We start from the raw sequence: 72,089 nt of genomic DNA on the forward strand, positions 1-72,089 counted from the left end.
ATCTATGCAACAGGTGCATGCAGGTGTCAATTTATTGAATTTTACATCCTTCTTGTTATATTATTATAATTGTAGAGCAAATATTTTAAAATATTATGAAAGCACTGCAGAGTTTAAACAAATCACTAATGAAATAATACACTAGTGTGACATCATTCAACAGATATGCACAAGTGGAGTTCCTGGCCTCCTGATACAATTTTTCCAGCATACCCACTAGAGAGTCATCAAGCATTCTCTTTCCAAACTATGTGACTAAATTTAAAAGACCTTTCAAGGACCTATCTGCTTACTTAGCCTGATTGCATTTACACTCTTAAGCCCATTTGCTTTTGTGATGGCCACAAGTAACAGTGAAATATCGAGGATGTTTAAGTTCTTCAAAAGAAAGGTATCGCTGTGGCATCCATTCAAATGCATTCACAGGGGATGTATTTTGAGAAAGGGCAGATGGTAGCATTTCCCAGAACATCTGTTGCCCATCATTCTTTCACAGAGCAACCCAGATGCTGTTGACAACTTGTATGTAAATCATGCTGACAATTTGTTCAGTGTCTCTCCTGCTGAGACTGAGGTTGTCCTGGTCATACCATTTATCAGATATAGGAGATACTGCAGTCCCACAAGTACAGTTCCAACTTTGTTTGGGCCAGGAAATAAAACAGCCATTAAATCAATGGAACGATTTATCTACCTTGAAGTTATCTCCATATTACAGCAAAGATTTCCTACCTCAACTTTCCTAGTCTTATCTGAAGGTGTACATTAGATATTAAATGCTCTACAGAATAGGAAAATGCCATATTGCTTCCTGATACTCGTCCTTAACTTCTATTATTATTTGTTAGGGGTAATCATTTCTTTGACCTTGCATTTTAAAATTACTTTCATCTCAGGGAAATGACATATAAGAGGGAAATTATGCATGCATTGCTATATAAATGTCAGATTTTTTAGTTTGCAACTGCCTGCTATAAAATATTCACAGTACAGAAGTTGATTTACAATCCATTTCAGTCTGTAATCTATCTTATTCTAATTTTGTACCTTGTATCAAAGTGCATTTTTCACATTGATGAAAAGAAAACAAAAAGAAAAGAAAAATCATGTCTTTAATTAACATACTGATGCAAAGGATAAACTAAAACCATTGGCATTTATTAAATGATTATAGCTTTTCTAAACAGACTTAACTAGGTCATGATATAGGTTGTAAAGAGGGAAAGTGCATAATTAAATTTCAAAATACCTAAACCTATAAAGGCATTATATATAACCTAAACTTCCTGTTATAATAATGAAGATTAAAAAAATAAAAATTAAGTAACTTTAATATAAATTTACACATCAAAATACCCATTTAATTTGTAAAGTAAATAAATTTTACTTTGGGATGTTGATTAATCTCCTTCAAAAGTAATTGATTTCATCTCAAGCATTTTTGTTACACAATTATAGGTTAACTGGGACAACTGGGAAAAATACATTGAGCTATAAAATATCATAAGTATGTTTTATAAATAGCTTTAAACTCATTGTATATATAAAAATTCCAAAGTAAAACCAGTAACTGTTAGATTGGCCCTCTACCTTATTAAAATGTGCTCTGAACAGAGCATAATTTTTGCACTCTAAAAGGAGGTAAAGATACTTTCACACGCATTCTCTTTCAGGTAACCAGCCTATTAAATTATAATTGTTTTAGACAAAAAGCAATGTTAAATCTCAGTTGTACCTAAGAATGAGTTTCCTGGACCCATAATTTGGGATACCTAATCTACGTAAAATGTCAGAGAATTTTAACCAACTTCTTGGATGAGGATTTCTTTTTTTATATATATAAATTTATTTATTTAATTTTATTTATTTTTGCCTGCATTGGGTCTTCGTTGCTGCACGCAGGCTTTTCTCTATTTGCGGCGAGCGGGGGCTACTCTTCGTTGCGGTGCGAGGGCTTATTGCTGTGGCTTCTCTTGTTGCGGAGCATGGGCTCTAGGTGCACGGGCTTCAGTAGTTGTGGCACGCAAACTCAGTAGTTGTGATGCACGGGCTTAGTTGCTCTGCGGCATGTGGGATCTTCCCGGACCAGGGCTCGAACCCGTGTCTCCTGCATTGGCAGGCGGATTCTTAACCACTGCACCACCATGGAAGCCCGGATGGGGATTTCTTTAAAAAAATCTTTTGACAATGGGTGGTAGAGGTAAAAGATCCATCTATAATTTAGGTTTATATGCACTAGAATTTGTGCATATGTGTAACATCTGGAAATAGTACTCATTATTTGTCACTTGCTTAAATATAAATAGTATGATAAAATCAAGTTTAGCAAATCAGTATTTTTATATTATTATAATACATTTGGAACAATATAAGTTTTCTAACAAAACATCCCAAATATTATGGCACCATAACAAAGTATTTATTAGCAATATTAATGTGTGTTCCCATATAGGTCAATTAATTTAGTTAAGTTAGTTAAGTGGATCATAGAGTTAAGAAGTGCCACGTCTGCGGTTTTATTTTCTTACTAATCAAGTAGTTTCAGAACAAGAAAATCTCTGCTCATTACTGTATGTGTATCTACTAATTAACATACACATGTGTGAGCACACACACACACTTTTACACTACTGGATCAAACCAAATAGATCTAAGAAGAATCTAAGGGGCAAACTTAGTCTTGTATACTCTGAGTAGCCAAGTTTGTCCAAGTTAATCTGTATTGAGTAGCTCCAGCACTGTACCTGTAGAACAAGATCATGTTGTAAAAGTAACTTTGCCCTAAAACTCTTGATCTGAGTTATATTTCTTCAAGACCTTATGGATCTGTCCATTGAAACACTAAGCTCATCAGAGACCTCGTCCTATTGACAGATTTCGTGAAGTCGCAAACTAGTGAGCATATATTATAGTTTGCCTAAGACATTTCCATTATGTCCATTCCTGAACAGTTAATAATGCCCCCATTCTCTCCAAAATGTTCAGATTTGGGTGATAAATTATGTGGTCACAACACTTACTAACTGCCCAAGTGCATCATGGTGCTGGAACAAATCTCTATTAGTTCATATATGGGAATCTTTTGAAGCAGCTTTGTTTCTGATTTATGAATTATGCATCCTGAGTGTTTGGGTCAATTTCCCCACAACAGATTTAAGTGGTTCCTTGTTAGATGTCTTTAAAAGGAACTATAGCATAGTCCAGTTAATATTAACTTTCACACTGTGATTCTAAAAGAAAACTATAGTTGGCTCCTCATATACTGGCAAGCAGGGATACTTACTGTTTTTAGGACCCTAGAAAGCATTACATAAAGGGAAGTCTGTTTTCATCTGTGGCTGACAACTTGACTAGTCTCAGACACAGAGAGAAAATAACAAATGTGAAAAGTGTTTAAGTGGGGGATGCTTCTCTGCATCCCAATTTGTCAGGACCTTTCACTAATAAAAATGCAAGATTCCCGGAACCTCAGGGGACAAGTTATTGTTCATAGTTGGTCCCCAAATGTATTCTGATATGAAGAGCAAATCACCTTCTTAAAATGTGGTCAGTTGCACATCCTCTGTCTTACGTATCTATTAGAGCAATAGATCTTATTTCATTAGATACAGAAATTCTTTTGTCTTGCTGGCTCAGAAGTACAAAGTATATTTGCTTTAAATCGAACATAAAAAAGTCAAGATCCCCTGAAAAGCATAGATGCCAATAATTAAGTCAACTAGCTATGAAAAGAATAAACTCTTTTTAATTGGTAATTTCTCTCTTTCCAACCAAGATTACATCCATGGACATTAGCGCTATATGAAATTCAGCAACATCATTTTGTACTTGAAAACACACCTCTGCTGAGTCGACTTGAGAGTGTGTTAAAATACCAAGAGATGGAGCTGGTGACAAGATGCCTCTGAAACGATAGGCTCAGGATAAAACCAGGTTAAAATTGGTTTTAACACATACCTATCCCAACCCAAGCAGTCATAGTTTATGACATTCATCAAATTCTGGAATCTTTCTAGGAATTATTATTTTCAGAAAGGTGAGCTGAGTATACATTATCTCTCCTTTGTACATCAAATCCAATACATTTCTGAAATGATATTAAAAATTAATGAAAATATAAAATATATATCTATAGTCAAAAGCAAGAAGGAAGAAATTTGTTTCATCAGAAATTATGAGAAATGCCTCAAAGTTTAAATATAAAGAGGAACAGAATAAAGATCAGAATTATAGTTTGGGAGGCCTGCAAGGATATTTCTATATCCTTTATAACCCTTTATATTCTTTCCCCTTCTACCAGGTCTAAATATATTTTTTGACCAAAGTAAAAAAGGGTAAATCACATCAATTTCTTTGAATGTCAGGGACATGATCTCTGAGACTGTTCATAAAATAGAATCTGATTTCTCAAAATTTTGGATACATGTTCTAATACAATGGAGAACAATATGCTGTAACATTCATGGTTTCCTCAGAACTTGCATGAAATCATTTTAGTTGCCTGACTTTAAAATGGAAATCTTTCAATGTCTGTAGAGCCTATGCACCCAACAACTGACACTTCAGCAGCAGAACCCTAGATGTACATAGCTTTTCAGAGTTTCACCCATATATAATCCAAATTAACAGGATCCTTCCACTGTGTGGCACTGCTTAAGTACTTCCTGGTCAAATTATTTTATGATCAGATTCGTGAGTCAAATCTAGAGGGAAATTTCCTTATATTTCCTAACTCAGGATGATGCTATTGGTGACTTAATGTTTGGTATTTCCTAACCTGTAAGCATTCTTGACAGAAAAGTACTAGAACATTTGAAGATGATCACTGTTTCCCTCTCCAAGCATATTTGTTTATGTAACTACAATGTTAAATAAGAGGCAAAAAAAATTACTAGCTCCTCTCTATATCCCAAGCAATATTCTGTTACCTAAAAAACAGATAATGCCTCCATCTGAATTTTTCCTTCTGTAAGTTACAAAAACAAACCGATATTAAGTACAATTTCATTACTACTTACCACTGTTATTTTTTGTTTTACCTCCATTCTTATGCTAATATAATTATATATTCAACAGATATTTAATAAGGGACTAATAGGCAATAGGTAATTTTATAGAAAAATCAAAGAATAAACTACATTTGTCTTTGTTTTAACAGAAATAATTTATAAGTAGACCATATCAGATACGACTATTTACTAATCTTTGTCAGTCTAAGAATTAGTGTAAGAGAAATGGCTTCTTGACAAAGCATGTCACGATCTGAAACATTTTAAAGAGGATTGTGGGGATTTTGTGTGATCTTTTCATGTAAGAACATGAATTCAGGCATTTTAAAGACTGAATTAAAAAAAAATTTAAAAAAAGACTGAATTAAATACAAACATCAGCGAAAAAGGAAGACATGGATTCTCTATTCTACTCATGTGCTTTTATTATTATGGAACGAGAACCAACACAAAAAGCAATCTTCCTAGGAATGTAACTAGCATAAAAGAATAATAGTTTAACATTAGTTTTAATTAAGTGAACATTTCCTTAGCCAGAAATATTAGTTTCTTAGGGCTGCCATAATAAAATTCCACAAACTAAGTGGCTTAAGCAATGTAAAAGTGTTGTCTTACAGTTTTGGAGCCTGGAAGCCTGAAACTCTGGTGTCAGCAGCGCCATGCTCCCTCTAAAGTCTGCAGGGACTCTTCTGGCTTCTGTTGGTTTGCCAGCAATCATCGGCGACCCTTGTTGCAGCTGCATAACTCCAATCTTTGTGTTTGTCACCATGTGGCATTCTCCCAGGGTTTCTCTGTCTTCACACAGCAGTCTTCTTATAAAACACTTGTCATATTGGATTAAGAGCCCACCTTATTCCTTAACCAACTACTTGTTCAACGACCCTATTTCAAAATAAGATGAGAGTTACTTGGGGTTAGGACTTCAATACATCTTTTTGATGAATGCAATTCAACCCATAACATTTGATATTCTTTATTATTAACAAAAACATAAACTAACTCAATTTATCTAGAATATTTTGGATACAATTGCCTGCAAACTATTTTGCTGGAGAATCAACCAAGCATCTCTGCCATCCAGGGATATTGTTGAATTGTTATAAGGGTAAAGAGGATGAATGTTCTGAAAATTTTGCAAATTAAATTGTATTGCCATAAACAATGATTTATAATTATGGTATTTCAATCAAATGTCTGCCCAGGTTGAGGGGTATGCATAACTACTTGAAGAAAACCCTGGTGAGCTCTACTGATGCTGGAACTTTTCTCTGAGTAGAGGAGAGAAAACTCTGCAGCTGAAAGAAAATACAGCTTTCCCTTTCTAACCTTCAAAACACAATGATTTAACTCATGCCTTCTTTTGGATCTGAGATAACTCAATGGCGTCTACCATAAAACACGGAATGCCGTCATGAACATAGTTGTCATAAGTGTAAATTCTCCTTATGTGGTAAAGAGAACTGTCCCCCGAGTTGATCATAGTACAAAGCCACTGACAGACTCAGTGACTATCTTCTTGAACTAGCAGGAGATGGGAGCCTACATGATGGAATTCAACATGAAATACAGATGAAAACATCTCTAACATTTCATGGTAATAGCCAAATTCAGCAAAGATATTAAAAAACCATTCAAGAAGAAGTACAGGCCAATCAGAATAAATACTGCCCTTAAATAAACAGTATGTCTTTACCAATGCAGACCAGCTGAATGTCTCTCCTAGGCAACAATAGCAATTGTATTTAAGTTGTTATTTCTGTGGCTTTATATAACATTCTTCTGCAATAGGGATTTCTTGAATAGATTAGTAGATTAATAAGAAAATCTATTAAAATTTTAATTTTAATTTTGAGACATGATTAGTGATTCTTTTTGAAAATGTATTATTGGATGCTTTTACTTTGTTAGAAATTTTAGAATATCTTAAAATAGGAACTGTAAGACACTTGCAAAATTAGTATCATATGAATCTTGTAGGGGAGCAAAATCTGCCACGCCAAAATGTGTCTCTTTGTCACAAGCATTACTTTAGGCTGATTTTTTTTAAATTTATTTTATTTTATTTATTTATTTTTGGCTGCATTGGGTCTTCGTTGCTGCACGCGGGCTTTCTCTAGTTGTGGCTAGCAGGGGCTACTCTTCATTACAGTGCACAGGCTCCTCATTGTAGTGGCTTCTCTTGTTGCGGAGCATGGGCTCTAGGCATGCGGGCTTCAGTATTGTGGCACGCAGGCTCAGTAGTTGTGGCTCACGGGCTCTAGAGCGCAGTCTCAGTAGTTGTAGTGCACGGGCTTAGTTGCTCCGCGGCACGTGGGATCTTCCTGGACCAGGGCTTGAACCTGTGTTCCCTGCACTGGCAGGTGATTCTTAACCACTGCGCCACCAGGGAAACCCGTCGGCTGATTATTTTTCAGAAACTGAAGACTCTGGAAGTTTTTCTTTTTACCCTCCCCCTTAACTGCCTACAAGAATTTAGATAGAGGGTCTATTCCAGGAAGAGAGTTATCACCAAAGATAACTACAAAGATTATGAGCTGGTTTTGGTAGCCTCGGCAGAATTTAGCAAGGATTCTTTGTTCAAAGTCTTCTCTGTGTGCCATTATCTCTGCATGGAAGGAAAACATTTCTTTACCAAACATTTGCTCTTCCCATCTTCCTGCCAGTTATCTTCCTTCCCTTTGAAGACCCAAGCCCTGCCCCCTTCTCCTTAGCTCAGGATGGCATATAAACCTCAATTGTCTGTCTTTGAGTCTCTTATCTTCAGGGTTTCTGTATGTACAAAATTAAATTAAATTCATTTTTCTTTTGTTAATGTGTCTTATATCACTTAATTATTAGAGCAGCCAAAGAACCTAGTAGAGAAGAAAGAAAAAGTTTTCATTCCTTACAATCTCTATTATATTCTTGAGCTTTTCCAAGATAATGCCAGGACACTGTTTCAAGTTAGTCATATTCTAATACATTCAATGAAATTTACATTATTTGTAATTTGAATATTAAAAGAAATTATTATATATATGTTTATATAATATATTATATATATTATATCAATTGCACTGTAGTTTGCCAAGGTAGTTTTTCTTCCTTTGATTGGTCCTTACTAAGTCTATTAAACATCCTCACAGTTAGCAATAAACTGTGAGATATAGGCAATACTATCTTCCTAATTAAAGGAAACAAAGTATTCCTTGTCCTTTTTCCTGTGTTTTTCTTAAAGGAGTATTACTCAAGAATAAAGATACAATAATGTCATTGTTTGTTTTAAAATCAGTTTAATGTATGACTAAGGTACGAAAATGGAGATTTTTTTTTTTTTTTGTATAAGATATTTTTCCTAAAGGTATTTATTTGGTCCATCTAATCTGCTTACCTCTCTAAGACCAATTATGCCACCCTTAGTGATAATATATTTAAATATTTATTGGGCGCCTTTATCATGAGCTTATAAAAACATTTTGTTGTTATTGTTGTCATTATTGTTTGAAACTAATATTACTCATTGCTTTGGGGAAAAAAGAGTCAGTTTTAAATAAAATGAACTTGTAACAGAATCTAGATTTTATTTCTAAAACACAGAAGAACTACATATTTTCTAAGTTTGTATTTATACATTATTTTTATGCTAAAACATTGAGTGCTACTCTAGTGGAATTTGGAGCATTACAAAATTCCTAAATCATGCCAGACAATGGTTTGTTCTCAAAGTTTCAGACATGGTTAGTAAACAAAACCCTATTTAATCCACTGCACCGAGTAAGAAAATGTTTGTGAGTGTTTTGCTGTGTTTCTGCTCTGGTTATTACTGGCATTGCTTTTGCTCCAGGAAGCTTTTCACCCAGTTTTAGTATTTTATTTTATTTTATTTTTTTGACTTGTGGACTCTTTTTTATTGTATTTACTTTGATGACCTGGTATAGACCAGTTCTAGTATTTTAAAATAAGTTGTTACTAGATCACAGGGGCACTTGTGTCTTTCCATTCAAGGTTAGCAGGACATCCTAGCCTCTATCCTCCTTCTTTCATCTCTCAGGATATTCAAACTAACAGAGGTAGATTTAAAAGAGATCATGATGCTACCAGAAAACTAATAGAGCTAATCAATGAATTTGATAAAGTAGCAGGATACAAAATTCATGAACAGAAACCTCTTGCATTCCTATACACTAATGATGAAAAATCTGAAAGAGAAATTAAGAAAACACTCCCATTTACCATTGCAACAAAAAGAATAAAATACCTAGGAATAAACCTACCTAAGGAGACAAAAGACCTATATGCAGAAAACTATAGACACTGATGAAAGAAATTAAAGATGATACAAACAGGTGGAGAGATATACCATGTTCTTGGATTGGAAGAATCAACATTGTGAAAATGTCTATACTACCCAAAGCAATCTACAGATTCAATGCAATCCCTATCAAAACTACCAATGGCATTTTTCACAGAACTAGAACCAAAAATTTCACAATTTGTATGGAAACACAAAAGACCCCGAATAGCCAAAGCAATCTTGAGAAAGAAAAATGGAGCTGGAGGAATCAGGCTCTCTGACTTCAGACTATGCTACAAAGCTACAGTAATCAACACAGTATGGTACTGGCACCGAAACAGAAATATAGATCAATGGAACAGGATAGAAAGCCCAGAGATAAACCCATGCACATATGGTCACCTTATTTTTGATAAAGGAGGCAAGAATATACAATGGAGAAAAGACAGCCTCTTCAATAAGTGGTGCTGGGAAAATTGGACAGCTACATGTAAAAGTATGAAATTAGAACACTCCCTGACACCATGCACAAAAATAAACTCAAAATGGATTAAAGACCTAAATGTAAGGCCAGACACTATAAAACTCTTAGAGGAAAACATAGGCAGAACACTCTATGACATACATCACAGCAAGATTCTTTTTGACCCAGCTCCCAGAGAAATGGAAATAAGAACACAAATAAACAAATGGGACCTAATGAAACTTAAAGCTTTTGCATAGCAAAACCCAATTGAAAAATGGGCAGAAGACCTAAGCAGACATTTCTTCAAAGAAGATATACAGATTGCCAACAAACACATGAAAGAAGGCTCAACATCGCTAATCATTAGAGAAATGCAAATCAAAACTACATGAGGTATCACCTCACACTGGTCAAAATGGCCATCATCAAAAATCTACAAACAATAAATGCTGGAGAGGGTGTGGAGAAAAGGGAACCCTCTTACACTGTTGGTGGGAATGTAAATTGATACAGCCACTATGGAGAACAGTATGGAGGTTCCTTAAAAAACTAAAAATAGAACTACCATACAACCCAGCAATCCCACTACTGGGCATATACCCTGAGAAAACAATAATTCAAAAAGAATCTAGTGAGAACTAATAAGAACCTGCTATATAAAAAAATAAATAAAATAAAATTCAAAAAAAAAATATTGATCACTTAGACTTGTCACTATGAGCCACACAGGTTTTTAAACCCTCTGAATATGTGTCTGTTGGTCTCCTTGTACATGACCAAGCTGCCTAGGGTTTGTGTGCCCTTCAACAAGCTCCTGGGTGGAGGTGGGTTCTTGGTGTCAGATTGTAGAGCTATTGCAAAAAAAAAAAAAAAAAAAAAAAAAAAGAGGCATATACCACAATGTTCATTGCAGCTCTATTTACAATAGCCAGGACATGGAGGTAACCTAAGTATCCATCAAAAGATGAATGGATAAAGAAGATGTGGCACATATATACAGTGGAATATTACTCAGCCATAAAAAGAAACAAAATTGAGTTATTTGTAGTGAGGTGGATGGACCTAGAGTCTGTCATACAGAGTGAAGTAAGTCAGAAAGAGAAAAACAAATACCGTATACTAATACATATATATGGAATTAAAATAAAAATGGTTCTGAAGAATCTAGGGGCAGGACAGGAATAAAGACATAGACATAGAGAGTGGACTTGAGGACACAGGGAGTGGGAAGGGTAAGCTGGGGCGAAGTGAGAGAGTGGCATGGACATATATACACTACCAAATGTAAAATAGATAGCTAGTGGGAAGCAGCCACATAGCACAGGGGGATCAGCTCCGTCCTTTGTGACCACCTAGAGGGGTGGGATAGGAAGGGTTGGAGGGAGGGAGATGCAAGAGGGAAGAGATATGGGGATATATGTATATGTATATGTATAGCTGATTCACTTTGTCATAAAGCAGAAACTAACACACCATTGTGAAGCAATTATACTCCAATAAAGATGTTAAAAAAAATAATAAAATGAAAAAAAAAATAAAAGAGATCATGAGATATTTTCCTGTATGAATTAAAAAATATATACTGGTTTATGTTGATGTGTTTAAAAATATCCTGGCTGGGCTTCCCTGGTGGCGCAGTGGTTGAGAGTCTGCCTGCCAATGCAGGGCACACGGGTTCGAGCCCTGGTCTGGGAAGATCCCACATGCCGCGGAGCGACTAAGCCCGTGAGCCACAATTGCTGAGCCTGCGCGTCTGGAGCCTGTGCTCCGCAACGGGAGAGGCCACGATAGTGAGAGGCCTGCACACCGCGATGAAGAGTGGCCCCCACTTGCCGCAACTAGAGAAAGCCCTCACACAGAAACGAAGACCCAACACAGCCATAAATAAATAAATAAATAAATAAAATTAAAAAAAAAAATATCCTGGCTAATACAAATTAATGTCTCCAAATATTTTGTTTAATTTATTTATTTTTGATTCACTAGGCATATAATTTAAGTTGTTGATTCCTAAATAACAACTCAATGTACTTTTAGTACATTCTTTCAAGGTGATAACTAACAGTGTTGATTGTTTCACTTAAGGCAATTATAAATTCTTAAATTATTTAAGATTAGCACTGACTCCACCCATGATCTTGCCCTGGGAGTCCCAATGTCACCAAATGCTAAGACTGACATTATCTTAGAAAAAAATTCCTTCAGCCTCTCTGCCACCTGTCTTTGTGTCTTGTTATCCACTTTACTATTCTACCATCTGCTGCACCACTGAAGTGACCTATAATTAAGAACTTTGAAGAAAATCCACTCTAAATTATGATTGGATTCAGTCTTTCTTGGCCCTTAAAATATAACATTGTTTCTGTTTTTGCTATTAGTCAAAAATTCCCTTGCATGGGGGCATCGAGAAGACTGGCATGTGTATGGAATAACCTTACTGTCTTAATGACCACTAATTATGCATTTTGTTTTTCAAACAACACAGATATATGAAAACACACAGCTGCTTCTCCAAGAAAGAAGATGAAAGATTTTATCTGGTGGAGATATTTTATTATATTTCCCTCTTGGGAATATGATATGTATTTTTGGTTTTTCTTAAATAATTTCTGTACCATGAAGATACTTTTAATTTTCTTTAAAAGCTGTACTATAATTCTCTTATTAGTATATTTTAAATATAATATAGAATGTTTTGGCCATATAAAATATGTGTTTTGAAAGGAAAACAAGAACAGCTAATTTGGAAAACCTGCTTTAAGAGATCAATTACGTAATGTGCATAATATTGTAAAATTTCATGAATTTTATTTTAATATCTGCATTCCAAATGCCAGATGTTCCCATAATGATCAATCCTGTGAGAAGAGGAATTTTTCTCACTTTATTTTTAATGATTTCAAAATTTATTCAACTCACAGATTTGCAAAACACACTGCAGATATCTTCTTGAATTTCCATATTTTCTGCTTCTTAAGACAACACATTGCCATTTGGAGTAACTTTTATGGCAAATTAAACTGTATCATTTGGAAGTATAATGTCAAACATCACTAAGTAAAAGGGAGATGAAAAAAAAGTGTTTAGATTATTAAAAACAATTGAGTGAACTCTCACTCTTATAAACTCTTCTCATCTAGAAATAGCATGGCAGATATTTTTTAACAGATCTCCTCTAAACATGCTCAACTACGTAGGTGCTGCTTGAAGCCTCAGCACAGTCTCCAGGCATGTCCTTCAACACCTCTAGGCTTACATCCCAAGCCCTTCAGCCACTGTTGGATAACTATCACTGCTAGAGTGATCTTACCTAACAGTGAATCAAAGACTCTTTCCAAACTCCTATTTCTTATGTTGAAGTTTTAGACCTTCGGGGAATACATCTCAAACCAAACTCTCCTTCACTTCACAGTCCCTCAACAATGTGAACATAAGAACATAAGTTCTGTTTTCCAAACTAAATATTTAACTCTTTTTTATAGCTCCTGAAATAACAAGAATTTTGTAATACTTTTAACATTCTAGTGGTACTCTAAGACATACAATTCTTATTTTAATATGCTGATGAATTGTCATATTGTATGAAATAAATGGATCTTTACCCACTTTAAGCCATTACTGCTGATCCTCTGAGTGAATAATGAAGAATCTTATGGTGAATAAGGCATATGAGGAGTGGAGAGATAACTTAGTGGATGCATCTAATTCCTCAGTGCCTTAAATATGTATATATGTTTTTGTATATGATATTAAAATCATGTTGACAGACAGCTATCATAGTTATTTATCAGCATCTGTGCATATAGTTATGCTATGTAATCTTGCTGTATAGTCAAGAGGGACAGACAGTAAATTATACATTTAATAGATTGTCTCTACTTTTCAAAATAATTGTAACAAAATATATGTGTATGTACGTATACACATATACATATACAAAATAATTGTAACAAAATATATGTATATGTACACATGTGCACTTATATGCATATACAAACACACGCACCTACACACACATACATACATTCATATAGTACATGATATATGAAGACTGTTGTCTGAGGAAGTTTCTGAGATATAGTCCAAAATATTCACTATTATATTCAAATTTACTGATCTTTGAATGACAAAAATAATTAAATTTAACCCCAATAGAGTGAAAACACCATAAAGATACTTGTGTCCTCCTTTTCTTATTGTTTATTCTTCCTCACTCATTTTCGATAAATCAACGAGCAGAAATGAAATGAACATGTGAGACTTTTAAAGGCCAGCTGCTATGTTGGCATGTATTTGAAGCTAAAGGCTCATCTTCAAGTACAGTGCCGACTTTGCTAAGACCTGAATCCTCTTTCATTCTGATAGCCTATGTTTCTGAACCAAAATCAGGGGACAGTTCTTGGATTCCTGAATCTCTTATTTGAGAGCATTGCAGGATAAACAGATGCAGTGTAGGGGAGAAGGAACATGATTTTAGCCTCATTCAGATCTGCATGATGCTTCATCTTTAGTTCATGCTATTATTTTAAAAGAAAATTATGGGAAAATGTTACCTGTAAATTATCAAAGATATGCTCTATATTTAAATACTGTATACATTTTTCCTTTATTATTTTATACCTGAACCAGAAATATTTGAAATTAAATATACTTACACCACTCTAAAACATTTCAGTTATATGTATATAATATTTGCTTGTTTATGTAATTTGGCATTCTAGCATTTTGCCTATTGATATTTGTGTTATTTTTCAATAAGTTCCAAATGGCATAATTCACAAACTGTAACAGGCAGCTTCATTTTAGGACAGTGCAAGCAATACTTTGCCAGTTACAAAACTGATGTCTTTTATTTTGTTAAAATGGTGATTTGAGCTTGGTTTCCAATTTTTCTGAATTTTAGAAAACATCCATCTAACAGTGTTCAAATGAACAAACTGAAATAAACAAATTGGACAATTTAGTGACAATGTAGTAAAATAAACTGCTCAAAGTGATGGCTTCTTTAATTGAACAGCAATCAATTTGATGAATTATGTCATTATGTTAGACTGCTTCACAGTCGGCCTGTCGTTTTACTTCTCTTGAGGATTTACATCACTTGCCAAAACTAATTAAGAAATACAGGCTTTGTATTAATTACATATATATTATATATACATGCACACACATATTTATGTCCACTTAAGTGTCTCTACATATGTACATGTAAACATATATGTCTATGTACTTGCGCCACATATAAAAAGAGTTGACAACAATAGAGAAGGAGGACATACTGCATAGTTCACACACACATATATGTATTCATACATATTTACATATGTATTCATATATAAAATTATACATATATAATTTATGTGGTGAGAAAATGTAAAAACTATTCTCATTCTTTAAATTAGTCCTCAATCTATCCCTTCATAAGTCTTTTCTGACTATTCATTTCCCAGACACGATAACACATTATGAAATAAATGTATAAATAAGTCTGAATAAATATTTCTCCTTATTAAAAATAATAAAAAACATAATGAAATGTGATTGGAATACACATGAAACATTAGAGTAGATGCATTTCTGTTAAGAACACCAGGTATATAATTATGATGATGATGATGATGATAATGGTGATTTTTCAGCACAGGTAGTCCAGAGAAATATAGAAGATGTAAGACAACTGGAAAGAAATATGCAGAAATATGATTTTTTTCACAAGATTTAATTTGATGCCTGTAAAACCCATGAGAATAATTCAAGAAAATTAACAATTAGAAACTTAATGAGACAGCCTTCCTCTATCCTCCAAACCCTTCTATCAGTCATGCTTGGTAACTTCATCATCCACAGAGATGAATCAACCAAACTCCTAGACAATCAGTTCCCTCATCTGCTTATTTACCTTCTCCCAACTCCTTAGCCTCTCCTGATGTGACACTGAGCTCTCCCCAGAAATCTCAGGTCACTCCTTCCTTTTCTTCTAGGTCAATTACAGTCACAGAAATTCTTTTTATCTCTTTGAGACTCGAATCCACTTTCATGTTCTAGCTTCTTCCATCTCCCTGTAAACTTAATTCTATTTTTCATAATTAGAACTTGTCACATTAATATTTTCTACTGTTTTTTCCTTCCCTTTTTCTTACATACTCACTTGGCAAATTACCAAACTTGGAGCTATCTTGTAATCCAGGCCTACATGCAAACTTTGAGAAATTTCTGGAATAAATTACACAACCAAATTTAATGAATACAGTAATTTTAAAATAAAAATAAACACTCTAACTAGCACTCAATACCAACAATTACCTTTTAAAAGAACGTGGTATAGAAAAGAAACATTTATAATAACAATAGTTAAGGAAATGACAAACAACTAGGGTACGCAAAATTTGTTAGATAATTATAAAGTTGAAGTAGAAATGAAAAAAACTTCAAAGAATGGAAACACCTAATTTTTTTCTTGAATATATATACTCAATGTTGTAAGTATTATAAATAGAAAAATTTCTTTTAGCTATTAATTTAAGCTCAAAGCATCTATAGGATGATCATTAAATTAGGAAAAATTCTAAATATTACACGAATAATAAATTATAATTGGATATCTGAGAAAATTATTTAAAAATTAATAGCAAAATGATTAAAGTTGTAATAATTAGACGTTTGACTTTAATTTACAATTAGGCAGATTAATGGAATTTAGTGAATAGTAATAGACACAAATATAATGGATATTTAATATATAAAAAGGACCCATTGAAAAGCAATGCAGAAAAATAAACTACTAATTAATAGTGTTGATACATAAGGCCAACTATTTAACAAAAATAATCTAAATACTAACACAAGCATTCATCAAAGTAAATTCTCAAGATATCAGAGATTTAAATTTTAAAAAGGGAAACCAGAGGAGTATGTGAAAAGGAAGGCAAGAATAAGACAAAAAATAAGATTACAGGACAAATCCTAACATCAAATTTGTCTATCATTATTGTGAATTAATTAAATCACCTTTCAAGTAAAATATTGAACATGAAATTTTAAAATATCAAAATACATCTATGTGCTATTTATTTTTAAAAGAACTGAAAAAATTATGCAGCCAAATTGCATCTGAGAAACTTTAATATAGAATGCTCTTAAAGACAGATCTTTTGACATGGAGAAACCAAGTCAAAATATAAGCAAAATACAGAGGATTTGAGTAACTTAATATAATAAATAAATTTGTACTCAACAAAACTATAACTGATTTTCTTTCCAAAGTCATGTAAACCATAAAGAAAATTTGATGGTGTATGAGGTCGCAAAATAAAGGCCAAAACTTTTAAAATCCACCTTCTTACAGATCATGCTCCCTAAAGACAATGCAATAAAACCAGACATCTACAAAAAAATGAATGTTAAATTATAAATATATCTTCTTGTAATAATGAAATGAAAGTGAAATGAAAGATCCATTCTTTTAAAGAGAGCATACCCAAAAAACAGAAAAGCTGTTTTGCCAGAAAATGTACAGAACTGAAAATGTATCAGCTAAGTTTTCTCCTCCAGAAGTTATTTAAAAAATGGAAGAAGTAAATTACTAAGCATTAAATATGAATTATAAAATTGAAAAACATGGTAAAATTTTTGAATAACATGTACAAAACTTAGGCAATCAAAATCAAGAAAAAATGTGTAGGCATACATTTTAAAAACATACATAAAAGAATATAACTAGATAAATTATAATTTCTTATCTCAGTAAATATTAAAATGACAAGATGTAAAAATCTTTCCCAAAATGTGTTGACAAATTTCTTGCAGAATCACAAAAACCTATAAAATAATTATAAAAATAGTCAAAGATTACCCCATAGTAAGGAATATAGCCAAGGTGGTCTTTTAGCTTTTAGCTTCTTCTCTGTCTCATGGCTTTCCCACAGCTTATACCCTCTCCCAGGATTTGTCATTTTCCCCTCAGATCGGCAGTGGATCGCCCAACATCATAAATGTTTTGTCCCACGACTGGGCTCATTGTGGATATTCGCATCCGTAACAGGTGTTGGGGGTGAACTGGCGTATCTTGGCTTTTATTCCTGCAGTGAATGTGGTCTCATCAGGGCCTTCAAAGACAGGGGCATAGACAGCCAGTCGCATTCCCAACTCCTTAAGAGTTTTTGTACCTCCTTTATAGATTTATAGGGCCCAATGTGCCCAGGGAGATCCCCTCATTGGGCCAAAACTCCCAGAGGCTAGAATAATCCAATCTATGAGGCAGTGAGAACCTTGAGCCCCCAAGCACCATGTAGGCACTGCTGGAGGGCAGGGTGTGTGGTGATGTTGCTTATTTTCTGTGCCTCCTGCCCAAATCAGAGAACTGCCATCACCACCCCATCCCCACCCCCGCCCAGTATCCTATAGCCTCACCAACGATGCCTGGATGCTTTCCCTGGCCTTCTGCTGAAAGCTGGCAGGTATATCAACAAGCTCAGTGTGAGTATATTCTCTCATCATGAACGTTGCCTGAATTGGGGACTGCCCCACTTGCTGGGGTTGTTGTTGCTGTGTTTTAGTTTTCCTTTGTATTAGGGGTATTTTGTCCATTTCATTGTCAATCATCACAACATCTTCCTCTTTGCTTTCCTCACTTTCTGAGAGATCCCACCTCTTAGGGTCTCACAGGCTTTGCAACAGCGCTCAGACCTTAATTCGAGGCAGCTTGTAAAATGGCAAGCTGAGGTCACCAACTTATTATCCTGCTCTCCCATCTTGTTTGCCAGCCCTGAATTTAGCAGACTAGTGGACCTCTGCACTTTCTTTAATCTTAGCTCTTCTTCCAACTTTCTAACTCAAGCTTCAACCTCCAATTGGGGATCGGTGACCAGCTGACTGCCCACGGCAGAGGCCAGCCCATTGTGCAGCCCTTCATTTCCTTGCTTTGTTGCAGTACACTACGCACAGTTCCTCACACAAGGCCATCAAACCAACCGGCATTTTCAGGGCATCCCCATAGTCTACAAGCATCTCTTATGGGCCACACCTCCCCACGAAGAGGTTGATGGCCTCTTTGGAATTTCCCCTGTGGATGCCTCTTTCCTAAGACCCATTTCTTTGGTCTCCTGGCTAACTTGGCAACTGTTGGGTGAAATTTGAAACTGGCCCCTGTACAAGGAGAGCAAGAGAGACCAACAAAGGAGGCAGACCATTCCAGATTAGTAAATGGCAGGTTTAATAAGCAAGGGAACTTACATATGAGGCTTGTCTTGGTAGCCACAAGACAAGTGGATCTCTGAACCCACCCGTCAGAATCTTAAAAGTTTATTCAGAGGCCTTAACTGGGTTTGGTCACATGTTCAGTCCAGATGGTCTCAACAGCACTTTACTCTCTCAAAGCTGTGTCCTTTAAATAGCTCCTAGCATTGGAATGATGGGCAGAACATACATTTCGAGGACAAGGGATGGGATGAGAAATCTCTGATCACCTGGGTCCAGCCTGCAGGTCAGCCAGCGGTCAAGTCCTCCTGATGACCTCCTCCAACAAGAAGTTTTGAAAATGATGAAGAAACCGAGGGAGTAAGAACTCCAGAAGATAACATTTAAAATGAATACAAGTAGTTCAAAAATGTGCAATTGGTACAGAAATAAATTAAACATAAATGAAACAGAATATAGAGCCCCAAACCAGTATAATGTTCATTAGTTTATTCATTAATTAATATTCTAACTTAAAATGTCAAACCTGTGTCCTTGTTCATAGCATGTTATCATCAGTGGGCCAAAAATGGACAATTCCTTTCTTTCATTTTTTTTTCCCCTTTATGCTGAATCCCCACTGCTATTTCCCTAACTCTAGTAGATGTTCTACTAAAATAATGTTACATGTCCTTGAGTATAGGCATTGAACACATACCTTTAGTTGTATATTTTAGCCTGTGTACGTAACGTTTAATTTACATGAATATTTTGCCAGGTACATTTTTCATTTTTCACTTCTTGATTTTTCTCACTCATCATTATGTGTGTTAGTTCAACCTATGCTGCTGTGTATACATCTAGTTTGTTGTTGACTATATTCCATAGTGTGTGTCTGATAGTTCCATATAATGAAAACTTAGGTTATTTCTAAACACTCTTGATACCCTCAAATACACTACAGTTACCAATGTGAAGTGTTTTTATGTACCTTTGCAATAACTTCTCTTAGATGTATACAATGGAGATAGATAGATACATAGATACATAGATACATAGATACATAGATAGATAATCTAGGTGAGTCTTGTGGTATACAAATAACTACTTTCATCATGTACTGCCAGATGGCTTTCCAGGTTTGTTGACAAATTTACACTCCCATCAGAGATGCAGAATACTTTCTGCTTTCCACATCCACATCAAACTTTTGTGTTACTTAACTTTTTAGTGTTTGGTCAATGTCATGAGTGTAAAGTCTTCTCTTTTCTTAAATTTGCATTTCTCTGATTACTTGTGAGTTTAAGGAGTTTTTATACTCTTCATCTATTCATAAATGATGAGATACCAAACAATCTAAGATCCACTTCTCCATTAATTATGTACAGCTTAAACAGTCTGTCAATAAATCACATGAAAAAATAACTGTAAGCTACATGCAAATTCCAGAGATGATAAAAAGTAAAAATAATAATTTCATATCCTTTAAGTCTGATATGTTTTACTTATTATCTGTTTCCCCATCAATGAATTGCTTAATTATATCTGTGACCATATTTCTATTTGTTGTCCTGTATTTATTTTAATGAATTTTAAGTTTGCCTTTGATGATCTAAATTGTATGCCTTTGTTGGTAAAAGATGATAATACAAATAATAAAACTTAAACTAATAGATCACATTTTAATGCATATTAATATCTATATTTATTTAATTGTTATTATAGTCCATATACTGTTCTCAACTTATTCTGTGTATGAACTTGATTAATCTTCATAAAAATACAATGATCAAAATAACAGTGGAACAAAAAACCAAAAAAACCTGATACACAAAGACATTAAGAAATATGCCAATGACAAAAGCAAAAACAACAACACAACAAAAACCAGATATGTGCCAGTATTTGAAAACAGGAAATCTTGACTCTATAGTCTGTGCCCCTATGCCCTGCCTTCCAATTATTCATAAGCATCATACAGATGCTTTCTATACCATATAAATTGTGTGAATATCTGGCTTTAATTAACATCCTATAGAATTATACATTGAATAAAATCACTGGTTTTTATACACTCAAATCATTATGTTTTCCCTTTATGAATTATCCCTTTTATCTTTCTAAAGATCTATTTACCTGACTCAGGATTACACAGTTATTTATCAATTTATCATCTGGCATTTTCTATAATTAGCTTCACAATCTTAATTCATTTTATGTATTTTTATAACAAAATATGGGCCATTTTTTTTTCTTGCATGTGGTGTGCCAGATTTTTCTAAACCAACTCCTAAATATTCCACCCCTTCTCATTTATTTCAGGTACCATCATTGTCATATCTGCCTATGTATATCTATTTATGAGCTTTCTAGTGTGTTCCATTAGTCTTTTATTTTCCTGATTTTTTGGCAAAAAGAAAAGGTTTTAAAATATATGGCTTTGTAGTATATTTGTACACCTGCTAAGTTGATTTCTACTTTTATGCTCTTAAGAAATTAATTAGTAATGGACTTTTACTCTTTTAAAATTACAAATATGTAGAGTTGCTAAAAATACATAGATAAGTTTTTTCCCTTGAATGTAAACATATTTATCTATTACTGGAAGAAAGAGTGATTAAAAACTTTACAGTACTAAAATTTGTAATTCATGAGCTGATTTAGCTCTTTATTTTTATTCAGATCTTCTTTATGCTGTTTATTGACGTAATTTTTTGTATTGTCTTGTGACTTGTTTATGTATTAATGCTTAGAAAATTTACTTTCCTGGTTTCTAATTAATAATGTTTTTGGTTTTTATACTAAGTACTGTTCTAAATAAAAATTCTTAAATTTTGTAAATTGATATTATATTTAGCAATTATGATGAAGTCTCATCAGTTTTTAGTTTCAGATTCTGATGTATTTTTTAAGACTTCTTTTTTAAAAGATAAGTTTAGTTTTACAGCAAAATTAGAAGATACAGAAATTTCCCATATAACCCCTGCACCCACACACATGCATAGCCTCCTCCATTATCAACATCACTCACCACAGTGTTAATTTTTTACCAAAGATTAATCTACATTGACATGTAATTATCACCCAAAAAACATTAGGGTTCACTCTTGGTATTGTACATTCTGTTGGCTTGGATGAATGTATAAGGACATATATCCATCATTATAATATGAAACAGAGTATTTTCACTGCCTTAAATATCCTCTGTCCTCTACCCATTCATTTCCCCACTCCTCCACCCATGGCAACCATTGATCTTTTTATTATCTCCATAGCTTTGCCTTTTCCAGAATGTCATATAATTGGTATCATGCCATATGTAGCCTGTTCAGATTGGCTTCTTTCACTTGGTAATATATATTTAAGGTTCCTCCAAGTCTTTCCATAACTTCATAGCTCATTTCTTTTTAGTGCTGAATAATATTCCATTGTCTGGATGTACAACAGTTTATCTATCCATTCACATACTGAAGGACATCTTGGTTGCTTCCAAGTTCTGGCAGTTATAAATAAAGCTGCTATAAACATCCATGTGCAGGTTTTTGTATGGACATAATTTTTAACTCCTTTGGGTACATGTAAAAGAGCTGATTGCTCAATTGTATGGCAAGTATGTTTAGTTTGTAAACAAACAAATAAACACCAAACTGTTTTCCACAGTAATTGTGCCATTTTTCATTCCTACCAGCAGAGAGAGCTCCTGTTGTTCTACATCCTCACCAGCATTTGGTGTTGTCAGTGTTCTGGATCTGAACTATTCTGATAGTGCTATCTCGTTGTTTTAATTTACATTTCCTTGACAGCATGATGTGGAACATCTTTTTTTGTGCTTATTTGCCACCTGTACGTATTCTTTGGTGAGATATATGTTGAGATTTTTAACCTATGTTTAATGATTTGTTTTCTTAGTTGATTTTGAGTTCTTGTATACTTTGGATAACAGTCCTTACCAGATGTGTCTTCTGTAAATATTTTCTCCCAGTCTTGGCTTGTCTTCTTATTCACTTTATATTGTCTTTCACAGAGTAGAAGTTTTTAATTTCAGTGAAGCCCATCTTATTATTTCTTTCATGGATGATGTCTTTGGTATTGTATCTAAAAAGGCATCCTCATACCCCAAGTCATCTAGGTTTCCTCTGTGTTATTACTTTCTAGAAATTTTAGAGTTTTGTGTTTTACATTTAGGTCTGTGCTTCATTTCAAGTTAATTTGTGAAGGATGTAAGGTCTGTGTCTACATTTATTTTTTTTTCATGTGGATGTCCAGTTATTCCAGAACTATTTGTTGAAGAGACTGTCTTTGCTCCATTGCATTGCCTTTGCTACTTTGTCAAAAATCAGCTGACTATATTTACGTGGGTCTAATTCTGGGGTCTTTATTTTGTGACATTGACTCATTTGCCTGTCCTTTCATCAATACTACACCATCTTAATTACTATAGCTTTAAAGTACATCTGGAAGTAGGCTGGCACATGTTCTCCAACTTCGTTCTTCTCCTTCAATATTGTATTGGCTATACTGGGTCTTTTGCTTCTCCATGTAAACTTTAGAATCAGTTTGTCAATATCCATAAAATAAATTGCTGGGACTGACAGATTTTTAATGTGGCTGAAAAAATTTGCAAATAATAAAAAAGTTAACTCTCTTCTCATTCTAACAGAAATCACAGCATTCTCTTACAGCATTTTTTTTCTTGTTTTAAAGCATTCACAGGTTTTAACTTAAACAACAACAGTAGTGGCAGAAGTGTTTTATAAATTATTTTTTCAAGTTTAAAAGAAATGAATTTTAGTTACCCCATGAATTTTGATGATTGTTTTAAGTGTGTGTAATATAGGCATCATAAGGTAGAATGTTCCTTTCCATTCCTTACTATAGAGTATATTTTTAAAAGTCGCATATATGAAATGAAATTTATCGAAATATTTTCTGAATGTATTGAGTTTATTATCACTCCAATATTCAATTAATGTAACAAAATAAATAAAAGTTTACAAGTGGCAATAGAACAGTCCAAGATTTAAACAGTGTATAAAAGATTTTCCATTATCTATTACCTTCCTTTGATAATCTCTCAAACATGTATACTATATCCTGGGATGACATTTTTTTCTAAAATGTCTTCTATTTCTAAAGAGTTTTCACACAGATTTTTATGTCAGCTTTCCAGATCCACAAACTCCTCTCTCTTCTCACGTCTGAAGTATCCCCATTTTTGGGAGGGAGCCAACAACTCATATAGTTATTCTATTTTTCCCCACATGGAAATTTATTATTATCATAAATCTGACATTTCAAATCTGTGGGGTACATATTAGCTATTCAAAAATTGATGTTGTGTAGTAGCTTCTGCACATAGGAAATTACATTTAGATTTAGATTTTGCATACACAAAAGTTAATCAGAATTAAAGAGCTAATAATCATAAACAGCAAAACTCAAAAAGTACTGGAAACAATGTGCTGATAAACACATCCGAAAATTAACTATATCAATATTAAAATAACAGTATAAAACAAAGCACTTACATATTCAAAGATTTAAAAATCTATATTGGAAGAAATAATTTGCAACATATATAGTATTGACAAAGGATTACTATCTAGGCCAAAGGTAAAAAAAGGAAAATATTATCATGAGTCATATATTAGTAACTCTAATAAGTAACAGAATTAAATTCCCAATAGCTACAGATCATGGATGTATTTGATAGCCTTTTAAGCAAGAATGTTTGATTTAAAATAAATTAATGAAACGTACAAGAAAATCAAACATATAAAAATCCAAAAGAGAAAAGATCATTTTAAAATTATTTATGACCTCTCTAAGCATGTTACTGAGTTTAAAACTTAGAAACTTATTAAATTTTAATCAGCAGATTCAACTCAGCTGAAAAAATAGAAAGACATGAGATTGTAATGTATATTAACGTACAGACCCATAGAAGGAAAAATATAAAAGAGAGTATAATGAACCAGGGAATAATCTAGCAAGTGTTATTGGAATTGGAAGTGGAAGGAAATAGAAAGAATGGAGAGAAGGCAAAGGAATAATTTGTTGAAAGAAATGACTTCTCAGATTCAAAAGGCATGAGAATTCAATAGGATAAATATGCATGTGGGCACATCTTAGTGAAACTGCAGGTAATGAAATACAAGAAGTTTTTAAGAGCTGTTAGATCCTGGTATATCAATATGTAGAGTAGTTATTGAAACATTAATAAAGTAGCTTAGGGATCATTGAGGATCCCTAATATCAACTGTATTATATCCAAACCTGTGCTGCCCTGGAGTAGATTATTTTGGATTGTACATATTATTTTTGAAATTTGTTAACTCTAGGACACAGAATAAAAATTCAAAGTTAGAAAAAGAATAAGAGAAAAGAATAAGAGTATATAAATTTTAAACCAGTATGTGAATGGGTGGGAAAATAAACATCCAAATCCAAAGATATCAGAAAAAAAAGCTTAAATGACCGAGTAAAGGAACGTGCAAATTATGATGGTAGAAATTAGTCCTAATATATGCACTGAAAAGTATAATCGGTAAAATGGTCTAAATTGCCCCATAGAAGATAGAGTTATTTTAAAAATATGATACCAGGAAAATTCTAAGTAAGGACATTTGTCATTGTTATAATATCATTAGAAAAAGCAACTTTAAAGAAAAATCTGTTAAAAGATAAACTGAGCAATATTAGAATTTATAAGATTTTATTTGAGCAAACATAATTCCAATCAGGCAGAGCCAAGCCAAAATTGGTTAGGAGCACTCCACAGACAGAAGCTAGAGGAAAGGCTTTTATGGAGAAGACGAGAAGGCAAAGCAAATAAATTATTTGATTGGCTATTGCTTAAGCAGTTGCCTTATTTAGGAAAGTCTAGTTAGCTGTTTGTATTAGTAGTTCTTAAGTTTTGTGTGCTGAGATTCGAGTGTATTGACTCTGGCTTAGGTTTTGTTTATGTAAACTACCAAGGGATAAGAACCACTTCAGCCTAATGGTATCCTTGTTTAATTACCTTAACAAGCATTATTAGGCAAAAGAGTATTGTATTCTATTAATAAACCAGACTGGAATATGAATAGGAAAGAAAAATAATGATTTAATCTCACTTATGAATTCTGATACAAAAGTCTTAACAATAGTTAAAAAACAAACATCAGGGGCTTGAGAGTCTGCCTGCCAATGCAGGGGACACGGGTTCGAGCCCTGGTCTGGGAAGATCCCACATGCCGCGGAGCGGCTGGGCCCGTGAGCCACACCTACTGAGCCTGCGCGTCTGGAGCCTGTGCTCCGCAACAAGAGAGGCCGCGATGGTGAGAGGCCCGCGCACCGCGATGAAGAGTGGCCCCCACTTGCCGCAAGTAGAGAAAGCCCTCGCACAGAAACGAAGACCCAACGCAGCCATAAATAAATAAATAAATAAATAAAAAGTAAAAAAAAAGTAAAATAAAATGGCGTTAGAGAAATAGCAATTCATTTAAAACAAACAAACATCATCTTATTGCGAGAACAATTTAACACTAAACAAACTTGTAATGCAAATTACCACATTAACCGATCTCTAGGAAAAAATAACTTATGATCATCTCAAAATATGTAGAGAAGGCATTAAAAATATCCAAGCGATGATTTACATTAAAATATCTTATTAGCTAGGAATAGAAGGGAAATTCATTACCCTGATAAGGAGAATCTACCAAACCTTACAGCAGACAGTTAATGGTGAACATTTGTAAGTTTTTCCCTGTTTAGAATAATCGGCGACACTATTCAGGTGCCCTCTCTCATCATTTCTGTTCACAATGGTAGTGGACTTCTTGGCAGTGCTGTTAGATACCCCCTGTGTCAGCACCTCCTTACAAGCATCCCACACATTCACACATATACCCCAATGACACCTAAGAATTAGAAACAAATAACCCAAGCCATCTTTTTGATAGACTATATCAATACATTGGATACAATCAGCAAACCATTAAATATAACCAGAGTCCCATATATATTTATTATAGGAAAACCAATTTTATTCCTATATTTCAGTAATATACAATTAAAATGTGAGCTGAAAAATATACCATTTCAAATAATATTTAGAAATATTTCAAACAAAAGCTAGTTGACAAAATAAGATAGAAACAGGGTGTTAACAATCTTTACAGATAGAAGGACTTTTTTATGTACAGGCAGACACTGGCAATTTAAGAGGAGAGACAATATGTAACTAGAATTTACATGCACAGTGAGTAAATCAATTTCATTCAAAAAAAGAAAACAATGTAGGGTTAGAAATTAGAAATTCAGATGACAGTAAGGTCATGAATGGCTTGTTATATCAGGTTACAGAAATGGACTTTATTTTCCTGTCAGTACTGAAGGAAATGGAACTTCAGCAACTCAGAAGACTGATTTAATACATTCAAAGCAATATTTTAGGAAGAAGAGGATTCTAGTAGACAGACTGAAGCAGAGAGAGCCTGATGACAGGGAGACCATTTAAGTATATCTTCTCTGTATCATTTTAACTTTAAATTTATTAGACATTAAAATTTTCCAGGGCTTCCCTGGTGGCGCAGTGGTTGAGAATCTGCCTGCCAATGCAGGGGACACGGGTTCAAGCCCTGGTCTCGGAAGATCCCACATTCCACGGAGCAGCTGGGCCCGTGAGCCACAATTACTGAGCTTGCGCATCTGGAGCCCGTGCTCCGCAACAAAAGAGGCCGCGATAGTGAGAGGCTTGCGCACCGCGATGAAGAGTGGCCCCGCTTGCCACAACTAGAGAAAGCCCTCGCACAGAAACGAAGACCCAATACAGCTATAAATAAATAAATAAATAAATAAATAAAAATTAAAAAAAAAAAAAAAAAGACTTTTAAAATTTTCCAGTGCAATTACTTTTGTAATCCATAACCATTCAAGCAGTGCCACTCTTGGAATATGCATTATGACAGTGTTTTCCTTCAGCATATTTATTTCTTTCGTAGCCTATAAACTTCTTCATATATCTTCTTAAAATGGCAATCACCACTATGAAAATTCTTTCATACCCTATTAATATTGCAATAACCATAAGACTATGCAACATATATTTCAGTAATATAGGAATAACCATTAGCTTATTTTAATGCTAATAAAACATATAAACATGTCACTGTAATATACACTGCTAAGTTCATACACATTGATGACTTTAATAGCATAATGGAATAGGAGATAAGTCCTAGAGGGAAAGGCATGGCCTTTGGAGTCAGGCCTGAACTTAATTCCTGACTCTACAGTTTTCTAATTGAGAACCTGAGTGAGTTTTTTTCTTCTCAAATTTAGCTTTTAATCTCTTTGCAAACATGGATGGTAATGCTAACCACAGTGTGTTGGGAGGACTAGATGAAATGACACATGTGAGATTCCTAGCCCAGTTACAACATGTTATAGGCCCCAAATAAAATGAGTTCCTTTCAAATTTCCCTTAACCTTACATAATACAGTGAGAGGGAACAGAAAGTGTGATAACAAAGGCTCTGCTTCTGCATGTGTGTGTGCATGTGTGTGTGTGTGTGTGTCTCACAGTGGGAGTAGGAAACTTCTGCAGGCTGGATAATGAAAAATATTAAAATGAGAACGAAATAATTAATTATTCATGCCCAATATATTCAAATAATTGAAAGCATACCAATGATTGACTAAAGGTTTAAGCAGTTTTATAAGTCATCATTAATATCATTGTGGGTTAAATGAAGTTCCTAAAAATAAAATCTGCAAAAGGATACAAATAATGAAAGAAGTTGTAATTTTTCATGCCTATATTACTCACATGGTAATATACAATCAATAAAGTATATATCCACTTTTATGTAGCACCTGCTTTTTATGGTAAATACAGTATTTATCTTTAGAATCACCTTTGTTTAAATTCCACAGAAACTTTAAGAGAATACATGCTGTGACCTTTTTTTTTTTTAACATCTTTATTGGAGTATAATTGCTTTACAATGGTGTGTTAGTTTCTGCTTTATAACAAAGCTATATATATACATATATCCCCATATCTCCTCCCTCTTGCGTCTACCTGCCACCTTCCCTATCCCACCCCTCTAGTTGGACACAAAGCACTGAGCTGTTCTCCCTGTGCTATGCAGCTGCTTCCCACTAGCTATCTATTTTACATTTGGTAGTGTATATATGTCTATGCCACTCTCTCACTTCATCCCACCTTACCCTTCCCCCTACCCGTGTCCTCAAGCCCATTCTCTACGTCTGTGTCTTTATTCCTGTCCTGCTCCTAGGTTCTTCAGAACCATTTTTTCTTTTTAGATTCCATATATATGAGTTAGCATACAGTGTTTGTTTTTCTTTCTGACTTACTTCACACTGTATGACAGTCTCTAGGTCCATCCACGTCACTACAGATAACTCAATTTTGTTTCTTTTTATGGCTGAGTAATAGTCCATTGTATATATGTGCTACATCTTCTCTATCCATTCATCTGTCTATGGACACGTAGGTTGCTTCCATGTCCTGGTTATTGTAAATAGAACTGCAATGAACATTGTGGTACATGACTCTTTTTGAATTATGGTTTTCTCAGGGTATATGCCCAGTAGTGGGATTGCTGGGTCATATGGTAGTTCTATTTTTAATTTTTTAAGGACCCTCTATACTGTTCTCCATAGTGGCTATATCAATTTACATTCCCACCAACAGTGCAAGAGGGTTCCCTTTTCTCCACACCCTCTCCAGCATTTATTGTTTGTAGATATTTTGATGATGGCCATTCTGACTGGTGTGAGGTGATACCTCATGTAGTTTTGATTTGCAATTCTCTAATGATTAGTGATGTTGAGCATCCTTTCATGTGTTTGTTGGCAATCTGTATATCTTCTTTGAAGAAATGTCTGCTTAGGTCTTGTGCCCATTTTTCAATTGGGTTGTTTGTTTTTTTGATATTGAGCTGCATGAGCTGCTTGTATATTTTGGAAATTAATCCTTTGTCAGTTGCTTCATTTGCAAATATTTTCTCCCATTCTGAGGGTTGTCTTTTCATCTTGTTTATGATTTCCTTTGCTATGCAAAAGCTTTAAGTTTCATTAGGTCCCATTTGTTTATTTTTGTTTTTATTTCCATTTCTCTAGGAGATGGGTCAAAAAGGATCTTGCTGAGATTTATGTCATAGAGTGTTCTGCCTATGTTTTCCTCTAAGAGTTTTATAGTGTCTGGCCTTACATTTAGGTCTTTAATCCATTTTGAGTTTATTTTTGTGTATGGTGTTAGGGAGTGTTCTAAGTTCATTCTTTTACATGTAGCCGTCCAGTTTTCCCAGCACCACTTACTGAAGAGACTGTCTTTTCTCCATTGTATATTCTTGCCTCCTTTATCAAAGATAAGGTGACCATATATGAATGGGTTTATCTCTGGGCTTTCTATCCTGTTCCATTGATCTATATTTCTGTTTTTGTGCCAGTACCATACTGTCTTGATTACTGTAGCTTCATAGTATAGTCTGAAGTCAGGGATCCAGATTCCTCCAGCTCTGTTTTTCTTTAATAAGATTGCTTTGGCTATTTGGGGTCTTTTGTGTTTCCATACAAATTGTGAAATTTTTGGTTCTAGTTCTGTGAAAAATGCCATTGGTATTTTGATAGGGATTGCATTGAATCTGTAGATTGCTTTGGGTAATATAGTCATTTTCACAATGTTGAGTGTTCCATCCAAGAACATGGTATATCTCTCCATCTCTTTGTATCATCCTGAATTTCTTTCAGCAGTGTCTTATAGTTTTCTGCATACAAGTTTTTTGTCTCCTTAGGTAGGTTTATTCCTAGGTATTTTATTCTTTTTGTTGCAATGGTAAATGGGAGTGTTTCCTTAATTTCTCCCTCAGATTTTTCATCGTTAGTGTATAGGAATGCAAGAGATTTCTCTGCATTAATTTTGTATCCTGCTACTTTACCAAATTCATCGATTAGCTCTAGTAGTTTTCTGGTAGCATCTTTAGGATTCTCTGTATATAGTATATGTCATCTGTAAACAGTGACAGTTTTACTTCTTCTTTGATGATTTGGATTCCTTTTATTTCTTTTTCTTCTCTGATTGCCGTGAATAAAACTTCCAAAACTATGTTGAATAGTATTGGTCAGAGTGGGCAACCTTGTCTTGTTCCTGATCTTAGAGGAAATGGTTTCAGTTTCTTACCAGTGAGACTGATGTTGGCTGTGGGTTTGTCATATATGGCTTTTATGATGTTGAGATAGGTTCCCTCTATGCCTACTTTCTGAAGAGTTTTTAACATAAATAGGTGTTGAATTTTGTTGAAAGCTTTTTCTGCATCTATTGAGTTATCATATGGTTTTTATCCTTCAATTTGTTAATATGGTGTATCACATTGATTAATTTGCGTATATTGAAGAATCCTTGCGTTCCTGGGATAAACACCACTTGATCATGGTGTATGATGCTTTTAATGTGCTGTTGGATTCTGTTTGCTAGTATTTTGTTGAGGAGTTTTGCATCTATGTTCATCAGTGATGTTGGCCTGTAGTTTTCTATTTTTGTGACATCTTTGTCTGGTTTTGGTATCAGGGTGATAGTGGCCTCGTAGAATGAGTTTGGGAGTGTTCCTCCCTCTGCTATATTTTGGAAGAGTTTGAGAAGGATAGGTGTTAGCTCTTCTCTAAATGTTTGATAGAAATCGCCTGTGAAGCCATCTGGTCCTGGCCTTTGTTTGTTGGAAGATTTTTAATCACAATTTCAATTTCAGTGCTTGTGGTTGGTCTGTTTTCTATTTCTTCCTGGTTAAGTCTTGGAAGGTGGTGCTTTTCTAAGAATTTGTCCATTCTTTCAGGTTGTCCATTTGATTGGCATATAGTTGCTTGTAGTAATCTCTCATGATACTTTGTATTTCTGTAGTGTCAGTTGTTACTTCTCCTTTTTCATTTCTAATTCTATTGATTTGAGTCTTCTCCCATTTTTTCTTGATGAGTCTGGCTAATGCTTTATCAATTTTGTTTATCTTCTCAAAGAACCAGCTTTTAGCTTTATTGATCTTTGTTATCATTTCCTGCATTTCTTTTTCATTAATTTCTGATCTGATCTTTATGATTTCTTTCCTTCTGCTAACTTTGGGGTTATTTTTGTTCTTCTTTCTCTAATTGCTTTAGGTGTAAGGTTAGGTTGTTTATTTGAGAATTTTCTTGTTTCTTGAGGTAAGATTGTGTTGCTATATACTTCCCTCTTAGAACTGCTTTTGCTTCATCCTATAGGTTTTGGGTCTTCGTGTTTTCATTGTCATTTGTTTTCAGGTGTCTTTTGATTTACTCGTTGATTTCTTCAGTGATCTCTTGGTTATTTAGTAGCGTATTGTTTAGCCTCCATGTGTTTGTCTTTTTACAGATTTTTTTCCTGTAATTGATAACTAATCTCATAGCACTGTGGTTGCAAAAGATACTTGATACAATTTCAATTTTCTTAAATTTACCAAGGCTTGATTTGTGACCCAAGATAAGGTCTATCCTGGAGAAGGTTCCATGATCACTTGAGAAGAAAGTGTATTCTGTTGTTCTTTGGATGGAATGTCCTATAAATATTTATTAAGTCCATGTTGTTTAATGTATCATTTAAAGCTTGTGTTTCCTCATTTATTTTCATTTTGGTTGATCTGTCCATTGGTGAAAGTGGGGTGTCAACGTCCCCTACTATTATTTTGTTACTGTTGATTTCCCCTTTTATGGCTGTTAACATTTGCCTTATTGAGGTGCTCCTGTGTTGGGTGCATAAATATTTACAATTGTTATATCTTCCCTTGGATTGATCCCTTGATCATTGTGTAGTGTCCTTCTTTGTCTCTTGTAATAGTCTTTATTTTAAAGTCTATTTTGTCTGATATGAGATTTGCTACTCTATCTTTCTTCTGATTTCCATTTTCATGGAATATCTTTTTCCATCCCCTTACTTTCAATCTGTATGTGTCCCTAGGTCTGAAGTGGGTTTCTTGTAGATAGCATATAGATGGGTCTTGTTTTTGTATCCATTCAGCCAGTCTATGTCTTTTGGTTGGAACATTTAATCCATTTACATTTAAGGTAATTATTGATATGTATATTCCTATTACCATTTTCTTAATTGTTTTTTGTTTGTTATGGTAGGTTTTCCTTCTCTTGTGTTTCCTGCCTAGAGAAGTTCCTTTAGCATTTGTTGTAAAGCTGCTTTGGTTGTGCTGAATTCTGTTAGCTTTTGCTTGTCTGTAAAGGTTTTAATTTCTCCGTCGAATCTGAATGAAATCCTTGCTAGGTAGAGTAATCTTGGTTGTAGGTTTTTCCCTTTCATCACTTTAAATATGCCTTGCCACTCCCTTCTCGCTTGCAGAGTTTCTGCTGAAAGATCAGCTGTTAACCTTATGGGGATTCCCTTGTATGTTATTTGTTGCTTTTCCCTTGCTGCTTTTAGTATTTTTTCTTTGTATTTAATTTTTGATAATTTGATTAATGTGTGTGTCTTGGTGTGTTTCTCCTTGGAATTATCCTGTATGGGACTCTCTGCACTTCCTGGACTTGATTATTTCCTTTCCCATATTAGGGAAGTTTTCAACTATTATCTTCTCAAATATTTTCTCAGACCCTATCTTTTTCTCTTCATCTTCTGGGACCCTTATAATTTGAATGTTGGTGCGTTTAATGTTGTCCCAATGGTCTCTGAGATTGTCCTCAATTCTTTTCATTCTTTTTTCTTTATTCTACTCTGTGGTAGGTATTTCCACTATTTTATCTTCTAGGTCACTTTTCCATTCTTCTGCCTCAGTTATTCTTCTATTGATTCCTTCTAGAGAATTTTTAATTTCATTTATTGTGTTTTCATCATTGTTTGTTTGCTCTTTAGTTCTTCTAGGTCCTTGTTAAATGTTTCTTGTATTTTCTCCATTCTATTTCCAAGATTTTGGATCATCTTTACTATCATTACTCTGAATTGTTTTTCATGTAGACTGCCTATTTCCTCTTCATTTGTTTCACCTGGTGTGTTTTTACCTTGCTCCTTCATCTGCTGTGTATTTCTCTGTCTTCTCATTTTCCTTAACTTACTCCATTTCGGGTTTCCTTTTCACAGGCTGCAGGTTCACAGTTCCCATTGTTTTTGGTGTCTGCCACCAGTGGGTAAGGTTGGTTCAGTGGGTTGTTTAGGCTTCCTGGTGGAGGGGACTAGTGCCTGTGTTCTGGTGGATGAGGCTGGATCTTGTGTTTCTGGTGGCAGAACCGAGTCCAGTTGTGTGTTTTGGGGTGTCTGTGAGCTTATTATGATTTTAGGCAGGCTCTCTGCTAATGGGTGGGGTTGTGCTCCTGTCTTGCTAGGTGTTTGGCATAGGGTGTCCAGCACTGCAGCTTACTGGTCATTAGTGCAGCTGGGTCTTAGTGTTGAGATGGAGATCTCTGGGAGAGCTTTCACCATTTGATACTACGTGGAGCCGGGAGGTCTCTGGTGGCCCAATGTCCTGAACTCGGCTCTCCCACCTAAGAGGTTCAGGCCTGACAACCGGCTGGAGCACCAGTACCCTGTCAACCACATGGCTCAGAAGAAAAGTGAGGGGAAAAAAGAAAGAAAGAAAAATAAAATAAAGTTATTAAAATAAAAAATTTTTAAAAATTATTAAAAATAAAAAAATTTAAAAAGTAATTAATAAAAAGAAAGAAAGAAAGAAGAGAGCAACCAAACCAAAAAACAAATCCACCAATGATAAGTAGCACTAAAAACTATCCTTAAAAAAAAAATAAAAAACAGACTGACAGAACCCTAGGACAAATGGTAAAAGCAAAGCTACACAGACAAATTCACACAAAGAAGCATACACATACACACTCACAAAAAGAGAAGAAGGAAAAAAAAAGTATATATATATTAAAAAAGGAAGAGAGAAACCAAATCAATAAACAAATCTACCAATGATAATAAGCTCTAAATACTAAACTAAGATAAACATAAAACCAGAAACAAATTTGTTGCAGAAAGCAAACCCCAAGTCTACAGTTGCTCCCAAAGTCCACTGCCTCAATCTTGGGGTGATTCGTTTTCTATTCAGGTATTCCGCAGATGCAGGTACATCAAGTTGATTGTGGAGATTTAATCCACTGCTCCTGAGGCTCCACAGAGAAATTTCCATTTCTCTTCTTTGTTTGCACAGCTCCTGGGTTTCAGCTTTGGATTTGGCCCTGCCCCTGCGTGTAGGTCGCTTGAGGGTGTCTGTTCCCTTTCGGGAAATCTGAGGTCTTCTGCTAGTGTTCAGTATGTGCTCTGTAGGAGTTGTTACACATATAGATGTATTTTTGACGTATTTGTGGGGAGGAAGGTGATCTCCACGTCTCACTCCTCTGCCATCTTGAAGGTCCCCCCATTGTGACTTTTTAAAAAGAGGATGCTTGAGCCCGTGTGTGTGTGTGTGTGTGTGTTTCCATTCAGAAGATAAGAAGAATGAAGTTGGAAGAAAAGAAGACCATTGCAGTTAACAATTAAGATGGTAGTGTGGAATAGTGGCAATGGAGATAACAATAATAAGTAAAACTACTGACTTTTGTTCTAAGCAAGGCTTGCAGGGTAAGGGGACCAGTGAGACAGTGAAATAATGTGTTCGCCAAGCTCATTCCTGCATACTGCTTTATGCCCCCGTTCTATACAGCCTCACCTTCCTGCTGGTCAGGAGTAGTCGCCACTCCATGACAGTGATTCCTATTTTCACCTGCTGGTTCCTGGACACAAGAAGTCCAAAGTGTTCCGGCAGCAGCCATTGTTTATAGTCTAATGAGACCCTTGCTTTGTCCTTTGCTAATATTATGTCCTTCTTGGGGACCAGAGTCTCCAACCTTGCAGCGAAGACAATTTCAGTTACACAGAGCACAGAACACCCTAGAGTTATGGTAAATGGAACCACTGCTGTTTCCCCCCTTTGGTTCTAGGACCTGTGCATTCTTCCTACTGGTGGCACATTAAGGTCTCTGATATAATGCATTCACTACATCCTAAAGGATGGTAGCACATCTTTTCATAGTATGGAGTTTTAGCTTTAGAAGTTTGTTCTAGGGCTCTATGAGGCAGGCTTCTTCTGGACAGTTCCATATAGGCATTGACCAGTGGAGGCAATTTCCATCACTCTTTTGCTGTCAAGTAGTCCCCCAGGTCAGATGCTACACTGTGTGGGATTATATGAGTATGGATCAGGCAATTTCTAAGCACCTAAGTACTCAACTAGTGCAGGCTCTGTAGGCAGGATACACAAAACCTATGTAAAGACAAACGTTTGGCTTGTCCTGGTCAGACGGAGCCCAAAGTAGTCAACTTGCAGCAAGTGGCTGGTTGGTCTCTCCTGTTTTAAAGAGGTACTGCTTTCATTTTTGGAGTTTTTATTCATCTCACAGTGATGGTATGAACATATACCCTCAAATAAACATTTTTCTCAATTAATTTTAACCTGTTAAATTCAGCATTGCTAAAACGTAATTTAGTAAAACATTATTTGAGGTGGTATGTGTCCATATCAGCACTTTGAGATAAACAGACTTCAAAAATAAAAGTGCAGTCACTTTGAAATAAACCACTTTTAAAGTGTTAGTCTTTTTTCTCTTTTTTTGCTCAATATTTTATCTAAACCAAATTATCTATCACACTTTTTTTTTTTTGCACAGAATAGTCTTTGTTAGTGCTTATCTAGTAAAGAATTGTGATCTACAATATGTAATCATGCTGGGATCTTCATATTAAATCACTCTTAAATATTGTGTTTGTTTTGATTCTAAAGGCAATATCTCCAACTTCAAAAAGATAAAATAGGCATATTTAGAAAGTTTAATATTATGGGTTTCAGTTGAATATGAATGCTATCATATGATCTACAGTAAGGTACATAAATAGTTGTTTTTTAAATAATTTTGTGATTACTTTTTTTCAGTAAATTTATTAAATTATACAGTGTCTACAGAAAAAAATGCACATGCCATCTTTTCCCAGGCTTCACAAAGTGAACTTACCACTGTAACCAGCACTCAGACATAAAAATATTACCAGTCTCCCAGGGACTGTGCTCTTGCTTCCCCATCGTGGTCAATCCCTAGCTCAACAAGTTTTACCACTATTCTGTCTTAAACAATATTGTTTAATTTTGCATGGCTTTTCAACTTCAGATAAATTAAATAGTGCATGATGTATTCCTTTGTGCTAGGTTGTTTACTCAACATTATGTCTGTGAGGTTTATCCAAGTTGTTCTGTATAGTTATATGTTATTTATTTGCATCTCTGGTAAGTATTTAATCATATAAATATACTGCAATTTATTTATCCATTCAATAGTTGATGGACATTTGTTAATTTCCAGTTGGGAACTATTAAGAATAAGTTCCTGTGAACATTTAGGTTCAAGTTTTTTAGTGAACACATATTTACATTTGGGGAGCATAAGCCTAGAATTAGAATTACTGAGTTGATATTCAGCTTTATTAGATACTGTCTATGGAGATTTACAAAAATTATAACTATGAAGATTTATCAAGTTTTTTAAACTTTCCAAAAGAAGTGATTTTTCTCTGCCATATGTTTTTATTTATTTGATGGGTTCTTTATCTTTATTTCTTTCTACTGTCCTTGTGTTAGATTTATTTTTCTTGTATTTTTATGAGAATAGAATGTTAGATCACTGATTTTTAGTTTTCCTCCTTTTTTAATATATTCATTTATAACAGTAACCTTCCTGTTAAGCACTACTTTACTTGCATCTCCAAATTTTTATATGTCATACCTTTACAGTCATGAAGTTCAAATTATTTTCAAACTCTTTTGTGATACATTCTTTTATCCAACACTTATTTAGAACTCTGTCACTTTATTTTCAGACAGAAAATATCTAGTAATTATTAAATCCACCAAGATTAGAGAACAACTTCTAATGGATATTGAATCTTAAAAAAATAATTTATGGGGCTTCCCTGGTGGCTCAGTCGTTAAGAATCTGCCTGCCAATGCAGGGGACATGGGTTCGAGCCCTGGTCCGGGAAGACCCCACATGCTGCAGAGCAACTAAGCCTGTGCGCCACAACTACTGAGCCTGCACTCTAGAGCCCGCGTGCAGCAATGAAGACCCAACGCAGCCAAAAAAGAAAATAAATAAGTAAATTTATATAAAAAAAGAGCTATATCTTCTACATTTATTTCAATTATTCATTAAAAAAATAATAATAATTTATGATAATCTATCATATAATCAATTTTGGTAAATATTTTATTTTCACAGGAAAATAATGTGCATTCTGTCACTATTGGACACAATGTTTTATATCTGAAATGTAGCTCAAGTTAATTAATTATGTTGTGCCAATCTTCTATATCGTTACTGATTGTTTTTGTCTGACGGATCTGTAAATTAATGAGAATTAATGTTTCCTGCATTTATAATGGATTAAGTTATTTTTCTTTTAGTTATACCAATTAATGCTTTATAAACTTTGAAGTAGTGCATATAGATTTAAAATCAATACATCCTTCTGGTAGATTCTTTCACTGTATAACACACCCTAAAGAAGTTAGTTCCTTCTCAAAACGTCCCTTTCTCTGCATTTTCTATCAACCTTTGTGTTTATATGGCCCTTTCTTTCTTACCTCAACTCCTGCAATGGTTTCTTTAACTTATCTAGTCTTCCTTATTCCCTTCAGTTCATTCCAAACATTACTTCCTAAGGTTTATCTCTACTTAAATTGTGATTCTGCTCAAAGCTCCCTCAATGGCCCCCCTCCTTCCCATGGGATAGCATCTTGATTCCTATGTGGGGCATTCAAGAGCTTCCACTTTGGGGAACTATGATAAAGTAGGTGCTCCGTTAAAACCAGATTGTCCTTTCACCCTACAAAGTGTCATGCGTGTTCCTGCCCAAGTATTTGCTTTTACTGTTTCCTTTCCCTAGAATGCCAGCTGAATCCCATCCCTGCTCAAAATCCAGTCTCTATCAAAGGCCTGAATAACAACAACTTTTATCTTCATTCCCTTCCGTAACTGGTGATTTTGATCACACACTGCCTTGTATTATGGTTATTTGGTCCATTTTCACTCATGCCATAGTATTTTCTTCCTTAAGGGTGTGTATGTGTGAGTGTGTGTGTGTATATGTGTATATATAAATGACACCACATCCAGGAATATGCCATTGATAAAGGAACTCAAAAATCAAATACTTTGTTAATGACTTAATCTTTACAAAGTAACAAAGAAAATGAATCTCCATTTACTTTAGGGCTGTTGCACGTACACTGACTGAAGGTTAAAAAGCAGTATTAACAGGACAGGTGACCTGAGAATAACTTCTCTGCATTTTACTGATGAAAACACTGTCCGGCTGGAATGAAAGGAGCAGTGAAGCGAGTTCTCCGCAGCTGAACTGAAGCTCACCCACCCAACCCGGGCAGGCGCTTATGGCTCCACCCTAACACCCAAATTGGGAAGAAAGACTTTTAAGTTGGCCTCTCCAGAGATCAAGGAGCCAGGCTCAGGACTGGAGACCAGAGGGGCTCCCTCAGAGACGAAGGTTTCTCGACCCTTCCCGAGAACACAAGGCAGAACCGCTCCTAAACTTGCACAGGCGCAGAGTCCCTGGAATCCGTGCCTCCCCTCCTCCCATCGTCAGTGTGTCCTGATCCCCTTGCCTTGAAGGCAAGAAATATTGTTATATTTAACTAAAACATCAGGGCCAGGAGATGCTTTAAAGATTACTTGGTAATAGATCATGTTTGGAAATAGATCCACATGTAACATAAACGGTAAATGCCACCTTATTTGGAACGGATTTACAGGAAGATTTAGTGACATATGTTCACAATTCAATCATATAAAATAGTTTCTAAAGGTTGAAACTTATGAGAGAACTCTCCAAATTTGGAATCAAGTAGTATTTGGTATGCTGTAATGGATATTAATCTAATCCAATTCTTATTAAAATAACTGATGATAATTATATTCTGTAAGCACAATAATATTCTATATAGTCTGTTTAGAGTACTGAGCAACTTTTTCTTTTTTTTTTAATAGCAGAGTACTGGAATTTATTGAGAAAAACAGACAAGCAATTTTTAAAAATAACCCATTTTGCTTATTTCTAGTTTGAATCAGAATCTATGATTACTTCACAGACCACTGAAAGTGTTATATGGTGGAAATTTCTGTGCATAGGAAGGGATTTGACAAGTTTAAATTTGATATGGTTACCATACCCAAAATGCTTCCAGATTGCTGTGACAGTATTAATCCACAATATTGTTAAGGTGAAAATGATCTTTGACATTCATATTTAGGTTTCACACATTGAAATTGATTTATTAGTCTAAGAAAATTTGGTTTTGTTTGTTTTGTTTTGTTCAATCTCCCTGTCTTATATTTTTTAAAATACAGATAAATATTAAATGTAAAAATTATATTGGGTCAGATCTGGTTGACAAATAGGAAAGGTGATAAGTGGACAAGGGAAAACATTTTAATGCTTAAAGGAATAAACTCTGTTAAAACATCATCTTTTCTTCAGCAGTGCGTGTTAACGTTCATTGAAATGTATAACAAATACTCAATATTTTATTATTCTTTTCTGAAGTCTTCAATTTTTTACACTTGACTATAATTTCTTCATCCAGATTTGTGAGAGAATGGCAATGGAGTTAGGTTAATGCAGTGATTCAAGACAAATGCCAAGTGTATGTCTTATGAGACATATTCTCCGTAGAGAGAATCACAGAAGCATGGAGCATGGTGATATATATGAGTGTGGCACCAAAGTTCTACAGATGGATGCAGATATATAGAGTTAGGCACTTAAAGCAATTGCTTTCAGTCATCTCAGTGATAAGCAGTCACAGATGAGATGTGTGCATTTGAGACGAAAGAGCTTGGTGTAAATTTAAATCAAATCCAAAGTCTGACATTTACCTCATTTTGGTTGGAGAGCAAAAGCATATATTTAGGGCTGAGAAACAAATTTAAATACACAAGATGAGTTGAACAGAATTAGAAATTCTGCCACAGAATCTTCACTTAGATTCACCGTAGAAAAATGGTTGATGACTGCCTCATATATTTGTAGTTAGTTAAATAAAAGACTTCTTTGATTATGGACGGATGTAAGATTAATGTGTGAAGATAAAGGGCAGTCATTTGATTGTTTAATTATGAAAGATAATCAAGAAAGGGGTCCATGTTCATAAAGATATATGCATAGTGTTCTAGGTCCATTCAATATAAATCACAAAACACACAGAGTAGAGAGAACACTGTGATCATAAAAAAAAAAAAAAATACTGAATCCTACTGAACATAATATAAAACAAAACATAAGCTTCTGCTCATCATAAACCACTTAAAGGATACTGGTGACATTTTATATGAAAGGGTCACATTTACAATTTAAAAAATACAAATTCTTTTGCAAAGGTAAATTTAGACTTTGCAAAAGAATTTGTATTTTTTAAATTATAAATGTGCCCCTTTCATATAAAATGTCACCAGTATCCTTTAATAAGTAAATCAGAAAAAAGCAGGCCAATGAAACAGTAGAAATAATCAGAAATATTGATGTAACATTTTAGTTGGCTATTGAATAATCTTGAAGATTTTCCCCTAACCCAAAAATGTGCCGTTAGGAATGATTACTCTATATCAGGTTCTGAAAAAAACTTTAAATACTAAAAAAATAGATGGGGTGGAGTTCTTTCTATTATTCACAGCACCTAAGGAAGGACTTACAGGTAATATCCACCCAGCTTCTTCCATAGGGCAGAAGGCTTTCAGGGTCTGGACATTGACCTTCATGATGAGCGTGGCTAGAGACAGAGGAGATGATAATGACCAATACTCAGCAGAAGTTTTGGCCAACACTGGGAACCCTTCCTCAGCTGCTTGTTCGAAATGGGAAATAAGGGAGAAATTTTGATTTAAGATGTTATCTGAAACAACAGACTCTGCAGCAATCCCTGAAAATCATCCGTTTAATTTTAGCTTAGGTTTCCTACAGTAAAGAACACCCCCCACCTTATTAGAAAAACAGAGGTCTATTCATTTTTGGCCATTGACAAACATTGTCCCATCAAAAGTAGATACTTTTTGTTATCTTGTTTACCCAAAATATCTCTTATTTAAAAACAAGGACTTTCTTACTCAAAGAGGATATTTTTGAAATATTTAATATAACATTCTTCTAGTTACATTCAAAAGGCTATTACTTCTGCTTTATGTCATTGGGTTTGCAGGTTATAAATGGACCCTGTATGTGTTCTACTTCTGTGATTCCTCAAAATGAATAATCACAAAAAGAATTTGCCATTACAAATGTAAAGAACTGTGAAGTGAATCTGTCACAGTTTCACAGATTCCGGCAGAGGACATGTGACTCCTGGGCCACAAATAAGGGAGTTCATCATTCACTGAACAATAGGCAGCATGATTTTACATTTACATTGCCTTCTACTTGCCTCCCAAGTCCCATTACGGCAACTGGGAAGTAAGCCCAGGTGTATGCTGTACGCAGTGGATTCATGCGGTAGCTGAGGAACCCCAAGCTTAAAAAAATACCAATATTATGAGGAGGTTACTAGCAAACGTTCCCAAACTTAGCCCCAGATGGAGTCATTATCTTTATCAGACTCATCAGGAAACATATCTACGTGCTACCCACAAGGGTATTTCTATCTATTTCTATCTTCTTAGTCTCTTTGCTGTACAAACATCCTTGAAAATAGAGTAGGCAACAATAGCTATCACAAGACATGTAAAAACACCATTGAGAATTGCCTTCAAACTAAACAAAAATCAAAATATTTGAGAATTACCTAAGAGATAGAGCAGTAGAGGTAACAGCCCAGAAAAAAAAATGTGAAATCAAATAGAATAAGAAAGCTAAACCCTCTTTAGCATTGCATGTGCCAGTTAACACTGGATGGCAATCATTATCTTCTCAGTAGCAGGTTTTTTCCTATGTCTTTTTCAAAAAAGTGCTCCTGCTTCTTCTCCATTGCCAGAATACCTGAGGGAAGTTTATTCTGCACTGTTGACCTTTTATTTAATTCATTAATCATATTTTTCAACAGACACCATTTATCACCATTGAAATATTTTGTGACTAATACATGCAAGGTAATGGTGTAGATGTTGTAAACCAAAAAAATATAATCTCAATCATTTTTCAAAGGACCTTTATTTTCCTTAAAAAAATAAAACGCAGTTACAGGTATAAAGACATAAACATTATAGAATATACACAGAATAGAAGATTCAGATACAACAGAAGCAACAGAAAATAAGTTCTCATTAAGTCACAGATTTCCTCACTTTTTAAAAAGATTTTATCTTTTACAATAATACAAAACAAGCTCTTTTTTTTTCTTTTCAGTGGGAGACATTACCTGTTTTTCTTGGCTTGAGTTTGCTATAGATTTGTAGCCCCAACTAAAATGTATGGTCTATTTAACTTTCATCAGCCTTATTGCAACTTGTCCCCATGGTGCCCCAGAATAGATTTTCTAAAATTTACAGCCACTGTGCTCTTGGTGTATTGAAATTGGCACAGTGTACAATATCTCAAACTGTAATTCCCTTTACCTAACAGTACAGACCTAAAGTAAAACAAATCCATTGTCCCAACTGAGCAAGACCTCTCAGGCAGCTCATGACTAATTGACAGTTCCTGTGGCTTCATGTTTCTCCCCACCATGGCCAACATTTGTAACAATATTCTACTCCCTTTTTTTAAAACTGTACAATCAGCAAAAGAAAAATATTTGCTTTTTACGTCTTAAGAGGTTCTGCTGGAGAATTTATAGTACTTCACTTATTTTAACATTTGGCACAAATATTTTTTGCCCTTAAATGGCAAGCTATCACATTCAATAAATTCCACTTACTGCTTTTGTTACACTGTGTGCTTGTTTGGTTTTTTCCCTTAGTAGTTAATTGATCTTTATGCTGTCTTGCTCTTTGCTCGCTTGACTCTCATCCGGAGTGTAGAATACAAAAGTATTTTGTGTTTCAATTTCTGAAAACAAATATTGATATAATTTTTGGTGGATTGATTTCTATACTGCTAAAATAACTATATTATCTACATGGTATGAATTTACAAGATATTAGATCTGCTTTTACTTTCTGTTGTCTCAATCTGATTTTGAGGGACTTTATTAATAATCCCTGAAAATCTTTTATAGATATCTCAAATGTCTACATCTACACTGCTTTAGATTAAAGACAAAATAGAAAAACAAAGCAGCCCAATTTATTAACCAGTAATTCTACTTGAAAGTAATGTCAACAATCTAGATTTTTTCTTTTTCTCTTATTTCCCATTTTCCACCTACTCCATTTTTGCTTGATTTGCATATTCTTCCTCAATTATTGATTTTAAAATATTGATTAATTACTTCCAATATGTCAGACAATGTGCTACACAGTGAGCATACAATCTGAGCAACAGAGACATGATCCTTTCCTTCTTCCAGCCTATACTACAGTGGAGAAAAAAGACAATAATAAAATAAACAAATTCAATGCAGTGAAGCATATGCTAGTGGTTATATAGTAGCATGTACCAGTTTTTAAAAGATCAGGAAAGAGAGGTCTAGGCTGAGACCTGAAGACTGAAAAATTCAGTCTCTCCCTCATCCACTCTATCTCCTTTATCATCAAATAATACTCTTAATATTTATTACCATTGACATAGTGTTTATATGTTGGTCTCTACAATGCAGTTATGAGCTTATCATTATTTTTAATCTTATTTAAGTATATTTATTCATGTCTCATTTCATACTCAACTCCTGATGATTTCAGCAAAAGAAAAATTATACAATTATTAAATTGTGATTAGTTTTAAAATAATAATAGAAATAACTCAAATTTTTCTGTTAGAGCATTTGTCATGGTGGATACTGCAAACATTTAATTTCATGTATCCTAATTGGATATAACTACATGCAAGCAATCTATAGTGCTTCAACATTTATGTAATACAGGAATTCTTTACTGCAAACATCAAGGGAAATTGGCTTTCCATTTGATGACATGCTTCATACTCATGTAGTACCTCTCTCCACATAACTTTATTTATAAGAGTAACTTTTCTATTATGCAAGCACTGGATGCTTATTGTAAAGATTTTGAAACTAGAGAGAGTTTGAAAAAAATTATACAAAATTATGCTTCCCAGAAATATAGACAACAATCTGATATTTTAGAGTTGCACTTAGCTTATAATGAATATATGTGTGTTTATATATGTAAATTTGTATATATATAAGTATATAAGTACATATAATTTACATGTTTACAAATTGCATTTTCATGCAATTTTCCCATAATACAACTTAGTAGTTGTATAGTATTTCACTCAAGGAATTTTTCTATAAAATTAGTAAATAATTTTGTGCACGCCAAACATTATTATTTCTAACATTTCTCTTTAACAATATTGCCACAATAAATGTTTCTACATGACTCTTTCTTTAATTTTGTTATGATACATTCTTCAAATTGGTGAATGAAATAAATAAACTTAAACGATATGATGTAGCCAAAGGTCCCAATTTTAAACATTCTACTTTTGATCCTATTTTGCAAAGTTTCACTTTACTTAGCCACGTATTTGTACTAATACAAAGAATCTTGTTTCTGATGAGTTAAAATTGTAGTTGAATTAATCAGTTACGAGTGACACCACCACTTCTTATACAATAACCTGAAGGAAAAGAGACCAATGAAGAGATGATATCTGGTTCTGAGATCTCTGGTCAGAAACACTAGTCTAAATATCCTGAAACCTAGATCCAGTCTAGGACTACTTCACTGGATGTCTTTTATCTTAGTTTGGGCTGCCATCACAAAATACCAAAGATCGGGTGGCTTGAAAAACCGATATTTATTTCTCGCAGTTCTAGAGGCTTGAAGTCCAAGATGAGGGTGCCAGCATGATTGGGTTCTGGTGAGGGCTTTCTTCCTGGCATGGAGATGCCCACCTTCTCACTGTGTTCTCACATGGCAGAACAAGAGATTGAAAACAATCTTTCTGGTCTCCTTTTATAAGGACACATACCCCGTCATGAGGACACCACCCTCATGACCTCCTCTGAACCTAATTACATCCCCAAAGCCCCAACTCCAAATGCTATCACATTGGGAATTAGGGCTTCAACATAGGAACTGGGGGAAGGGAGGACACAATTCAGTCCATAGCCTCCTGCTTCCTCAAATCATCCAGCTAAAAATCGAGTTTTCATCCTCCCAGATGCCTGTGACAGGAGGATCCACTGCCAGCACATATTATGAGCCACATGTATCCCAAGAAGGAAGGTTGGACTGTTCTTAAGAATCAGTTGCCCAAAGAAAAGGTGTGGAGAAATGGGCAGAAGACTACTTGAAGGCACTGTTTCTTTCTTCATTTCCTCACCTTCTGTTTTAAGAATCTGAATGAAAATATCAAGAAAAGCTGTTTGTTTGCCTTTATTCTTCAGCTTTATTCAAGAATCATCTGCAACATCAAGCTCAATCCCATATCTTGTCTCTGAATTTGTCAAGAAGGCTTGAATTGAGACGTCACCTTTCTCTAGCACAAATGACTTGCTTTCTCTCTCTCTCTGAGTCCTGTTACCTTGTCAGGATTCCTTTAAAATGAATCTTAAAAATATGATACAAATGAACTTATTTACAAAGCAGAAATAGACTCACAGATGTAGAAAACAAATTTATGGTTACCAAAGGGGAGGGGAGGGATAAATTAGGAATTTGGGATTAAAATATACACACTACTAGATATAAATAGATAACCAACAAGGACCTATTGTAGAGCACAGGGAACTATACTCAATATCTTATAATAACCTATAATGGAAGAGAAGATAAAAAAGGAATTCAGTTATATGTATGTATAACTGAATCACTTTGCTGTATACCTGAAACTAACACAACATTGTAAATCAACTATATTCCAATAAAAATTTCTTTTAAAATGTACTGTTTCAGCCTCATCCTTCTGCAGAGTTGTTTGGTGATATTTGGATTAAATCAGCTCATCTGAGGAATTTATGACTTGTTCTCCTCCTCAAAAAAGTCTTTCCTCCAAGCACACTTTTAACAATACCATTCTCAAAATTTAGCATAGCATATACTTCTAAACCCGTTTAAAAAAAAACAACACATTTTTCAGGGAAATTCAATAAATGTTCTTTTTTTCATGATTTTTTCATCCCTTATACTTCACTTTTTTGGGGATAAGTCCTCTGGGATAACATCCTATTTTTAAACAAAAATCATAGAAATTACATTGTTAATAACATTAGCAATATAAATGTAGTGTTTTATTATCTTCAAAGCACTTTCATAGGGATTAATATTTTGACATTCATATCAGCTCTGTGAGATTTGAAAATAATTATTCTCATCCTTGTATTACAGATTATAAAATAGAGGCATATTAAGGACATAGTGTGTCCTTAAGCCCAGAAATACCAAAGGAAAGGGTCAGAAACTGAATTTGGGATATTTAAATTAAAACTTAAAAAAAATCATACTCTTGACAATACTCCAAAGGGCTTTCCTTTATTATTAGCGGTTCCATGCATTTATATTTTCACTAATCAATTGAAATTAAAAGAAAATTAGCAGTTTATTTGCCTGCAGAATCTCAAATCACTATGCACATTCATACCCCCCAAAACGTCTGCATTTTTCCACATGTAAGAGGGTTTTAATTTGTGTCATATGAAGAAATAACCAAAGTTGTCAGACTTTACATGCTGATGTTCTGTTTGATAACAACCTGTATTTCATACGTTCTTTTATAACTCCTATGGAGTCCTTATATTTGCACAAATCCATTTCCACTTTTTGGAATAACTAGGCTTACATAAAGTAGCTCATTAGTATCTGAATTTTATGCTTATATAATATAATTGACTCACTGTAATTAGTGGGATGCTTATTTTTGCCTGAAGTTAGACATTTTCATTTTTCTTCCTTCTGACACTTGGGTCAGAGATACAAAGCTAAGTAGAAATTTGTATAATTATCCTGTGTATTTCAAAAGTTCTAGAGTGTCTAATCAATTTAAGTCATGAAATAGTTTTTTTCTCTTTCTTCAAAAATCTGTAAATTCCAGAAAATATAAAGCCCTTCAGATGTAATTCAATCAGGAAATCATATTTTATTTCACTTTACTTACCTAGTTCTCATTATCAATGTTCTTAGCTTATACATTATAAAAATTAATCAAAATTTTATTTTAATTATTACATTGCTGGCATTTTAAAAAACAAGACTTTTCTTTTAACTTTACACCTTTTGTTCCCAAACTCACTTCATTCCTGCATTCATTTATCAAATGTTCATTCTATGTGTCAGATATTCCACTGTGTAATTGAATAGAAAGATAAATAGGGCATGTCCTTGTTTTGACTTTATATATTACAGATTCTAAAGGAGCAGGAAAAAATAGCCTCAGTAGAATACAATAAATGCCATAATAGAGGTGTATACGTGTTAATTCTATAACACAGAGGAAGCAGAAGACGCACTCCATCTTCAGGTAGATTGGTTGTCAGGGGAGCTTTCCCAGAGAAGGTTGCTTTTAAACAGAATTCTACAGTGTTTGAAATAGTTTGCCAGATGTACCAGATAGGAAATAGGGAAAAGGCACAAAAAATCAGATATCTTAAAGTGCATGGATTTTTCAAGCAGAGTGAGTAAAATATTATTTGAAGAAAAGGAAAGTGAAGGGTACGGACGAAGTGGAGAAAGACTTTTAAAAGTTAAACTTGGGGCTTCCCTGGTGGCGCAGTGGTTGAGAATCTGCCTGCCAATGAAGGGGACGCGGGTTCGAGCCCTGGTCTGGGAAGATCCCACATGCCACGGAGCAACTAGGCCCGTGAGCCACAACTACTGAGCCTGCGCGTCTGGAGCCTGTGCTCCGCAACACGAGAGGTCGCAACAGTGAGAGGCCCGTGCACCGCGATGAAGAGTGGCCCCCACTCGCGGCAACTAGAGAAAGCCCTCGCACAGAAACGAAGACCCAACACAGCCAAAAATAAATAAAAATAAATAAATAAATAAAAATTTAAATTGAAAAAAAAAGTTAAATTTGAAAGGGGCATTGAAGTATGGATGAATTGTGGGCAATGGAGTAGGCAGAATTTGGCTTGAATCCTGCTTCTACCCCATAATAACTGTGTCACCTTGGATAAATTACTTGACAGCTCTAAGACTTGGTTTCCGTATTTGAAATATGGGGATAAATAAATATATACATATACTTTTTATGGGTTTGTCAGGTTTAAATAAAATAATAAAATTCATGTGATGAACATAGTGCCCAAGTTTACTCAATTATCAATGCTGTTGTTACTTGTTTTGCTATTAATATTATTAAGGCTTTTTTCCATAGGGAGATCATTCCTGCAGCTGTGTAGAGGACTCACTGGGAGAGGAAGACACTGCAGGCTAAGGAACCTCTTCATAGAATCTTTTCATAGAGTACAACCATCCAGTGTACAGAACAAAGTCGGCAGAATAATAATATTGATAACAAAAAGAAAAACATTATCTGAATTTATTTAGTGCCTCATACCAGAAAAACAGGACCAATAGAATATATATATATATATATATATATATATATATATATATATATAGTATAATATATATAGGTACTGTATTTTACGTATAAATTTAGAGAGACAGAGAGAGACAGAGAGAGAAAAACAGAGAAAGACAAAGGCAGAGAAAGAGACACAGAAACAGACAGATAGGGACAAATAGAGGACAGAGACAGAGAGACAGAGAGGAAGGGAGAGAGAGATTTAAGGAATTGGCTCTCCTGATTGTAGGGGCTAGAAAGTCTGCATCTGTAGGGTAGCAAGCAAGCTAGAAATGCAGGAAGAATTTCTGTTACAATTTCTGGCAGATTTCCTTCTCCTTCAGAAAACCTGCTTTGGCTCCCAAGGCCTTTAACTGATTGGCCTTTACATTATGCAGGATATTCTGCTTTATTCAAAATCTACTGATTATAGGGCTTCCCTGGTGGTGCAGTGGTTAAGAATCCGCCTGCTAAGGCAGGAGACATGGGTTCGAGCCCTGGTCCGGGAAGATCCCACATGCTGCGGAGCAACTAAGCCGGTGCGCCACAACTACTGAGCCTGCGCTCTAGAGCCCACAAGCCACAGCTAGTGAGCCCACAAGCCACAGCTACTGAGCCCACGTACCACAACTACTGAAGCCCGCGTGCCTAGAGCCAGTGCTCCGCAACAAGAGAAGCCACGGCAATGAGAAGCCCGTGCACCACAACGAAGATCAGCCCCTGCTCGTCTCAACTAAAGAAAGCCTGCGCACAGCAAAAACCCAACTCAGCCAAAAATAAAATAAATAAATAAATAAATTTATTAAAAAATATCTACTGATTATAAATGTTAATCACATCTAAAAAAATGACTTAACAGCAACATCTAGACTGGTACTTGACCAAACAACTGGGCAGCACAGTCTAGCCAAGTTTGCACATAAAATTAACCATCACAGTAGGGCTGATGAAACCAAGATTATTATGCTTAATTGATAATATATGAAATGTCCGAGGGGTTGCAGAAGGTGAAGTTAGCATTCAAGCACCAGGATATCTGATTCCATACTCGAATGTGTCAACCATACGTGGTACCATCTCCTAACAGAAAAAGATGTGAAGGAGAGGAAGCATGTGAGAGCCATGTCTATATGTGGGAAATGAGAAAGAAGAGGGACGATAAAAGTGTTTCCTTTAGTTTATTTTAAATCATTAAGCAGCTGGTAGAGAGATTCTGTTAAGAAGTGATTGTGTAGGATGAAGAAATGGTCTATTTTGAATCAGGTAAGTTTTAGTTTTACAGGACATTAAGCAAAGATCAACATGTTACTTCCCTGAGTAAAAATTTTCCATAAAAATAAATCATCACTGTTCCTTGCCTCCTTCCTTTTCAAATGTCATCTGTGCTGCGTGAAATGTCTTTCCACATTTATTCACTCACAACACCCAACTCCTCCAAGTTTTAGATGGACTAGAGTCTTCCTAGTGAAGCCTTCTGTGAGTTTCCAGGCACCTGTAGTCATCACTCCCTGTGCTTTACAGGACACAGCTGTTAATGCCAGCACACTCTACAGTGAACTTGAGGTGAGGACCCTGGTCTGACCCAGCTTCAAATACTCAGAAACTAACAAAGTACTTGGACTCCATCACTGGGCAATAAGTTACTGCTGAATGAATATAGATTAATCTCTTCATTTTATTAGTATCAATATGCCTATGGTTCTTCTGGAGTATAAGATACTGTGACAGCTTTATGGACCCTTTTAAATATCCAGCTTAAGGATGAACAAACAGGTGAACTGTCTTGTAAAGTACAATTGACTTTGTGAAATGTTGTTCCTGGGCTCATCCATATCTTTCTCTGTGTGGTTTGTCTCGATGTTGACTCCAAATTAGATATCATTTTTATGCCTATGTATTCATCTGATCAGATGTGTCAGAAAAAATACCATTGATATATGTCAGTGCTGATTATGGTATAACTTGAACTAAGCCTAAAAAAAACAATTAAGGGGGTAAAAGAATCAGTATATACCACATTACTATATCAACTTTATTTTTTTTATTTTTTGGATTCATCAATTTTATTCATTTACTAATTATTATTAATGAGTGATTCATCTATATCAAAAAGTCAGACGAAATAAACAAAATTTTTTCCAATGAAGAATACAAGGTTAAGGTTTTTTTGGCAAAGAACAAGAAACCAGTATGTTTCAGTATTTTAGAACTATGAGGCATCCAATATCAGTAAAACATAACACATGGATGACTTTCAAACATGCATTACAAATATTTGCTTCAGTCTTTGAATATCATATTAAATAATTGATCTTGAGACTGTGGAAAATATTATTTGACAAGTGATTGTTTAATATATGTATTTAAGGAATCTCAAACAGATCAGACTCTACATTAAAAAATAATTACTGTATGGATTTCTAGATTAGCCCCCTTTTCTGAGTTTCATTGGAATTTTCAGCAGGAAAAGAGGTCAGTAGTATCTCATTCTGCAATCAGTTCACAGGACCACCCTGGAACTTGTCTCTCAAGGCAGCTGGAACCCCCTTCCAATGTTTCCCAGGTGTTTCGGGAAGTGATATATATCAATAGCTTTGGTTCTTCCTCATAAGGTCCTGGTGGTCTGGGAAAATATGTCTTGCTTGTTGGCCCCTTGCTCTGTTTCTTCCTCTGTCATCTCTACCTACTTTTTCTTTCTTCTGTCATTAATGATAAATAAAATACATTACAAATGCATTTTGATATGCACTGTTTCTCATCACATTCTCAGTAAATTAAATGCTCATGACAGGCTAAACTTGATATTCTAAGACATGGCACATAAGGCCCAGGAATGGCTTGACTTCTGAACAAAGAGGACTTTGGTTGCTGATGAGTCTCAGACAGACAGTAGGCTTTAATTTCTCTCATATTGAAACAGGCAATCAAATTAGCCTTATGTATTTTCCTTTTTCTGGCTTCTAACCCATGTGTTCATTCACTGTATTTCTGTTCTTTTTTTGGGGGGTGGGGGCAATCAAGCCATTTTATTGAGGGGCTTTGGGGGAGGGTCGAAAGGTTGGGAGGACAATGAGATCTCCTGGCCGGGATCTCCCCAGTCTCACAGTTCCTGAAAGCCCTTCATTGTATTTCTTTAATTCAGGAAAATCAAGTGACTCTCTAATACTGTGATATAGTTATATAACACTGTGCTACAACTTAAAATTTTATAATCATATAATTGATGTCAATTCTCATAATTGAAATTTAGTTAATGATGGCAAATTTAGAAATATATACTTTGCTCAAACTATAATGTACATGAATTTATTTTGAAGGAAGAGCAAGTGCATATGAAAGCTGATTTATATTTACTTTGAGACCCTGAAATTCCACCTGCCAGTGCGGCATTGGGCCACATCATAAGTAGGTCAGACTCTTTCAGGGGCACGTATGTGTTTAGTTAAACTGTGCCTGGCAGGCTGCACACCCGGTACACACAGCAGTGACTGAACGCAGGTCTCTTCCCTCAGTTAGAGCCACCTTCTCATTCGTGTTTGCATCTGTATATAGTTTCAGGCCAAAAATGAGTAGGTGAGCAGTGACTTTGACTAATGAAGACACATTAGGTGTAGGTATAGGATTATCTTTTGTATTATCTTAAATTTGAATAATGTTGGCATATAAAATCCAAGAAAAAGAAATACAGTAAAATCCTCTCTGACTTTCATTAAAAAATCAATTCATTTTAAATGATAAAAATGCACAGATATGTTAATTTATGACAACTTACTTTAAAGAGGCATAAAAAATGCTTTTTTCAGATAGAAGGATGTTTTTAATTTAAAATTGTATGCATCATATTCTAGTGTTAAGATCTATATTGACCTAGTCACACTTGACCTTATCTGATATAGGTGAAATATTTGTGTCTGTATTCTTCTATTCTTTCACTGATCCCTTGTGTAGCATGAGTGTACTTGATTTTTTTTTTTTTTTAATTATTAGCACCTTTAATTAATTATTTATTTATTTATAGCTGTGTTGGGTCTTCGTTTCTGTGCGAGGGCTTTCTCCAGTTGCGGCAAGCGGGGGCCACTCTTCATCGCGGTGCGCGGGTCTCTCACCATCGCGGCCTCTCTTGTTGCGGAGCACAGGCTCCAGACGCGCAGGCTCAGTAGGTGTGGCTCACGGGCCCAGCCGCTCCGCCGCATGTGGGATCCTCCCAGACCAGGGCTCGAACCCGTGTCCCCTGCATTAGCAGGCAGACTCTCAACCACTGCGCCACCAGGGAAGCCCAAGTGTACTTGATTTTAAGTCTCTAAATAAAATGCATTGCTAACTTAATAGCAAGCTATGAAATACAAGATATTTTCTATTCAGATCAAAACCTCACATTTGCTCTATTATGCTAAATCATTAAATTATGTGGATAAATTACAAATTAATTAGGTTATTTTACCTACTTCTTAAAATGAATGTGACACTTGGATTAGCAGGTCTTATTCTTAATCTCCTTTTAGTTTTAAAGAGTCAAGAAATTTGTATTAACCTGTAGGAGAATGTTCTTAAAGAGTGCCTTCAGGAAGCTTCTAAGGTGCCAGCCCCTTCTCTCATTCTCAGCTATAGCTTTAAGCATTTTAAGGTGCTTTACATACTCTGCTGACGCTGCCCTCATTTCTTTCTCTCCTATATTTTCATAACATAATTTAACAAGCATTTAGTGAGTGTCCACTAGGTGTCAGACAATCCCCTAATATTTGCAATAGAAATTATCTTTACACTTGTGGAAAGAATGACATAGGAAGAAGACAGTATGAGAAAGAGGTGATTTTCTGCTATTTTCTCTTTGAAAATGTTTAAGTAGCCTACTTCATAAATACTTTCCAATTGGAGCTGACTTCACAATTGATTATAACACTATTTCTTTAAAAAATGGTTTTGAGTAACAAATTAGCACAATAAGATAATTATTCCCTCAAAGTCTCATTTGTAGATGGTGTTGTATTGTTCACACAGGAGAAAATATTTTAAAGAAGTCTGTAACTAATCATTGTTTTCATTCATTCATAAAACATTGTTGAAATATACACGAAAAGGTAGATTCTGTGCACAATTTCTGTGAAAAAAACTCAAATGAAAAATGATTCCTATCCTCAAGGAATTTACACTTAGCGAAAGAGAAATTAACACCATAATCACATTCAGAAATGCAAGTTGGCATGTGAACTTTCCATACTCAATCAGCAAAGACAGAAATTAGGTGCCAATATAAAGCTTAATATTCTGTTCTTACATTTCTGCGCAATTTTCACATCAAAAAGATCAACAGCACGAACTACAAGATTTTGTTCATTTTAACTAAGCATATGTAATCTTAAAACAAAATAAAAATTCAAATTAAAAAAACTGTGTTGGGTGTCTTGACATTGTAGTATAAAGAAGGTCCATTTCTTTCCCTTATGCAACATTGTTTTGAAAATACTTAGGCATGCTCCTAACTGAAAATTAGCTTCAAGAATATATAAGGTAAAAGCAACCACTTTATAAAGTAATTTATAAATGTTGCCCATTAAAAGAAGATGATGATTTTGAACTGAACAAAATGCTATATATAATGGGAATCTGCATTATTTTGAAAATAAAAATGTAACCTCCAAGTTCATTGTTTTCTTCTTTTTATATACGCAATATCCAAAGACATCTCCTTGAGGATTTTTTTTATTATATCCACCTTAAAATTTCCTATTTTCTATCTTCTTTCTGTTTAATTCAGTTTGTTTAATTTGTTGCTTTAGTCTCATTGTAAAAGTTTTTTCAATATTTGCTGACTCATTTAATTTATTATTATTATTATTGTTATTATTATTTATTACTATTTGAAAATCCTATTCCAGTTGTAATTTGCTGTGGTCGTTCCCAGGTGTCATATAAAATGGACATTATGTACTGCTAACTACTGAGAGGTATATGCCAGAGTCATTTCATTTCGATATGAGCCATTCACTCTCTCCTGGGTATAATGAGCTCCCAAGAACATTTCTCTGTCCCTTCATTCTCAAGGCTGACACTCACTTCTCCAGCTCAAAATCAAGTGGCACTACTGCTAGTTCTGAGCAGAAATGGGAGGAACTTGAACAGTCTAGCTCTTCCAAATCTATTTTTCCCATTAGTCGCCTTGACAACAAATGTTTCCAAGTTCATTGATGCATCTTGCGTGCATTGCCTCAGCTTGGCACTCTAATGCTGCTCCTACTTTTGAAGCAATTATCTGCTGTACAAGTTCTGGGAAGTGCTTTCTTCAGGTTTGAGGTCTGAGCCTCTCTGCTTTCTAAGTTTTAGGCTTCTGTATTTCTGTCAAGGGATATCACTTTTTCTTGTTTTGTTGAACATCTATATATTTCTTCTTATTTGTGAAATAATCTTTTTGGTCCATTCATGGGATATTAAGTGAAAGACAGAGTGTATGTTTTTCTCACTTCATTATTTTGTCCCAATATTTTAACAATCTCCACTTTTCTATTGTCCATGCTGTAAGCTCATATTTATCTTTCAATACCTTAAATATTGTACTCTTTTTTACACAATTTGTTACTTTAAAACAGAGATTTTTATTTGAAAATGTGCGTCTTTCCTTGATTTTTGTTTCTTTTCCCCAGGGAATGGCAACAACATACCCTCATTTCTTACACAAAACTGCAAAGTCTTCTTTGCTTTCTCTTTTAAACCTATTCCCTCCATGTAAACTATCCACTGAGGTTTTCTTAATCTATTTGCTTTAACTGTTTTTTTTCCTGATACTTTATACTAAATATTTTCAAAATTTCCCTCACTCTTTATTTCCACTACCACTTTTGGTTCCACATCCATCATTTCTTGACTGGCCAATTACATTTACCTCAGTGGCCATTGCCTTTCTTTACCATGCCTAACTAATCAATTTATTTCACAGCAGATAAAATTACTTCTAAAGCATAAATCAGATCTATTTTCCCACGAATCCCCAATGCTTCTGAAGAACGACCTATCATCCTAGATGGAGCATAAGGTTCTTCATGATTTTCTGCTCATCTCTCTCTGATTCTTGGGATACATTAAATTTGGAGTCCTTTTTTTCCTCTGGCTCCCTATGCTCTTTCTAGTATCTTTGTGCATAAGTCTCAAGCAAGACATCTCATAACCCTAGTGTGTAAAAGGATGCCTCTTCAGAAAGATATTCTCTAAATATTGATTACAGAAATCAAATGCTGAATCAGTGGATTCTGGGTGCCATTATCTAAACTCCTCCTCTATTTTTTCTTTTTTATAAATTTATTTATTTATTTATGGCTGTGTTGGGTCTTTGTTTCTGTGCGAGGGCTTTCTCTAGTTGCGGCAAGCGGGGGCCACTCTTCATCGTGGTGCGCGGGCCTCTCACTATCGTGGCCTCTCTTGTTGCGGGGCACAGGCTCCAGACGTGCAGGCTCAGTAGTTGTGGCTCACGGGCCCAGTTGCTCCGCGGCATGTGGGATCTTCCCAGACCAGGGCTCGAACCCGTGTTCCCTGCATTGGCAGGCAGATTCTCAACCACTGCACCACCAGGGAAGCCCTCTTCCTCTATTTTTATTTTTCAAGAATTTCACCTCTGGCCTCAGTCTTCCATATACTTCTCAGTAATCAAAACCAAAACCAAACAAAACCAAAAAAAGCTCTCTCATCAAAGGACAAATAGTCCACGGGACTCATCCTTCTTTGAACCATTTTATTGACCACCAACCTAGAGAAATTGCATTGGTGCTTCACCCTCCTATAAAAACACAAAGCAACATTAACTTGTCAATATTAGATTGAGCCACATGAAATTAAAATTTTTTCTTGGTCAAAAAAGTCAGATTTGAGCAACTTTTTGTGATTTAACCTAATATGTACAGTATTACATTCTAGAAAATACTAGCAAATATAATTTTCTCCACCTTGTTACATTCCCAGTGATGATGTGGTACTGCTCAGGACTTGGTATAGCAGACAACCAACATGCTGATCCACCCCTACATGTGATATTTTCTCTGGCTGAAATGGCTTTACCATTTTTTAAAGAAAAATAGACTTAATTTTTTAGAGTAGTTTCAAATTCACAGCCAAATTGAGTGGACAGTACAGAGTTCCCATATACCCCTTTATTCCACACAGCACAGCTTCCCCCATTGTCAACATCTTTTGACCAGAGTGGGACATTTGTTACAATCAATAACACTACATTGACACATCAAAATTGCACAAAGTCCACAGTTTACATTGTGTTTCACTCTTGATGTTGTAAGTTCTATGGGTTTTTGACAAGTGTATGATGACATGTATCTACCATTATAGTAACATACGGAAATATTTCACTGTCCTAAAGATCTTCGGTTCTCTACCTATTCATCCCTCCCTCCCTCATCCCAATCCCTGGCAACTGCTTATCTTTTTACTGTCTCAATGGTTTTGCCTTTTGTCATATAGAGTCACACAGTATGTAGCCTTTTCGGAGTGGCTTCTTTCACTTAGTTATATGCATTTAAAGATTTTCTATGTCTTTTCATGACTTGATAGCTCTTTTTAGTGCTTAGTAATATCCCATTGTCCAAATGTACCACAGTTTATTTATTCATTTACCTACTGAAGGACATCTTGGTTGCTTTCAAGTGTTGGCAATCATAAATAAAGCCTCTGTTAATTTTCATGTGCAGGTTTTTGTATGGACATACGTTTTCAACTCACTTGGATCAAGGGGATGATTGTAGTACTGTATGGTAAGAATATATTTAGTTTTATAAGAAAATGCCAAACTGTCTTCCAAAGTGGTGGTGCCATTTTGCATCCCCAGCAGGCTTTACCACTTCTGATTGCTGAGAGGATCTTATCCACTATTCAGATGGAGGACAATTCTCATTTTCTTTATGAAACCCTCCTCATCTCCTTTAAAATTAGAAGTTTTGCTCTCCACTTTACCATAAGTCTTAATGTTTTAAAGCATATGTTAAGTAGACTCCAAATGTGGCGAAATCTAGGAAAGAAGGACATGTGTCCTTCCAAGGGTCAACTCACCTTGTGAAATGTTATGGTATGTGATGGTGACTCAAGTCGAACACTGGAGCTGAGTAATTGGAGAAGATATGTTTTAGAGCAGAAAAAATGTGAGTATTGCTGGTGTCTTTCTAGACTCTGCCATACGGCTTCATAAAATGAATTTAATTACAAGTTGCTTAAAGCTTCGACCGTGGGAACCCCGATCTCCTTTGGCATGAAGCTCCTGTCTGAGCACCACACTGGGAAGAATTACTCCTTTCAACACTGAAGTAGGATTTGGCAGATTACAACAGCAGAGTGCTCTAACACATGGTGCTTCCTGTTGGGGACAGGACCACATAGATGACAGAAATCTGCAGGGGTCAGGATTCTGACTGGAGGAAGGGACTCCCTCATCTCAATTTTATCCTGTCTTTGAAACTATGACCTTAAGGGAATTGAAAAGAACTTAGTGATATCTAGAAATCAGGTGATCTATAAATAATCCTTAAGGATTAAGGATTGACAAAAATTACTTAGGAAAGGGAATCAGTATGGGAATAAACACCTCAAAATCAGAATAAGGCAGATGCCATTGAAATATGACTAATAAAAGAAGTATGATATAGGATCTACCAGTTATAGGAATAGAGATCAAATAAAATAATGCATATTATTGTACTTTGGAATAACATGCTATACAAGGTAAAGTTTTATTTATCATAGAAATAAGTATCTTTTAACTCTCCTGTGAAAATAATAATTTAAATAACTGCATTTTAATTCTGTTACTATTCTTTATTGGGTGAGATTGATTTCATTTAGTATGAAAATACAAATGTGTTTATTTCAATTTTGTATTTTCTGTAATACTCTGATGTTTTTTAAAGGAAAAAATGTGTTCACAAACTAAAGAATTCAATGAAAGTCCTCAAGAGGGCTGACCTGTTACAATTTTTAACTTTCCATGTTGAAAAAATGATTATCATTAGGTTTTAAAAATGTATTCACATGTTTAAATGCTTGCCAAACAGACAGTGAGTCTTTAAATATTATTGTTTTTCTCATCATTAAACCAAGTGAAGTTGACAGGAATGAGGATCTCTGCCAAGAAGAGACATTTGTTTTTTCTGGCTTAAGAAGGTTAATAGTGATTAGCCATCTTAATTCCCTAAATATTCATATTTAGAGATTTTATAAAGATTTTGGCCTTTAGTGTATTGTATTATTTGAGTTTTCAAAATGCTTATATATTTTTATTTGTAATATAGATTGGTATCATATATATTTCCTATGAGAGTATTAAGTGAATGTATTCATGTGGCTGATTAGAAAAGATTATTGTTAAATATAGTAGTGGCTAAGAGCATAGGTTCAGGTGTTAAACTTACAGTGTCAAACCTTATTATGACAAATTATTATCTGAGCGACTTTGGGTAAATTAATAAGAGCTCTCTCACTGAGATGGTATAGGGATTGAACAAGTTGACATCTGTAAATGACTTAGAATGATGTGTTTGACATTCAAAATTAATCAGAGTCATTTACAGCATTAACAGAATAAAAAATAAAATCGATATAATCATCTTAATACACGTTCAAAAATTATTTGACAAAATTCAATACCCAGTCCTGAGAAACATCTTCAGTGACTTAGGTTTAGAAGGGAACATCTTTAATATAATGAAAGATCTCCATGAAAACCCATAACTAACTTAATACTTAGTGTATGGACCACACATTTCCTAAGATGGGAAAAAGGCAAGGATGTCTGCTCTCAGTATTATTCAACATTTTGTTGGAGTTCCTAGCCAATGCAAAAGGGAAAGAAAAAAATTTGTTTAGTAAAGAATGGAAGAAGAAATTATTTTGTTTTCAGAAAATACAGTTGCCTTTATATAAAATATTAATCAGGAAAAAAACCCTAAGATTACTAATAAATAAATTTAACAACATTATGACTCAAATCAACATAAAAGAATTAATTGTATTTTAGTACACTAGTAACAGACTATTGAAAATTAAAACCATTTAAAAACAATGCCATTCACAGCCACTTCAAATAAAAAAATACTTGGAATAAATATGGCAAGCTTAATACAATGAAAATTATAAAATAGAGCAGACAGAAATTAAAGATTTGAATAAATGGAGAGACAGCTCATGTCATAAATTTAAAGAATTTAAACAATATATTATGTAAATCCTTCCAAAAACAATATACAATTCAAGGTCATCCCTGTAAATAGTCCAACAGGTTTTCTTGGTAGAAATTGATAAGTTGATTGTAAAATGGACATAGAAATGTAGAGGACCCAGACAGAAGACTTATACAACTTGATTTTAATACCACAGTTACTATTAATCTATTGTAATTAGGAGAATGTAAGGGTACACAAAAGATCAACGGGACAGAGTATGAAGCCCTGGAGTAGACATAACCATACATGAACAATTAGATTTTGATTCAAGTACTAAGGTAATTAACTGGGGAAAGGCTTTTCTCTTCAAGAAATGTTCTAAAACAACTTGGTATCTGCATAAGGGAAAATGAGAATCAATATCCCTACCTCAAATGATTTACAGCCATTAAATTGAAATGGATAATTGAACTGAGCATAAATATTCAAACTATGATATCTTAGTTGAAAATTTAGGATTATATCTTTGTGACCTCTAAGTAAAGATTCCTTATAAAATGCATTAAAATCATTAAATATAGAAAAAATGGATAAATCAGACTTTATTGAAATTATACATTTCAACTCCTCAAAATAAATATTGAGAATATAAGAGGGCAAGTTAAAATTTAGTATAAAACACTTAATAAATGTAAAAGCTGTCTAAAGACTTGTATCCAGAATATTTATGTATGTGTGTCTATGTTTGTATGCATATCTAATAATTCAATAATAATAATAACAGTTTATAAAATGTGTAAAAGCTTCAGAATCACATGAAATCATTCTCAACATATTATCCTTCAGGGAAATATAAATTAAACTCACCAAGAAAAATTACTTCATACTCAATTTTACTGACTAAAATTAAAGTCTGATAGTATCAAATGTTAGCTAGTATGTGGAGCAATTGGATCTTACACACATTCCTTCTAGGAGTATATGATGCTACAATCACTTCAGAACACAGTTTTTGCAGGGTTTTTTTGTTTGTTTGTTTGTTTTATTAAACAAGACCTAAGCTATGAACCATCAATTCCAATCCTCTAAATATGTCTCAGCAATTACTCTCAAGAAAATATTCACAAAAACTTCTTTCATAGTAATCAAAAGGGGAAAATGACACTAATATAATAATTTTTTAAACCATTAATAGATAAAGAAATTATGGCATTCACACAATTCATATCCAGCAATAAAAGCGACAAACAATTGATGCATGCAATGACATGGATGAATTTCACAATTTTGTGATAAGTGAAAGAAGCCAGCTACAAGATAGAACACATTGTGTAATTCCATCCATATTAAGTATTAGACCAACAGAACAAATTGATGGTGATAGAAGTCAGGAACCTGTTTTGCCTTGGGGGACTTGGGAGTATAGCTTTACTAAAAGAGGACATGAGAAATCTACAACAATGATGAAATGTTCTATAGGTTAATTGAGGTGGGGATTATACTTTGTACATATTTGGTAAAAATTTTGATACTTAAATTACATCTTATTAAAAAAAAAAATCACCTACCTCAAAGCAAAACAATGGATTTAACCTATGAATACTGATCTATAACAACAACAAAAAAAACTGCTACGAAGAAGTATTATGTGTAAAATCACATACATAAAATCTGTGTAATTATATAGATATATAAAATTACATGTGTGCATGTAACAATTTTATATGTATACATATAACAACATTAAACATATGTTTAAAACTGTTGTATGCATATATGTAATTGTATGTATATGTGTATACAAATATAAAAGTGTGTGTGTAACCTGTATGTATTTCTCAGGATATATCAATAAATGGAAAAATATTTCTATGAATAAACAATTCAGTATATATTTAAATACATTTTAAAGCCTGGATATTCTCCAGTTATTCAACCACATGTTGAAAAGTTCATTTGAATATCAATATATTCAACTACATCTTAAAAAACAAGTTTACATGTTTAAATATTATAGTCATTATTCCTCCACAGCTAGGTCAGCCCTATCTAATTATATAAGTTAAAGCTTATTATTAATACTTGGTGATTTTGTTTATGCAGATAATTTTAAGAGATACACTTGGTTTTTACTCTTAATTTAATATTTTTCAAGAAACAATTTCTCTTTTTTTTGCTCTTTATTATAATAAAAGAATAATAGATTTTTCCTCCCTTGTGAAACAATCCTAAAATATTCTTAATAATTATAGTCTTAATCATAAACATACTTAAAAACTTGGTGGGTGGCGCTGGTGGCGCACTGGTTAAGAATCCGCCTGCCAATGCAGGGGACACAGGTTTGATCCCTGGTCCAGGAAGATCCCTCATGCCGCGGAGCAACTAAGCCCGGGCGCCACAACTACTGAGCCTGTGCTCTAGAGCCTGCAAGCCACAACTACTGAGCCCGCGTGCCACAACTACTGAAGCCCACGCACCTAGAGCCCGTGCTCCACAACAAGAGAAGCCACTGCAATGAGAAGCCTGTGCACCGCAACGTAGAGTAGCCCCCGCTCTCTGTAACTAGAGAAAGCCTGTGCACAGCAATGAAGACCCAACACAGCCAAAAATAAATAAATAAATAAACATTAAAAAAAAAAGTTTGTGGGTAGATGTAAGTCTTTGCTTCTTGATTCTCTTCTTTTGCAAAAAAAAGCGAGGATTGACTAATATTTCCTTTAATCTTATTTTCCTATAATTTAAAATCCATTTTTCTCAAATAATTGAGAAGATATGAGCCAAGATAAAAAATGATAAAATGTGAAAATTAAGAAATACTTGAGCTAGCACTGAAGATTCTGACCACATGAAAAACAAGCATCAGCTCCTGGACTCCACCCTGAACCCATGAGAAAGAGGGGGATTGAAGGAACTGGAGTTCACAAGTACATGAATTCTGAAAACTCTCTGGGACTATATAGGGAGCCTATGTGGGAAGAACGGGAGGAATGGAACCCAGCACTGGAGAAATCACTGCCCTGAAGTGGGACAGAACAAGAGACCACACATTAATGTTAAAACAGGTTGGAGAAATATTTGTTTGCAGGTCACAAAATCATCTTAGTGGGCCACAATGAGTGTGTTTAAATGAAATGAAAGTGGATTGAAACATCAAGACGTATCACATGAGCGACGCTAAGTATGTTTTCTTAAAATATTTGTAAGTTAAACCTTTCAAATATGTGTATATCTACAATATCTCTATATTTATTTCTATTTCTATCTATATATCTGTGTGTGTGTGTGTGTGTGTGTGTGTGTGTGTGTGTATGGATAGGCCACCATATATTTATTTTCTTTTTCTTGTGTAAAATGTTACCTCCCTGAGGACACAGCTATTGGTCTGTTTTATTCAATCCTGACACCTTGAGTCAGATTGCTCCAATACCTGATATTTAATAGGCATTCAATTAACATTTTTAAAATAAATACAAGTATGTGCCACTTTATTAAAATACACTATGAAAAATATATTTCCATGGTAGTTTGCAATAAAACAAAAGTTTGAAATAATATGCTATAATTTTAACTAAAAGAGAACAAGATAGGACTTAGACTTTGACCCTTCCTCCAGCCCCAGTTAGATATTATTAGCTAGAGTAAAACATGAGCATTAAGATGAGCACATGACATATGAGAAAGACAGCCACAGTGAAACACCATAAGTAATGTAAATCACCAATGAAAGAGAATCAAAACTAATGTGTGTGTGTATGTGTGTAATATTGAAAAGAAAACGGAAAAAGAACATACTGAAAACATGAAGCAGGAATAAAACACAATTCTAGTAACAGAAAGCAATCAAAGATATTGGGTATAAAACTACAATTATTGAAATAGAGATCATCTAGTTCAAAGCCTTTATTCAGAGATAAATTGGGACTAAAAAGTGAGATAGAAAATAATTATTTCATGTCTCTGCATGACATTTTGATTAATATATGAAAATATGAATTTGCATATGACATATTTTGTTTTGCCTTTTTACTGTTTTTGAGATATTCTAGTAATAGCAATTTTACTTAGTTCTAAAAAAACATATTTTTGCTTTCCTAAATAATTTTTTTAGTTTTATTTTAGCCAGTCTTATGTCTCAACAATTACTTAAAAGTTACAAAAATAAAAGGTAACATCGTAGAAGGATTTGTCTCTTAGAAAACATTAAAAACCCTGTTAAAATTCATCTTTACTAGTATACTGTAGTTTTAAGCAAAGAGATGCATGGCATATATACTTTATCAGAAAGAATGCTAGCTTTTTATCTGTAAAGAATAATACACAAGAGAACTTTGACTCTGAAAGACAATAGTGTTTGCTTGAATCTGATATTCTCTATGCATTCTTCCCCAAACACACACCTGCCATACCTTAAGCATTACTAAGAAAGAGAGCATACCATAAAAAATTGTATTACCTGTGAGTAAAGATACAATCACTAAGTTTTCATCGTGCTCCCACTCTGCTGCAAGCCTGCTGGTAAAGAGAGAGAAGGTAGCTATGTGGGGAGAGGAAATTTAAGAGACTTCTTGAAAAATCAGAAGGGAAAGAGGAGAACAACAAATCATAAACTAAATTACCTTCAGTTAGAGAAATTCCAGTACTAAAAGCCAAAAGACTGAACACATATCTGGGATTTGGTAGCTCATACCAGCTACAGCAAGGTAGCTTGAAACAGAACAGGATCAGAAGTGAGAGACATGCAGAAACATTTCCTTGGAGGAAAAGGTAATAAATCAAGAAGAGGAAAAAGAAATGGAGGGGTGGAATATTAAGAATCCTACAGAAATAAATAGAAACAAGACTCACTAACTGCTCACCTTCACCTGCTACATCCAACGTTGACAATGTCATCACTTGAATAATATATACTTCACTAAACTGACAGAAGTGGATGCTTTTGAACTTGAAACCTGTGTAGGCAGAATAATGGCACCCTTAAGGTAAAAACATCCTAATCCTGAAAACTGTGCATTATGTTTCTTTACATGACAAGAGGGAGTTAAGGAGGCAGATGGTAATGAGGTTGCAAATCAGTTGACCTTAAAATAAGAGTTTATCTTAGATTTTCTAGTTGGGCTCAAAGTAATCATTAGGGTCCTTAGCAACCGGTGATAGAAGAAGAGAAAGTCAGAGTCATGTGATGTAAGGACTTAACCCACCACTGAGGGATTTTAAAATAGAGAAAGGGGACTCTGACGAAGGACTGCAAGTGACCTCTAGAATTTAAAAAAGACAAGGAAATGGATGCCAGATGCCATAAAGGAACTGAATCTGGTAGACACATTGATTTTAGCCTTGTAAGACCAGTGTCAGACTACTGAACTACTGAACTGCAAGGTAATAAACACTTGCTGTTTTTAAGCCACTAAATTTGTGGTAATTTGTAACAGTAACAATAGAAAACTAATACAAACTTTTCCCGTGTAATGCTTAAGGTTAGAAAATATGTCATACAAACTCTATATAGAGCTATGGTAAAAAGAGAAAATACAAATCAAAATATATTTCATCCAATGATTATTTTACACCTAAAACAACACACACACACAGAGCAGAAGTAAATTTTATTACTGCTAATTGAAGTAAATATCCAAAATAAGTATTCTGAGATTTTAAGAAGTAACACTAAATCCCCTAAAGCTAGATATCCAAAAATTAAGAATAATAGATATAAAAAGGGGTAGCAATAAATGCAAAGTAATTTGACTGGAGTCAGGAAGTTAAATGAAAGGAAAATATCAGAAATAAAAAACAAATTACAAAGTTGTCAAGTGAAAATACATAAGAATAAAATCTAATAAAGCAAATTTATGAAAGAAAATAAAATGACAAAGAGAAATGAAAAACTGGGCTATGAAAAATCAATCCTGAGATATATTTCAGTAAAAATTTTAGACTTTAAGACAAAGAAAAAAATTCTTGGAGACTTTAAGAAAAATTATCAAACTACTTAGAAGTGAATGAAAACTACGCTGTCAATTCATTAGATTTCTCAGATGCTGTGTACAAAACTGGCAATGGGGTAGTAGACCTTTTTAAGAAACTCAGGAAACAAAGTGCATGCCAAGGATTTTATATTCAGCCATAATGTCCTTCAAATATAAAAATTCAAAAGAAACATGTTGAAAGGACAAAAACTCAGGGATTGCCCCTTTTTAAGAGTTAAGCTAAACTACTCCATAATATTGCTGTCTCAAAATCTATTTTGTGTGGCCAAATGTCTTACTGGTGCCTTGAATTGAAATTAACCCCTGAGGGGGCGGAGTCAAGATGGTGTACTAGGAGGACACGGAATTTGCATCTCCTCACAACTAAGACACCTACCAGGCACCAGTGGGGGACCATGGACACCTAAGGGGATGGGAGGAATCCTCAGTGACCAGGTGGGATGTGGGGCATAGCGGGAGTGAAGGGGAAGGAGAAGTGGAGGCAGGACAGGACTTCTCACTGCCTGAGGGGTGGCTGAGGGAGGGGAAGGGATCCCATGCCCAAAGGGGAAAATTGGGAAACCATTGGGAGAGCAGAGGATCAAAAGGGAGCATGGCCAAGTTTCCCCTGCCCACTTGGGCCCCCAGGAGCCTTCTGAGATCCCGGGCCTGATCTCTTGCCCACCAAGGCCCCCTCCAGCCACATGGGTCCTGAGGGAGTGGGAGGAAGGGAAGGGGGAGCAAAAGTAAAGGCCGGACCTCCAGGACCGGCACCCCTGAGGGGTGGCTGGGGGAGGGGAGGAGTTCCTACACCCAGCAGGACCCACCCACGGTTAGGGGTCCAGCAGGGATGGGGGAGACCCTGGGAAAGATGTTGGGGGGGACATGGAGGAACGGAAGGGAACATGGCCAGTGCTTTCGCTGTCCACTTAGGCACCAGGGAGCCTGTTGGGCTCCCAGGCCTAATCCTCTGTCCTCAGAGCCTCCCTCCTGCCACACAGAGCCCAAGCCCCACCCCTACAACCCCACCCAGGCCCCTACCTCTACAAATGGAGACCCACTCTGAGAACCCCTCAGACTGCTCTGGGCCTAAACCCGACCCATACACCCTCACCCAGGGCCTTACCTCGAAATTCTGAACACCACACTCGGAGACCCCCCTTTGGACGTGCTGCCTCTCGCCTTCTGCACAGGTCCTAAGCAGAGGCCCAGCCCCACACTTGAATGTAGCCCCGCCTAGGCCCCACCCCCAGGGTCTTCTCCTGCTACATGGGTCCTGAGCCTAGGCCCAGCCCCACGCTCAAACTTCACCCCCCTCACCTGCCTAGGTCCCGCCCCATGCTAAACCCCTCCCCTGCCTATTTCACCCCTAACTAAACTCCGCCCCCATAGCCAAACTTTTTTTCTTTTTTCCTCTTTTAGATTGGGGTTTTGTTTTACCTTGTTGATTCTTTTATATTTTTATTTTTCCTAATACATCTTTTATTTTTCTAATTTTATTTTATTCTTTATACTTTGTTATTTTTCTCTCCTTTTGGCTTGTTCCCCTACCATTTTTTTTTTCTTTTTCTTTTTTCTGTTGTGGTTGTGTTTTACCTTGTTGCAGTTGTTTCAATTATAGTTTTATTTTTCCTAATAGATTTTTTAACTTTCTAATTTTATTTTGTTTTTTATTCTTTGATATTATACTGCTCCTTTTTTTCTTGCTTTTTTTTTTTTTTTTTTTTTTTTTTTTTTACTACACCACGAAGCTTGTGGGACCTTGGTTACCATGTCGGAGGTCGGGCCCGAGCTCCTGTGGTGGGAGCTCTGAGTCCAAACTGCTGAACGAACAAAGAACCTCAGACCCCAGGGAATATTAATCAGAGTGAGGCCTCCCAGAGGGACTCATCTCAGCACAAAGACCCAACTGTATCCAACTGCCTGCAAACTCCAGTGCTGGAAGTCTCAGGCCAAACAACAAGTAAGACAGGAATACAGCACCATCCGAAAAGAAAAAATAAAATAAATAAACGACAAAAAAGTATGTCACAGATGAAGGAGCAAGGTAAAAACCTATAAGACCAAATAAATGAAGACAAAATAGGCAACCTACCTGAAAAAGAATTCAGAGTAATGATAGTAAAGATGATCCAAAATCTCAGAAACAGAATGGAGAAAATACAAGAAACATTTAACAAGGATCTACAAGAACTAAAGAACAAACAAACAATGATGATCTACACAATAAAAGAAATTAAAAATACTCTAGAAGGAATCAATAGTAGAATAACTGAGACAGAAGAACGGATAAATGACCTGGAAGAAAAAATGGTGGAAATAACTGCCAGGGAGCAGAATAAAGAAAAAACAATGAAAAGAATTAAGGACAGTTTCAGAGACCTCTGGGACAATTAAAATTATAGGGGTCGAATTTTAGGGGTCCCAGAAAAAGAAGAGAAAAAGAAATGATCTTAGAAAATACTTGAAGAGGTTACAGTCGAAAACTTCCCTAACATGGGAAAGGAAATAGTCAATCAAGTCAAGGAAGCAGAGACAGTACCATACAGGATAAACCCAAAGAGAAACATGCCAAGACACATATTAATCAAACTATCAAAAATTAAATACAAAGAAAAATTATTAAAAGCAGCAAGGGAAAAAAAAAATAACATAAAAGGGAATCCCCCTAAGGTTAACAGCTGATTTTTCAGCAAAAATTCTGCAAGCCAGAAGGGAGTGGTAAGACATATTTAAAGGGATGAAAGGGAAAAAGCTACAACCAAGATTACACTACCCAGCAAGGATCTCATTCAGATTTGATGGAGAAATTAAAAACTTTACAGACAAGCAAAAGCTAAGAGAATTCAGCACCACCAAACCAGCTTTACAACAAACGCTAAAGGAACTGCTCTAGGCAGGAAACACAAGAGAAGGAAAAGACCTACAAAAACAAACTGAAAACAATTAAGAAAATGGTAATAGGAACATACATATCGATAATTATCTTAAATGTAAATGGATTAAATGCTCCAACCAAAAGACATAGACTGGCTGAATGGATACAAAAATAAGACTTGTATATATGCTGTCTACAAGAGACCCACTTCATACCCTGGGACACATACAGACTGAAAGTGAGGGGATGGAAAAAGATATTCCATGCAAAAGGAAATCAAAAGAAAGATGGAGTAGCAATTCTCATATCAGACAAAATAGACTTTAAAATAAAGACTATTCCAAGAGACAAAGAAGGACACTACATAATGACCAAGGGATCAATGCAAGAAGAAGATACAACAATTGTGAATATTTATGCACCCAACATAGGAACACCACAATACATAAGGCAAATGCTAACAGCCATAAAAGAGGAAAGTGACAGTAACACAATAATAGTAGGGGATTTTAACACCCCACTTTCACCAGTGGACAGATCATCCAAAATGAAAATAAATAAGGAAACACAAGTTTTAAATGACACGTTAAACAAGATGGACTTAAGTGATATTTATAGGACATTCCATCCAAAAACAACAGAATTCACTTTCTTTTCAAGTGCTCATGGAACATTCTCCAGCATAGACCATATCTTGAGTCACAAATCAAGCCTTGGTAAATTTAAGAATATTGAAATCATATCAAGTATCTTTTCCAACCACCACACTATGAGACTAGATATCAATTACAGGAAAAAAACTGTAAAAAAAAATACAAACATGTGGAGGCTAAACAATATGCTACGAAATAACCAAGAGATCACTGAAGAAATCAAAGAGGAAATCAAAAAATACCTAGAAACAAATGACAGTGAAACAAGATGACCCAAAACCTGTGGGATGCAGCAAAAGCAGTTCAAAGAGGGAAGTTTAGAGCTAATACAATCCTACCTCAAGAAACAAGAAACATCTCAAATAAACAACCTAAACTTACACCTAAAGCAATTAGAGAAAGAAGAACAAAAAATACGTGAAGTTATCAGAAGGAAAGAAATCATGAAGATCAGATCAGAAATAAATGAAAAAGAAAGGAAGGAAACAATAGCAAAGATCAATAAATCTAAAAGCTGGTTCTTTGAGAAAATACACAAAATTGATAAACCATTAGCCAGACTCATCAAGAAAAAAAGGGAGAAGACTCAAATCAACAGAATTAGAAACGAAAAAGTAGTAACAACTGACACTGCAGAAATACAAAGGATCATGAGAGATTACTACAAGCAATTATATGCCAATAAAATGGACAACCTGGAAGAAATGGACAAATTCTTAGAAAAGCACAACCTTCCGAGACTGAACCAGGAAGAAATAGAAAATATAAACAGACCAATCACAAGCACTGAAATTGAAACTGTGATTAAAAATCTTCCAACAAGCAAAAGCCCAGGACCAGATCGCTTCACAGGCAAATTCTATCAAATATTTAGAGAACAGCTAACACCTATCCTTCTCAAACTCTTCCAAAATATAGCAGACTCCCAAACTCATTCTACGAGGCCACCATCACCCTGATAACAAAACCAGACAAAGATGTCACAAAAAAAGAAAACTGCAGGCCAATATCTTTGATGAACTTAGATGGGAAGAATCCTCAACAAAATACTAGCAAACAGAATCCAACGGCAGATTAAAAGGATCATACACCATGATCAAGTGGGGTTTATCCCAGGAATGCAAGAATTCTTCAATATATGCAAATCAATAAATGTGATACACCATATTAACAAGTTGAAGGATAAAAACCATATGATAATCTCAATAGATGCAGAAAAAGCTTTAGACAAAATTCAACACCAGTTTATGATAAAAACTCTCCAGAAAGTAGGCATAGAGGGAACCTACCTCAACATAATAAAGACCATATATGACAAACCCACAGCCAACATCATTCTCAATGGTGAAAAACTGAAACCATTTCCTCTCAGGAAGAAGACAAGGTTGTCCACTCTCACGACTATTATTCTACATGGTTTTGGAAGTTTTAGCTGCAGCAATCAGAGAAGAAAAAGAAATAAAAGGAATCCAAACTGGAAAAGAAGAAGTAAAGCTGTCACTGTTTGCACATGATATGATACTATACGTAGAGAATCCTAAAGATGCTACCAGAAAACTGCTAGAGCTAATTAAAGAATTTGGTAGAGTAGCAGGATACAAAATTAATGCACAGAAATCTCTTGCATTCCTATACACTAATGATGAAAAATCTGAAAGAGAAATTAAGAAAACACTCCCATTTACCATTGCAATAAAAAGAATAAAATAGCTAGGAATGAGACAAAAGACCTGTATGCAGAAAACCATAAGACAATGATGAAAGAAATTAGAGATGATACAAACAGTTGTAGAGATCTACCATGTCCTTGTATTGGAAGAATCAACATTGTGAACGTGAGTATACTACCCAAAGCAATCTTTAGATTCAATGCCATCCCTGTCAAACTACCAATAGCATTTTTCACAGAA

The sequence above is a fragment of the Eschrichtius robustus genome, chromosome 2, assembly GCF_028021215.1.
Source record: "Eschrichtius robustus isolate mEscRob2 chromosome 2, mEscRob2.pri, whole genome shotgun sequence".
Taxonomy (NCBI): domain Eukaryota; kingdom Metazoa; phylum Chordata; class Mammalia; order Artiodactyla; family Eschrichtiidae; genus Eschrichtius; species Eschrichtius robustus.